General features: G+C 43.9%; 3 protein-coding genes across 4 annotated transcripts; all 3 read left to right on the plus strand.

Annotated features, from left to right (window-relative positions):
- Nucleotides 1-781: 781 nt before the first annotated feature.
- LOC309703205 (putative C-type lectin domain family 20 member A) lies at nt 782-2,185 on the plus strand (the record flags this gene model as incomplete). Its single annotated transcript, XM_082527917.1, has 4 exons — nt 782-860; nt 1,049-1,423; nt 1,584-1,937; nt 2,139-2,185. Exons 1-4 carry the CDS (start codon nt 791-793, stop codon nt 2,183-2,185), a joined length of 846 nt encoding a protein of 281 aa, XP_082384043.1. The 5' UTR covers nt 782-790.
- Nucleotides 2,186-6,025: 3,840 nt separating this feature from the next.
- Nucleotides 6,026-12,771, plus strand: tfr2 (transferrin receptor 2). The gene is made up of 18 exons (XM_082528391.1): nt 6,026-6,103; nt 7,131-7,166; nt 7,247-7,463; nt 7,538-7,721; nt 7,980-8,120; nt 8,978-9,086; nt 9,162-9,404; nt 9,485-9,624; nt 9,693-9,868; nt 9,945-10,064; nt 10,182-10,264; nt 10,343-10,406; nt 10,485-10,552; nt 11,621-11,691; nt 11,771-11,855; nt 11,933-12,157; nt 12,233-12,373; nt 12,455-12,771. Exons 2-18 carry the CDS (start codon nt 7,146-7,148, stop codon nt 12,707-12,709), a joined length of 2,343 nt encoding a protein of 780 aa, XP_082384517.1. The 5' UTR covers nt 6,026-6,103; nt 7,131-7,145; the 3' UTR covers nt 12,710-12,771.
- A 986-nt stretch (nt 12,772-13,757) lies between these two features.
- LOC309700245 (myelin-oligodendrocyte glycoprotein-like) lies at nt 13,758-19,373 on the plus strand. Of its 2 annotated transcripts, XM_082523701.1 has the most exons (5): nt 13,758-13,920; nt 16,125-16,469; nt 16,555-16,668; nt 17,166-17,343; nt 17,963-19,373. In XM_082523701.1, exons 1-4 carry the CDS (start codon nt 13,884-13,886, stop codon nt 17,207-17,209), a joined length of 540 nt encoding a protein of 179 aa, XP_082379827.1. In that variant the 5' UTR covers nt 13,758-13,883; the 3' UTR covers nt 17,210-17,343; nt 17,963-19,373. The 2 variants fall into 2 exon arrangements, with proteins under 2 accessions (XP_082379827.1, XP_082379826.1); XM_082523700.1 differs by lacking the exon at nt 17,166-17,343 and having other exon boundaries at nt 13,759-13,920.
- Nucleotides 19,374-55,886: the final 36,513 nt, after the last annotated feature.

A 55,886-nucleotide genomic window follows, 5' to 3' on the forward strand; every position in this document is an offset into this window, starting at 1 on the left:
GAGGGCCGGCCAATGAGGAAGGAGGAAGGCAATGGCGGCGGTGAGAAAGCAGTTCTGGAGGCCAACCGTGCAGACGGCAACGGCGGCGGCGAGGAAGCAGTTCTGGTGGCCGACCGTGCGGAAGTATGTAGTTGGTGGCATAGTGAAGGAATGTCTCATCCTAGGAGGTCTGTAACACTCCAGGGTGTTCTGGCTTCACCCCCACATCCTAGGAGCATGAGAGAGGTCGTACCTTGTCTTATTGTTTTACGGTAGGATTAACGTAGCTATGTCAGTTTTAGTTTAAGTGCTTTTTTACATATAGATGAACTGTTGGATTTTCCAGACCAGCAGGTTAAAAGAAGTCGTTTATGTGGCCACACACACACACACACACACACACACACCTCCACATTCCAATGTAAGGAACAAACGTTCACTGAAGTATAAATAAAGACCGGGGCAGTTTCTCGGGGCGAGTCTCAGTTCTGGAGGCTGCCCTTGCTAGCAAGAAGTTCTGTGTGTTTCTCTTCTCTGAGTCTTTACTGAAGAAGTGTTTTAGAATATATTCTTTGACACTGTCACAGAGTAGAGACCTGTCCATATGTACCTCTGCTGTCATATTTGGATATTAGAAACTTCCTCTTTCTGCTTGTTGGACAGTCCAGTGTTTCTTCTTTCCATAGAAATATGTAAATGAGTCTGTATATAACTCATATTAACAGTGTGTCTTTGAGTCAGGGCTAAAAACAGTTTGTTCATATTGAAATACTGAGTACAAAGAGAGAGTGTGTTAGTATGTTTCCTCCAAATGAAAGAAAAGTCATTTTCATGTGACAGAGCGACGATGCAGTGGAGTCTGTTTCTGCTTCTTCTGATGGGTGAGTGATCATTTTACCAGGGCTCCTGATTGTTTCCACCTGAAATCCTTTAGTTTGATCAGGACTCATTAAACAAATGAACTCTTACTGAGAAAATCAAGGATTGACCTGTAAACTGGACAGTTTGATGGGAACATGAGTTTCCTGCTTGTATCGGCAGATATTCAACAGTATTTCTTCTGTTTCAGGTCAGTGTGTCTTCATCACATGTCAGCTGTATGAGTACCACTTTATTAAAGAAGAGATGAGCTGGGATGAAGCACGGGCATACTGCAGAGAGAACTACACAGACCTGGCCAAAGTGTTTGACCTGACAGACATGAGAAGACTTCAAGACTCTGCACAGAATCAAACAGAAGCCTGGATTGGACTGTACAGCGAGCCGGGAAGAGACAACAGGACGTGGCACTGGTCTCTGCCGGGGGAGGAATACACTGAAAATAAGACCTGTTGGGGAGATACAGAGCCAAATGATGGAGCATACCCTGAGAACTGTGTGAGGACAGTAGACAAGTGGGCAGATTATCCATGTACTAACACATTTCAGTTCATCTGCTATGACGGTGAGAATATGTGGACAGTAATATGATAATACAATATTTATTAATGTTATAATCTAGTTTATAATCCGAGTTATATCATATGGTCTTGAAAGAGGCAGTTTGAAGAATGAGAGAAATTAGTTGATAAAGATGTTTTTGTATTTTTCTGTTGACTCGACAGCAACAATGAAAGACAACAAAACCTTTCATTTGATTATTATGCCGAAGAAGACCTGGACTCAGGCTCAGAGCTACTGCAGACAGCATCACACCGACCTGGCCAGTGGACTCGATCAGATATACAGTGAAGAGTTTAAGACGCTGCTGAACTCTAAAGCCCCTAAGGTGAACTCGTGGATCGGCCTGTTCAGAGACAGCTGGAGGTGGTCAGATGGGAGTAACTTCTCTTTCAGATACTGGGACTCATTTAATGATGGACTAAACAACAGGAAATGTGCTACGACTCTGTTGGGGAGATCAGGAAGATGGAGCTCTGCTGGATGTGACCAAAGAAAGCCTTTCTTCTGCTATGATGGTGAGTTTACACAGATTTATCTCAGCTGTTTGTCCAATAGATGAACTGCTGGAGTCTCTGAGAGGATTTAGGTCAGTATGTTTCTTCAGCCACTTATTTCTGCAGGTGAAGATGTTTAGCTGATGGTTGGAACAGAGATTTCTCTGTAGAGCTGCTGATTCGTCTGAAGAATCACTGAAGTGTTTTCTTTTGTTCTTCCAGGGAAACTGGACCAAACATCCAGAGACTTGAAGTCCAGATTTAACTGATTTCATGTTTTCTCTGATTTTATGGCAGATAAACTGATTCTGATCAGGGAAAACAAAACCTGGGAGGAAGCCTTGAATTACTGCAGACAGACACATCATGACCTGGTTTCAATCAGCAACCCTCATCAGCAGCGATGGGTCCAGGAAAGAGCCAAAAACGCCTCGACTCCTTTCGTGTGGCTGGGACTGCAGTACGGCTGTGCTGCACGTTTGTGGCTTTGGGTCACTGATTATGTAGTGTGCTATGAGAGGTGGGCTTCAGGGGGAAGGACTGAAGCCTGTGGCATGTCTGCAGCCATGACCACAGGAGGGCAGCACAAGTGGGTCAGTCAGAGGAGAAATGAGACATTTAATTTTATTTGTATAAAACACTAAAGTTTAAACCTAAAGTCACTTCTTAGCTGCACATGTAGATTTTCTGGGGTGAACTCTGTGTTTCTGCTCAGTGTTTACAGTCTCTGGGTTTGAAAATGACCAACAGATTTTTACCTGCAGCTTAGACATTTGCAGAGAGCAGTCTGTGTTTCATGTCCTCTCCTTTACCAGAGTCAGGAGCATCTTGGTTTCTTCCTTCATTGTTGCTGGATTGGTTCATTATTAAACTGTAGCAGGATGTTTGTTGTATTTAGTTCAGATAAGATGAAGGTTTTAATGTTTCTGCTTCATGTGCTGTAAATCTTTGTATCGCACCATTGTATCCTCAGCTTGAATTACAAAGCCTGTCACTAAAAGCAGGTAAAAACATGTTTGTGTCATGACTCCATATGAGCTCCATAATCTGATCATGTGTTCATGAAGACAAATAAACCTTCATTTAACCAAGTCTGTCACTGTTACAGCTTTCACAGGAACAAATACAAACAGCGCCACCTAAAGGTAAAACCAGGAAACTAACATGTAGCTCCATGACATTTCCACAAATGAAGATATGCAGGAACTGGAAATGAGTCTTTCACATCACTGTGGAGGAGTTTTTGGTCGTGTTTATTTGGCAGAATTGTTTGAATTCAGACACATTAGAGGTTTTTCAAGTTCATCCCAAATAAACTTGATCTGATTCAATCTGATTCAGACTTTGACTCAGACACTCCAAAACGGTTGATCTAATTTCCTTGTGTTGGTGTTGTTCCCAGATCATCATACTAAATGTTGTTCCAGGATCAACATTGCAAGTGACCAATCAGAATGTTGTGACGTCATACTTTTGCGACTTCGGGAAAAACCGGCGTAAAACAAAAAACTGTACTTAAGCTGCTTGAAACCGCCTCTGCCCGCCGATCAACGGACCCTGACCCTAACCCTAACCGTAACCCTTTAAGAATTGATATAGTCATTGCAACATTGGAATTTCATAAATGCACGAATGGCTTGGCGCGCAAAGGAATAACGTCACAACAATGTGATTGGTCACTTGCAATGTTGAACCTGGAACAACATTTTCATGATGGTCTGGGAACAACACCAACACGAGGAAATCAGATCATCCCTCTAAAACCTTCATTTTGGTTGAGCCATTCAGAGTTGGACTTGCTGGTCTCTCTGCGTAACCTCAGTGCTCTTGAGGACATAAACTGATGTTTGGACATCCTCCTTCAGGATTTCTGAGAGCAGAATTCATCCTGAGGCAGTGCAGCAGCCCAGACCATCACACCACGTCTGACTGCTGCTGTGAGGTGTTTTTTTTATGAAATCCTGTTATTCTGATGTCCGATGTAGCGGGACTCAAACCTTCCATAAAGTTCAGCTTTTGTCTCTTCAATCCACAGAAGAGTTTCTGAGGAGGATCATCCAGATGTGAGATGAGCCTTTGTGTTGTTTTTGCTGAGCAGTGGTTTTCTCATTTTCTCCACTCAAAAATAAATCCTAACTTCCCAAATTTAAATAAATGGCTTTATAGCTGAATTTCTGGGTCAACCTAATTTCACTAGACGTTCCCAGTATTTTCAGTGGTGGACAGATGGGATGTACCACTTTCAGAGGGCTGTTATAGAACAGTCCAACTGATGATGGGTTTCACTTCATGGTCAGCTATAAATCCATGACTTTTGAACATGTTTGATGTTTCAACTATAAGTGGTTGAAACATGGTCAACTATAAGTATGTAACCTTGGTTTCTGGTTGTGGTGGTCTTACCTGGTTTCTTTTGGCTGTGGCTGTACTTCAGACTACAGTTTATCTTAAAAATGCTTTTCCAAATTAAACACCAACATGACAGGACAGTGTGCACTCAGCTTTTACTTTGTTGACTCCTCAATGCACATGGCACAGGGGCCGTCACACCATAAACACTCCCTCCATAAACACGATGTAGGAACCAAGGTTACTTTGCAAAAAAGTGAGGCAAGTAACAATAAAGTTGTTACATAAACATTAAACACAAATGTGTGTAAAATTACAAAATAATGTTGCATCATACATGTTTAATACTTGGCCAAAACGTAAATACATGTGCCATAACTACAGTTATAAATAGATCGTCGGTTACAACAGAACAACTGTCAGGTTCCACCAGTATTTCACACATTTATTCAACATTTATTTAACACTTAGATTTCAATCTTGAAATTTAATGATGATTTGGATGAAAAATCAACATTAATTCAATCTCAGCTTTTCCCAAAAGTCTCTGGGATCATCAAGATGTTTTTGGCACATCTGAGATGAGCCTTTAGTTTAATCTTGGAATTCTGCCATCCAGGCCATGTTGTTTGCTGCTTCTCTTTCTTCTTCATCTCATTTTTTAATTAGTTTGATGATCTGAAACTTTTAAATGTGACAAAAATACAAAAAAGGGAAAATCAGGGACAAGCACTGTTTCACATCACTGCACCTGAACGTAGGTTTGAAGAACCTCATCAAAGTCTGTTAGAGAGCTGAATCTGAGTTTAACCTGTTTGTTGCGCCAACCACAAACTGTCATCGAAGCCTGTCAGACATCAACGCAGCGGCTTACTGACCTCTGCACCATGATGAAGGATGAGTGAAGCAGGCCTGCAGTGTGACATTATTTACTTATCTTTCTTATCATATAGCAGAGGGAGTTTTATTTTGAAAGTCCTGTCAGGGTTCAGTAGTTTGTAGTTTGGAGACAGAGCAGGACTGGAGCTGGTTCAGCCTCCCAGAGTCTGATGATGGTCCCACTGAGCTCACAGCAGAAGGATGACACCTTCACAGCTGCTCCACCCTTCACAGGAGGAACCCCACCTTTATCCAACCCCATACTCCTCCACTGAGGTTTCACCAGATCACCTCTGCAGTTCTTCATCCATCCCCCAGGTGTCTGCACCAGCAGTCCCAGATCACCTGACCATCTGAGTCACCTGACCACCTGTTCGGTGTTTCTTTATCAGATCTTTCTTTTCCATCCATGTGATCTTCATCAGGCTCTGATCAAAATGAGTTTTATATAATATGCTATTATTATTATTATTATCTCAGTTTGCTCTGTGTGTGTGTGTGTGTGTGTGTGTGTGTGTGTGTGTACACGTACACGTTTTTACACCTGTCTGTCACCAGGAACCGCTCAGGCCTAACCAGGTGAGCTGCTTCCTGATGTCCTGAGCCTCTCATTGCTTTGTTTGGCTGTCAGGCTGGAGGGGGCGGAGCTCTGTGGGTGTTTGTGTTCTTTTCTCAATAAATCTGTGTCCACAGTCATGTGATCGGTTTCTTCTTTCAAACCCTGTAATGACAGAGAGCTGTTTTGGCTCTGCAGTGTGGGCGTGTGTTTACTTTGCTGTTAATAAAGTTAAGCAGATCAAACAGACAGCACACGCTGACCTCTGACCCCTGTGAGCAGCCAATCACAGCGGGCTGAGGAGTAAAAACAAAACAAAACCCGAGCTCATCCTGACCCATGATGAAGCTCTGGATCCTGAACTGAGAGCAGCCGGAGTCCAAACAGAGAGTCGGAGGTGAAGGTGAGAATCTCCTGTGTGTGTGTGTGCTGCCGACCCCATCAGGTTCAGATCCTGTGGTGCCGTCACTCACTGCTGGTGAGGGGCTTAGGTCAGATGAATAAGGTTATGAAGCTGCCTTAGCATGGTGCACAGAGAGCTCTGTAAGAGAGGAGAGAGAGGGTCAAATAGCTGAGTGGACAGCAAGCGTTATTTTCTGTGTTGCCAAGTTAAAGGCTTGGGGGGGAGCAGGTGAGTACAGTCTCCACACTGCTGAGGGTGATCTGCAGAGAACGGTGCTGCTACTCGAACCAGGCGTGTGAAGGACGGCTCAGCCCAGCAACCTCACCTGAGAGCACTTACAAGCAGAGAGAAAACTCAAACCTGCCGAGTCGTAGCAAAGCTACACATACAGAGACATTTTGGACTGGTGAAAATCTTCAGTTCTGTAAACTGAACTTTGTAAAAACTGTTAGAACAAAACAAAAATTAACAAATCAAATGATCACATTTCATACCCAAAAAGTTCAAAGGTACACTTTTCAGGGCTGCAAGTTTCTGATCGTTGTTACTTTCTTCTTAGCCACAGTTCTGATCAGCTGAACAGGACAAACTGAAAAATAGAAACAGAAGAGCTCAGAATAATTAAAGGATGAAGACTAGTCTTACAGGTGTTTCAGTTAGTGTGTGTCTGTGGAGCGCAGCCGGGCCCAAACACCCCTCAGACTGCTGCTCATCAGACTTCACTTCATGCACTGATTACTGGAGCTCAGAAACACAGACTCACCTCGCAGCTGAATGTATGCTGTATGTCTGAAGGTTCTCAGTCATCCAGGTCATCATAGTCTAAGGATCTTGGAAAGAAAAGCATTTGGACTTCTTTAGGTTGCTTGAAGACGTTTCACCTCTCAGTCCCAAATTTAGGTTTTGAGATCCCTTCCCAGACACCTTAAAAGCGTCTGGAGGATGTGAGGTTGTTTCTAATCTCCTGAGACAATGAAGGTATATATTTTCCCGTTGTTGAGATTGTCCCTGTGTTTTGTGCCTGCAGAGCTGCATTGTTACCATGACTACCCACCTGACACAGGTGAGACACACGTGAAACACAGGTGAGACAAGCTCCGCCTCCTTTCCCCTGTTACCATGGTTATATCTTTCTCTCTGGAGGCTTCCTTGATGTCCGTCCACCACTCAGTGTCTGATGATAATGAAGAAGAGGAGGTGGGAGGTGCTCAGCGGGCGGAGCTGAGGCTGGCGATATCAGAAGACGAGGAGGAGGCGGGACCTTTCAGTGACCTCACAGCTCTGGTGATGAGGTATCGTCATGGAGACCGGCGATGCTGTGTGCTGTTGTGTGTGGGCGGAGTCATCGTGTTCACCGCTGGTAAACAGATGCCAATCATTTTAACCGATTAGTCTCATCATGTGACTAAAGCCGGCATTGCTTCTCCCTTCCAGCGTTCCTATTGGCTTATGGGATCTTCAGTGGGCGGTACCACTGCTCCCAAGCAGAGCAGGGGCATGAGCAGCAGCTGGGTGGGGCTAAAGCTCCTTCAGAAGGAGGGGCGGGGCTTTACTTGGGAGAGCTAAGATTGATGATGAGGAAGCTGCTACAGGATGAAGACATCCACAACACAGTCAGGTAATGCTCGCCACCATGGACCATAAAGGCACCAGATTATAAGGCAAAACAAGAACAGATCAATGAAGTATTCTGATTCTGAAACTAGCGAGCTAACTTCCTGCTAACTTCTAACTCTGTTAAACTTAATAAATTCCATTTTCATGGATGTTAAACTTGATTGTTACACCTGGTAGAGCAGCAACGTTATTATTTTATTAACGATGAAAGAATTTAGTCGGGTCCTATTTAATAACTTCTGTATGTATGTGTGATCAGTCGCGTGAGCCGGGCAGCTCATCCTCCAGGCTCCTCGGAGGGTACCTCTCTGGCCTCAGAGATCCTGCAGCGCTTCAGAGACCTGCAGATGGACCACACCTGGACCGAGTCGCTATACGCCACGCTGCAGTTCCCCGACAGGTAAGAGTCAGAGAAGCTCCCCCACATTCAGGACAGACCAGCAACAAAATAACCTATCATACACTTAACATGTCACATCAGGATACTTTTGGGTCTTAAATGGATGCAGCTGGTTGAAGCTCAGCGCGAGTAAAGTCCCAGCACATCCTGGTTCTTTCACTTATTGAAAGAACCATTGCTTTGAACATGTGGTCAGGCTCTGGAGCTGATTTGGAACCAGCTGATCCAGGACCAGCTGAATTAAAACTTTAACAAAAAACCCTTTATTTTTCCTGCACCGTAGTTACTGGGTGACGGTCAGGCCCCATCTTATCTTAATGAGCTTTTATAAAAAGCTCATTAAGATAAGATGGGGCCTGATTATTTAAGACCTTGTATGTGAGGAGCAGGATTTTGAATTCAATTCTGGATTTAACAGGAAGCCAATGAAGGGAAGCCAAAACAGGAGAAATCTGCTCTCTCTTTCTAGTCCCTGTCAGGACTCTTGCTGCAGCATTTTGGATTAACTGAAGGCTTTTCAGGACTTTTTAGGACATCCTGATAATAATGAATCACAATAGTCCAGCTTGGAAGTAATAAATGCATGAACTAGCTTTTCAGTATCACTCTGAGACAGGATCCTCATATGTTTTTAATGAAATCACTTCTGAAATGTTTCCAAAGCAGTGACTTGATCAGAACAAATGAGAATGACTCTGTAATAACAGTGAGAACAGCAGAAAAGGATTAACGGCTGGATTTAAAGACAGAAACCAAACCCACATTTACACACAGCTCATTATAAAGAGCTATTTAACATTTCAGCAGTGCTCTAATTTGACCACCAGAGGGTGCTACATTCATTTATTTGTGTGCAGGTCTCAGAGGAGCTCTCTGAGCTTGGTGGACTCTGCAGGTCGGGTCTCAGAAGAGATTCCTCTCAACCCTTCTGACTACTGCCCGTACAGCTCCACAGGAAATGCCACAGTGAGCCAACCAGAAAGGAAGTATCTGTCACCATGGTAACCAAAGTCCCAGTTATTGATGTATGTCTCTTTGCAGGGGGGTGTGGTCTATGCCAACTATGGCCGACCGGAGGATTTTAAATGGCTGAAACGTGAGGACGTGTCTGTGGCTGGCTGTGTGGTGGTGATGCGTGTTGGGGGCGGGGTCAGTTTTGCGGAGAAGGTCTGGTTGGCTGAGAAGAACGGGGCGAGTGGAGCTTTGATCTACCCTGACCCTGCTGATGTGCCGCAGGACCCTCGCCGCCTTGGCCTGAACACACACACTGCTGTGTCTGAACATGTAACACACACACAAACAAACATTATCCACGTCTCCTGGCCAATAAGCATCCTCATCTCCCTTCTGTTGTCCAATCACAGGTCCACCTAGGGTCAGGGGACCCCTTCACCCCTGGCTTTCCCTCCTTCAATCACACTCAGTTCCCGCCCATTCAGTCCTCCGGTCTGCCACTCATTCCAGCCCTGCCAATTACTGCCACTGTGGCCTCCAAGCTGCTTAGGTAAGCCCCACCCCTCAGGTAACCTGCCCAGGTGTGAGTGTGACTCACAGTGCTGTTCTGTGTCTCAGCCAGCTGACAGGTCCGTCCTGTCCTCGGCCCTGGCAGGGTCGGCTGCCGTACGTGCGCTGCGTTGTCGGTCCCGAGTTCAGTAACGGACGCAGAGTCCAGATGTCGGTTCAGAACGTGATGAAGCCGATCCTGCTCAACAACATCTTCTCATCACTGGAAGGCAGAGTGGAGCCAGGTACGTTCTGCTGACTACAAACACAGACAGGTGAATGTGCCACAGTGGTAAACCTCAGTATCTCCCTCCCTGTCAGACCAGTACATCATACTGGGAGCTCAGAGGGACTGTCTGGGTCCGGGAGCCGTGAAGTCCGGAGTTGGAACTGCGATCCTGCTGGAGCTGGCTCGAACCTTTTCAGCCATGGTGAAGAAGGGTAAGACTCACCTGGATGCATGTGTGCTTACTGTGGTGGTGGGAGCTGAAATGATGCTGGCATTACTTTGGTGTGTTGATTCCTCTGATTTGTCTGAACTGATGGATTCGTTTACAGGTTTCAGTCCAAGACGCAGCTTGTTGTTTGTCAGCTGGGATGCTGGAGACTTTGGGAATGTTGGAGCAACCGAATGGCTTGAGGTTCAGTCACAGAAAATACAAACCAAACCAAATTTAACAGTTTATCAAAATAACTGCCTGACCTTGGACCTTTGACAGGGTTATCTGTCCATGCTTCACCTGAAGGCTGTGGCCTACTTCAGTCTGGACCAGGCAGTCATGGGTAACAGAGCTTGAAGCCAATCAGAAAGCATTTTCTTTGCTAACCAAACACGGTGTCTTATGTTGTCCTTCTCATCAGGTGATGAGGTCCTGTCAGCTTACACCAGTCCTCTCCTGGTTGACCTGCTGGACGCTGCCATCAGACAGGTGTGTGTGATACATCTGTGATGCATTAATACTGTGGTCACACAGCTGGATGGAGCTCATCGCCCTCACACATTTATTAAAAAAAAATAATGTTGATCCCATTTTTCTGGACCCGGAGTCCCTCAGGGATCTATACATGGACAACAGCTGACCTTTGTGTGCATGCTATGGCGATGACACACTCATTTGCAATAAACACTTTAAAAATACCAAGGTTTTAATATAATATATGAATTGAACCCCAAGATTTAGTTCTTCTGTCCATTTTGTGTGGCTGAAGTATAATTGTTGGATCATCTATGTATGCACGGTTGAGATTATAGTTTTTGAGTTGGGAACGATCCCAGACAAGCCCCAATCATGTAACAGTAAAAGCATGAATCTGTGACCACACTACAGTTAAATGTATCTACAAATAGCTTTTATTCACAAAGGTGAGTCTGTCTGTGAGACCACAGTCTGTGCCATTGCCTTTGAAAGACTAAATTACTGGACAGACAAAGGCCTTATTTTCCAGCCTCTCTTAACCATTTATCAACCAAGAATCATGCAAGCCTGGGATTATTTTCTAACTTTGGCTGTTAAATGAAAAATAAATCATCCTCATGTTTCAGAAAACGTTTTAATTTTTTCTCTAGCCCATAATGGTTGAAGAGTAGGGTCATGTGAAGTGTACATTAGGCCTTGTGCTACCATGATACACTAAATATTCCCATAAACCTCATCTTCTCAAACAGAAATAGAGTCACACTCATTTAAAGACTGCTTGGGCCCATCAGTTGAATAGAACAGAATAGAATTTACCTTTATTGTCATTGCACATGTCACAAGTACAAGTCAACGAAATGCTGTTTGCATCCATCCAGAAGTGCTTTGGCAATAATATAGATATATTACATTATATGGATCTATTACAGGTATGTTAGAATGTACATGGTATGAAGATGTTATGAATATGCTATAACTATAAGTATGTACAGGCTGTGGTAAATAAAGGGTTAACCGGAACTATCAATTGATTACCAAACCACATGATGCTGTGCATGAGTGGGCCTTCATGTGTTCCAGGTGGAGCATCCCAAACATGCAGGTCAGAGCATCTACAGCCAGGCGGAGAGAGATGGAGGTAGCTGGAGGATGTGAGGACACACACACACACACACACACACACACACGTTACTGTGATGACGCCTGACTGAGCTGCTGCTGTCTCCTCAGTACGAAGCCACTGTATCTGAACAGCGGCGCTTTCAGCTTCACGGCGTTTGCAGGAGTTCCAGCCATGGAGCTCAGATTCACAGAGGTACACGTTACACGCCAACATCATACATACTCACTGTCATGGTACATGATGTCATGTTATCCATGTCACATGTTCAGGAGCGAGCATATCCATTCATCAACACGCCATTGGACAGTGTCTCACGCCTGCAGGAGGTGCTGGGGGGTCGTCTGGGGGTCACGGGGCGGAGCTTAGGGGAGCTGGTGGGGGAAATGGTGCTGCGATTGGCCCACGACCACATCCTGCCCCTGCGCATCACTTCCTACGCCCAGACAGTGCTGCAGTTCAGTGCTCAGCTCAACAAACACTCTGCTGAGCTGCAGGTAGCTCACCTGTGTGAGTGTTTCTACACATGTTTGAACCTGTCGCTGTCATGTGACCTCTGTGTGTGTGTCCAGTCCAGAGGTTTGTCTCCTCAGTGGGTCTTCAGCGCTCGAGGAGATTACAGCCGAGCGGCAGAGACGCTGCAGAGAGCCATCGACTACAGCGACCTGCACGAGCCCACCATAACACGCTTCTACAACACTCGCATCATGAAGGTACGAGTGCTGCAAACAGTACTGGAACAGCTGAATCGTGGAGACACGAGCCCTGCACGTCTTCTCATGTGTGTCCTGCAGGTGGAGTACTACTTCCTGTCTCAGTACGTGTCTGCAGTTGAGACGCCATTCCGTCATGTGATCCACGGCCGCGGCAACCATACTCTGAGTGCGCTCACTGAGCACTTGGGCCTGCTCACCTCTGACCCCGGACGCTTCGACGAGAGCAGCTTCAGACGGCAGCTGGCGCTGTTCACGTGGACGCTGCAGGGCGCCGCCAACGCTCTGAATGGAGACGTGTGGAGCATCCACAACATGCACCGCTTCACCCACTGAGGCCTGCTCCAGAGTGATTGATTATTAATTATCGATCAGTATCTATTTATGTGCAGATATGAGTTTGCAGTGCAGACATTCAGGTCAATGATTGTTCATCAATCCTTTCACTGATTTCACTTCCATTAAAGTGTTTTACAGACAATGAGATTCTTTATCTTTCCTTTCACCTCCCAAACAGGAAGTTAACATCAGTGACATCATCATTATCATCATCACCAGCTGTCTAGCTCATATCAGTGGTATTCTTCGTGCCCATTGGTTGATGCATGTGGCTCAGAGACTGGCAGCTGCTGTTTTATAAGTTCAGACCAACTTTAACAGGTACCATGATAGTAAATCCACAGCAGTTATGGCGCCCTCTGGTGGTAGCTTTCAGCATGGTCACTGCTGGCTACACAGACAGTGCTACGAATGAAAGAAATCAAAGTGGCAGCAGTTCAGCTGGACACAAATCAGTCTCCATCTATTGATTCTAGTGATGTTCTATCAGGTTTTAAAGCACGCTGATATCCTGCTGCTGTTGAGTGCACAGTGGTGGGTGATGTAATGAAGGCGAGGAAGTGTGACACACAGAGCTGAAATATGTTGAACTATGAATCTGGTAGAGATCAAAACTGCTACACAACTGTTGTTACTTCAATATATAAGTGAACACAGTTTATGGTCTGTTGAGTGGAACAGAGACAGCTGATAACCTCTGCAGTGATGACTCCCAGCAGAATCTCTGACTGCAGTTTCAGGTTTATGATGCTCAGGTTCATTTTATTTTATATTATGCTGGTTACAAATTAGACATCACAGCTTCATTAATGGATCAAACCACAGAGCTCATCAGAGTGTCGGGCTCCCACCAGAGCTCTGAACAAACACCATGCTAACATGTGTTACAGGTACAGTGAGGCTTATCTCCACCCTTCCTATGGTAAAGAGCGTGTATGCCCTCCACCTCTCTGCCCCTGTGCAGCATGTTCAGCGGTGCTTTGTGTCAGACTGGACCAAGTCGTGCTGTGCAGTTCATCCCTTTCACTATTCTGGGGTTCACTGTAATATGGGTGGTGGTCCATGCTTTCCTGCATTCCACTTCCTGTCCTGCCTCTCTGAATGATGAGACCAGGGAACTGGGAGGAGGATCAGCTGGGTCACACAAACACTCTTTAACTGGACTCTGAGAATGAAGCTGAGGCTGCTGTTTGTGGTCCTCCTGCATGGTAGGAACACACACACACACACACACACACACACACACACACACACACACACACACACACACACACACAGTGGTGTCAAGACTTATTATTCTGCAATGACTATGTTCAGAGTTTGTTGAAATTTTCTTCTTTCGTGTGTGCACATGTTTGTATGTCTGTGTGCTTTTGCATGTTTATGTTTTGTGTAGGTGCATGTGTGTGTGCAAATGTGTGTTTGTGCATGTTAGAAGAAGAGGTCTGCTGAGTGTAATGGCTGCAGATCTGAGCGGTCGGTCTGGAATCAGTTTAGAGTGGAGAACTTTATGTTTTTATTCTACTTATTTTTGATGTTATTATTGTTCGTCGCTCTTGAGGATGAACTTAACTTTGGGACAGTCATCTGAGGACAGACTGAGGTCACATGACACGTGTTAGACGGCAAGATGATCTGTGGGAGTCGATTCTTGTGTAGGCAATTATGGTCATCATCATCTGTGTGCACACATGTTGAGACACATGATTAAGTCCCGCCCACCTGTGCTGATGGTTGGGCGCGTGTCAGTGAGCGCCTGTTCTGCTGTGAATGGAGACATTTCTCTCTATGAACACAACAATGAGTGCAGTTTGTGTGGAGCTTTGTTCTGTCCTGCTGGATGAATGTGTGCTCTGTGAGGCCTCCACCCTCTGGAGCTCTGCTCTCCACCCACCGCTGACTCGCACAGAGCTTCTTTGTCCTGCATCTGTGGGAAAGACAGGTCTATGAGTCTCACTGATGATACCAATCAGATCAACAGCCACTGATCAATGGCCATGAGTCCCATTCACAGAGAGTTGGGGAATGGCTGCAATCACAGCATGTAAGATGGTGACAGATGGACCCTTAGGCCCCTCCTCCATTCAGAGATGGTCTTTCCCTTTTCACGTAAATGGCCTCCTTGACTCCGCCCTCAAACCAGCGTCCCTCCCTGTCCAGGATGTGTACATCCTCATCATTGAAAGTGTCCACTGGCCTGTAGGTGTGAACAGACTGCAGAGTCCTGGCCTGACGAGGCGGCTCTGCTGTGTTGTGTCATTGGCTTCGCCAGAGGTTGTTTGGTTCCCCCGATGTATAAATCCTGCCAATCCTCCTGCACTTAACAGCGTACAATATGTTACTCTGTTTGTGTCGGGGACCCGATCCTTGGGCTGGACCAGTTTTTGTCCAGCGTGTTTTGGGGTTTAAAAGCCACAGAGACCTGGTGTTAGAAAAAATGCGTCTCAACTTCTCCAATACTCCTGACACATATGGGATCACTACAGGTTTTCTTTTAGGCAGCGGTTGTCCTTCTCTCCTGGATCAGCTGGAGCTTTCTTTAGGTGCCTTTCCAGCTTTGACAAAAGTCCAGCTGGGATAACCACATTTACTCAGGGTCCTCCTGACGTGATGTTCTTGTCCTTCCCTGGCCGTTGTGTCTGTGGGGATGGTGTTCGCTCTGTGTGTTAGCATGCTGATGAGGACCCTGATGAAGGCCACAAGCCGAAAAGCGTTGGTCTTACCTTCAAGTGTTGCTGGAGTTTCTGTATTGTGATCTTTTTCACCCTCTTCATGCACCTTGGAAGTAGGTGAAGTTGTGCCAGAAATTTTTGCTTGTAGCGTCCTGATGACACCCAGTTTATGCTCCAGTGGATGATGAGAGTCAAACCTTAAATACTGATCCGTATGTGTAGGTTTACGGTACACGTCAGCTTTTAGATGTCCCCCATTACTGATGGAAATCTCACAGTCTAAGAAGGCTAACCTGCCTCTTTTCATATCCTCCCTGGTGAATTTGATGTGTCGGTCCACCGAGTTAATGTGATCTGTGAAATGCAGTACGTCTTGAGATTTGATTTTCACCCAGGTGTCATCCACATATCTGAACCAATGGCTTGGTGGTGTTCCAGGGTAGATTAGCTAAGCCCTCTTTTCCACTTCTTCCATGTACAAATTGCCCACAGTGCGTGAACTGGGGAACCCATGGCACACCCAATGGTTATCTGATCAGTGGTCATGACAATATGCATTTTAATGATGAAGGAACTGACCTCCCTGCCTATTGTTCATTCAGTGGGCAGGTTTCAGTTATTGTGCAAATGTACTGTTTATAAGGTTTGAGAAACCTGCAGTCAGCTGAGACTGAAGAAGTCTCCCACTGAAGAACAGATTCAACTTTGTGGAATCACCCGTTTCATGTTTCTCTCCTCAGTTTCTCAGCATGCCTCAGGTGTGGAGGTGTATGAGGGGGTGGATTCTGTCCTGCTGCCCTGTCAGGTAGCAAAGGATGTTTCCAGCGACACCACAGCAGCAGTGTGGGACCGTGATGAGTTCAAGAAGCCAACAGTCCACGTGCGTCTGCAGAGCGGAGATGAGCTGAAAGAACAAAACCATCGTTACTCCAATCGAACATCAATGAGAGCCGACGCTCTGCAGACTGGAGACCTCAGCCTCACTCTGAGGAACCCTACAGTCTCTGACAGTGGAACCTACACCTGCACCACCCGGAAGTATGGACGAGATCTGAGGCGGACAGAAGTATACCTGAGGGTCAAAGGTCAGTGCTGTGAACAGTCAGAGCAGAAGTGAACTCTGATGTGAATCATGTTCGATGATGGTGTGGTTGTTTGTGTTGATTACAGAACCTCCACTCTGGCCCTGGGTCCTCGCAGTTGCCCTGCTTCTCCTGGTTGTCCTGATTGTTGCCTTTGGCGTCATCCTGTATTGTGAACATAAAAGGCTTAAAACTGTAGAAGGTACGTCAGTGTGTTATAAAGTGTGCACGGTTTACAGTGAGCTGAGATTCAGTGGCTTCACCCTCCTGTTTGGTGCAGTAAAGAAATTCTGCTGAACTTAATCGGTGATGTTTTAGTTCCTTCTTCCTTCACGTTTCTTCCAAGCATTACCTCTGAAGGTAGTGAGATCTGCTTGTCATCACCCACCTGTGTTAATCACTGACACAATCAACGGAGACATGAAACTGTAAATCTGCTGCTTCTGTAATCGGGCCTGATGTAGCTGAGAGGGAAATTCATTAGAAAGAACTTCCACAGGTAAATACATAAAAAGAAGAAGGTGGAAAAGCATGTGAAGAGTTACACCAAGTAACATTAGAACAACTTTTTCGGGCGGAGCTGCTCATTTCTGCTCCACAGGTAACGACACCTGCTGAAGCAGTGGACAGCACTGCGCCCCAGTATGATCCATACCTACAGGTTAAAGAAGCTGACCGCACTCCATGATTGTCTGGCAGGACAAATGAACCAGCCGCTAATGGATGAGACACACCTGGAATAACTGACTGAAGGCTGGACAGTCCTGATCCCCAAGGATCCCCTGAAGGGACCGGTCCCACCCAACTACAAGATGATAACCTGCCTCAGTACCACATGGAAGCTCCTGTCAGACATCATAGAGGCTAAGATTGTCATGTGAGGTTATGCAGCCTGCATGTGGACCCAAATCCAGACACTCGTGCACAAAAAAAACTTAGAATGGCAGCTTTATTTGCTGGAAAAACATCCATCATAACATAAACTCACAGAAAAACAAACCAAAACCTTGAGTATGAAACACAGAACTAAAACTGAAACCAGAAACAAAGAGATGCTTACAGCACATAAGGAGGTACGACGTGACAAAGGAAAACACAGGGCTAATATACACAAGGGAGTAACGAGTGAATGGGAAACAGAAAGAACCCAAACAGGGATCCTAGAGTACTTAGAGCTGTATCAACAGGGACCTTAGAGCCTTCATCAGGCGTCACAAGCACATGTTGCATTTACCAGGGACAGCTGCATATATCTACTGAGGTACAATAATCCAGGGTTAGTTCATTCGTAATATTGGACAGTGTGTGAGACACAGTGGAATTTGTGCTGTCACTAGTATTAGATATTGCTCTGAATAATCGTAAAGTTTGAAGCTGGTAGCTGATGGCTCTTAAAGACTTTCTTCTTCATCTCTCTCTCTGATGACATCTCTAATCTTTAAATCATGTGACATGTGTGACTGGGTCATGTGACGTTATGTGTTTGTCTTCATCAGCTCAACTCGTCAGTAACCCAAGGCAGATAGGGCTTCGCTGGCCATTTGGACAAAGATGACTCCTTTCCTTCGGTGAGAAATCGAAGAGTTTGAGGGGTCTGTTAGTCCGAATGAAGAACGAGGAGCTGATGAGTGAGGAGAAGACGTGAAGCTCACACCTCCACTCTGACAAGATCATGTGTGTTTCTGCTGCTCAGTGAAGCTCAGTGATGCTCTGAGAACACGAGCTTGAAGATGTTTGTTCTTCCTTTACTAACAGCTAACGAATAAGCCTCAGTGAGATGTTCTACCTGGAACATGTTTCCACATGGAAGGTTCCCTGTAATGTTATGTCTGCAGAATGAGATGAAGCACAGAGTACAGAGTGTGAGAGGAAGCTTGTTCACCAGTCTGACAGTTAAGATTCATTCAAACATTCACACCAGGCTGACACTGTGTGGACACTTCACAAGGAAAATATGTGCTCTGTTTTTAGTGTGATACAAGAATACAGCTGTTTACTAAATCATGTCACAGGATCTGTTATTGATGCTCATCAGAAAGTTTAGGCCTGGGTCATCTCACTGAGGTCTAAGTGATAGTCTGGGAATGTTGATGCCATTTTCCAAAGAAATGATTGTTCAGGAGGAGGTGACTGTGAGATAGAAAGCTCAGAGTTATTGCACCTGCTGTCTGGAACAGGACCCAGATGTTTCTCTAACATTATAACCTCATAATGACGACGATGCAGAGTGTGTTGTTCCTCAGACAAAAGCTGCAGACTGTCAGGAACCATCAGCGCTTCAGACCAGATCAGCTTTTTGATTTTTAACAAACCACAGAAAAGAAGAATATGCTTTCATGATTAAAAAGGAAGTGGTCCCAAGGATGTATGTATGCAGCAGCAAATCCACAACAAAGGTTTGAAAACTGAATATCAAAAATCCAAACTACAGCAGACAACCTGACAAAGAATTGAGAGGAAAATGAGACACAGGTCAACAGGATCAAACTAATAAGTCACAGGGGAACTAAACACAATGCACAAACTACACATGAAATCAAAAACATTAGTGTAACAGGAGATGTAACCTCATTGTATTTTAGTCACAGTGCATTCAGAACATTTGTTTATCTATCTGTGAGGGTTTACTGACAGAAAGTAGACGTTGACTCTGTGTGTGGACCGCTCACTTTACTGTCTGGTTTCATGTAAAGATGAAGCAATGTGCTCATGAATTCTGCTTTTCAATTCGTCCATTGGACGTATTTGAGGAAAATGATGGTGTCTGAGCTGTTTCTCATCTTCAGCTTCATAATAACAGATTCTCTGTGGGGTTCAGGTCAGGAGAGCTGACCAATCAACCACTGTAATAAGCATTTGGTTTAGTGTGTCTGTGAGCAGCTTTTTAATAAAGACTTTGAATGAAAAGCAGAGTCAGTTTGATTTGTGCACACAAACATCACAGACACCCGTCTGTGCTCAGAACCTCCAATCAGAGCAGGAGAAACTTTCATTCACAATTAAGTTTTATTAAATATTATTTACATACATTTCTGCAGTTTGTTTTCAGGGCTCCATAATATTTGGGACACAGCAGTGATGTGTTTCACAGGCTAAAAACGCACAGGAATAGTTCTCTCAACCAGAATAAACTGGTTTCCAACTTTAATCCGTGAAAACTTTCCAGTCTGTCAGTTCAGGCATGAAATGAATGCTAAGGCAGAACACAAGCAAACATGTGGAGTGGAGAGAGTAGACTGTTACTGTGAGCACAGTGAGACTTAGTCACACTATGGCTGGACTGAAGGCTTCTACAACAGCCAGCATCAGGAGGGCAGAGATACAGTGAAGACACATGGGCACTAGGGGGCAGCGAGTGTCAGCATGCTCAGTGTGGTAACAGGGAAGGCGGAGTTTAAAAATGCAGCAGTGTGAATTAATTTCCTTGGTTAGTGTAGTCGGCTGCACTTTTCAACCATCATCAGTTCTGTATCAGAAAACAGCTGAATTACTCTCCAAAAACAATGTAATATATATGTGTTGTACAAACCCCAGAGCACTGTAATTAGGGCACACACAAACATTAGTGAAGGAACATCTAACTTGTGTATAAAAAGTACAAAAAGTAAAACAGAAAAAAAAAAAAAAAAAAGAAACACAAAACCCTGTGCTCTGATTTGGTGTCACAAGTTTGAGAACAGTTTACCAGCAAATACAATGCTGAACTCTGAATGATTACAGTGTTGTTCAGGCCCTTGGTAACAATTATATTAGTAAGCGTGGTTCATAGGTCACTCCAACTATCACCAAGGAATCGATCAGCAGTGCTTGGAGACCTCCACAGTCATTCTGAAGGACTTTCACTGGCTGGTAATCTTCATCAACAAGTGGTTTATAGCTGTGACCCAGAAGATTCTGAAAAACATCATATCACCTTCATGTCTTTAAGTGTTACCCCGTGTGTCAGAAATATGTTTGAAACTGATTATTATCATTGTAGTCACAACTTTGTGTTTTTGTAGTTGTTTCGAGAACAAACTACATGTGGGCAGGTAAAAACGGACGATCCAGGTTCTAGATACCAATCAGTTCTGAGGCCACCAAACCAAAGTGACACTGGAAGAGGTCAATCAATCAAAGCTTTATTCGCCACATGCAGGTTGCCCTGCAGTGAAATGCCCCCCCCCGACCTTACACACACACACAACACAGACATTACATGGGGATACAAGTCGGAGATCGGTAGCGTTACCGAAAAACACTGAAATGTACACTACAGTGGGAAAGCACAAGAGGAAAAAAAGAGACCTCTACTCATGCTGTGCTTCCATGGTAGGACAGCACAAAAAGCACATAAATGTCCACAGCACAACTTTGTGAAAGACATGACAAGCCACAGGATTGGGTGGGGGCTGAGGAGTAATCCGAAGCGAACACAGCAGCCGCCCTGCACAGCGCTACCATTCAAACAAGCATCGAAGGCGTTTGGAAAGGGAGGGGTATGAGTGTGTGCTTATCAGTGTAAGTGTATGTGTGTGTGTGTCCAGAGTTCAGCTGGACAGTGTCCTTCGCCCCGCCAGGCTAAGTAAACAGTCTACCAGCCAACCCAGGTGGCCTTGTAGGGAATGGGAAGGAACAGACTCAACACAGTCGTTATCAGGGAGTTGTTGTTCGGCTCCAGCCTTGAGCCCACAGCTGGCACCGAAGGGGTAGCCGCATTATGATGGTGATTTTTCTTTTACAAACAACTCATGAGAATTTCAAGCTGTTTTTAACACTCCGACACTGGTCTCTCAGTCTCCCGTTAATAGCTGCGAGCTTCTCCGTGATGTTATCAGCCGTCGATTCTGTGGTCTTGTCACTCTTTTTTGCTCACATAGCAGATTCTGAGACCTCACGACCGCAGCCAACTGATCCGAGGTGTAATCCAGCTCCGCCCAGAGATGTTGTTCTGAGTTGATTCTTTCCTGATGTAATCCAACATACATACGCTCAAAGGTGTTATTCTGAGCATTCACTGCAGTCGTAAGCGCCTCCAAGCTCTTAACCATGCTGCCTTCAGTGAGCCCTTTCTGAGAAGTCGCACCTGTCGTTCCAATCCCAGCGGGCAGCCTGGTGGGGGTTTGAACAGCCGGTTCCTCTCTCTTAATTCTCCGATAACCGAGGGCCAAGCCAGCTCCGATCAGCTATCATAGTTCCGAATAGGTAGATATCTTCAGCGTCCTCGATCAACAGTCCCGCCAGGCACACGATCCTCTGCCACCCGTCCATCGTGTATCCGGTAGGGAAAGTTCCTCCAGGGCACTCGGGTTCTCCTGAGCCCAGACTTCTCATTGAGAAAAGGGTGTCAATAGCATTCAGAGACCAGTTGATCAAATCCATAATTCTCTTTTAGGTTTTAGACACAGACTGTGAGAGACTGTTCCAGGGAGAGTAATAATAAAAAAAAAAAATAAAAAAAAAAACACACACGAGACAAGATTAGGACATGAGGAGCTAAGCAGGGAAGAAAAAGTGCGACCACCTTCGCTGAGAGCCAAAGAGAAAGCGTGAAGCTGAGATGGTGTATATATGTGCAGAGCAGAGAGAGTGGATGTAGTGAGCGAAGAATGATGAAGACTAAACTTAAAGGACAGAAGAGGAAATAATGTGAGTGAAGTTGCCCCCCCCCCACCTTCTTCAAATCCATCATGGCACACCCACGTTTCTGCCTGTACTCACCCTTATGCAAAATAGGTGGAATTAAGACACAGTTCCAAAAGCAAACACAGTTGATCAGTGCTGAGAGTGGTCCTGTTCCTGAGCTTGGGGTGATCCTGTAATCTCTTATTGTTAGGATGCCTGGGTCGTCGACCCAGGGTTTTTGAGTTTATATTATTTATACTTTCTAGTCTTTGGTTTCTTTGAGTTCTGTCTTATGGCTTATGTCTCTGTCTTCTTTAGTTGCTCTGTCTCCCCTATCACCTGCATCCCCTTGTCTAGTTCGCGTCTATGTGTATCCTTAGTTGCTATATCCCCGTGTTCAGTCAGTGTTTGTGTCTGCCCTGGTCCCACGTCTCTGTTCCCTCTGTTACAGTGCGTGCGAGTCTGTGTCTTTGTTCAGTCTGTGTTATGTGTTTCCTGTTTTACTTTGAAGGTTTGTCTTATCTCAGTGTGTTCAGTTTACGCTTCCTTTTGTCTCGTCAGTTCTGATTTGCCCCAGCTGTGTTTCCCTCCTGTTACCCATTCCCTGATTGCTCCCTCTGTGTATTTAAGCCCTGTGTTTCTCTGTGTCTGTGTCACGATCTACCGTTTATGTTGCTGTGTGTTCTGTCAAGCCGCCGGTGTTAGTTTGTTTTTTGAGTTTTTCCAGTTATGTTATGTTTGCGTTCAGCATTAAAGCTGTTTTGGTTTAAGTTCTGTCTCGCGACCAGAACATGGACCCCGCAGACTCTTTTTCCTCGGAGTACAACACTGAGATGGAGCGGATGGTGAGCCTGCTTGACCGCATCGCCCAGTCCCCTGACTTGAGGACCATGACAGTGGGGCTGAGTGCGGTGGAGGCCATCATTCGGTATAACCCCCGGCTTAGCCAGTTTGCTAAGGACACTAAGTTGGACGACACCATTACTGCCTGGAGAGAGCAAGTCAAGGCTGGTGAGCTTGCTCTCTCTCTCTCTCTCTACATCTTCCCCACCGTTACTCCAGGACAACGCACACTCTCCTTCTGTTTCAACACTGCCACGGATTTCCTCTCCCTCCCCACACCAGCTGGGTTCTCATTCACCTGCCTTTTTCCTGGCAGCTATGTGGTCAGAGGATGAGGAGGAGGTCTCTTTTTCTCCACTGGTTCCTGTTTCCTCATCCTGAAGGAAACGGCATTCATTCACGCCTCGTCAGCTGGGGGCCCGAGGAGCCCGTTCAGCCTCACGCCTCGTCAGCTGGGGGCCCGAGGAGCCCGTTCAGCCTCACGCCTCGTCAGCTGGAGGGCCCGAGGAGCCCGTTCAGCCTCACGCCTCGTCAGCTGGAGGGCCCGAGGAGCCCGTTCAGCCTCACGCCACGTCAGCTGGGGGCCCGAGGAGCCCGTTCAGCCTCACGCCTCGTCAGCTGGAGGGCCCGAGGAGCCCGTCCAGCCGCCATTAGCTTCTGCCTCGGCCTCTGCAGCTCCGCCTGGTCCGGCCTCAGTGTTCAGCTTCGTCTGCTCCTGAGGTCTCCCTGCTGTCTGTTCCTGCACGTCCTGCCCGGCCTGCACATCCTGTCCGGCCTGCTCGTCCTGCACGTTCTGTCCGGCCGATGACTGGACGTCGTTGCCGTCATGGACAGCCCTCGGAACTACGCCGCCGTCATGGACGGCCCCCTGAAATACTCTTCCACCAGTGCCTCCTGCCCTGCTCGGTCGCCGTCGCTGCCGCCCGCCCGGCCGGCCTCCTGATCTGCTCAGTTGCCACTGGTGCCTTCTGCCTGGCCGGCCTCCTGAACTGTTTTCTGGGCTCTTGGACCATCAGCCTCCGGGCCGCCCCCTGAACTGCCCGGGATTGGACTATTGTGCTGTCAGCCTCCGGGCCGGCCCCCCTGAACTTTGAGACTATTGCCTGGGCCTCTGCGCCTTTCGTGAGCTCTTTTGTTTGTTTGCTTTTGGACTTTGCCTGGGCCTTGGTGCTGTTGTTTTGGACTTTGTTTCTGTATTTTGTTGCTTTCCGGGCTCCAGTGTTTTGCACTTTTTGTTTTGTTGTTTCTGGCTCCTTGTTTTGTTTCGAGCCCTCCATCCTGTTTCCCCCGCCGCCCACCCTGGTTGGGTTGTTTTTGTTTTATTTTGATGTTTTGGTTTGGGCTGTCTGGAAGCCAGCCCTGGGGGGGGGTACTGTTAGGATGCCTGGGTCGTCGACCCAGGGTTTTTGAGTTTATGATATTATTTATACTTTCTAGTTTTTGGTTTCTTTGAGTTCTGTCTTATGGCTTATGTCTCTGTCTTCTTTAGTTGCTCTGTCTCCCCTATCACCTGCATCCCCTTGTCTAGTTCGCGTCTCTGTGTATCCTTAGTTGCTATATCCCCGTGTTCAGTCAGTGTTTGTGTCTGCGAGTCTGTGTCTTTGTTCAGTCTGTGTTATGTGTTTCCTGTTTTACTTTGAAGGTTTCTGTCTTATCTCAGTGTGTTCAGTTTATGCTTCTTTGGTCTCGTCAGTTCTAATTTGTCCCAGCTGTGTTTCCCTCCTGTTACTCATTCCCTGATTGCTCCCTCTGTGTATTTAAGCCCAGTGTTTCTCTGTGTCGCGATCTACCGTTTTCTTAGCTGTGTGTTCTGTCATTTCTCCAGTTTAAGTTTGTTTTGAGTTTTTTCAGTTACGTTATATTTTTTGAGTACCTAATTAAAGCCTTTTTGAGTTCACGTCCATCTCAGGAGTCTGCACCTTGGGTCCTATTCCTGCCTGCACACAGCCACACCCAACACTTATGAACTACCTCCAACGCTCCTGTGACTGGGATGCAAGTAAAGACAGATGTAACATCTCTTCTCTGTACATGTCCTGTTTATAAGGTTGGGGAAACCTGCAGTCAGCTGAGACTGAAGAAGTCACCTGGATGAATGACGAAATGTTTCTCCCACTGAAAATGTCCAGATGAACAGAATCAACCTTTTGGGATTTACTTACCTTACGTGATTAAGCACGCATCAAGGCATAATTTTATTAATATCTTTAAAATGATACCAGCACCAACGTAGCACAAATGTTTGATACCACTTTTATTGCATTTGAAGAAGGGGGTGGTAACTTCACTCACATGAAGAAATACAAATACAGTGAGCTAATGCCAGAATTATTATTATTATACGTATGTTGCAGTTTGTGTTTCATTAACAGTAGTACACTAGTATTGGCTTAAAACTCAACATTTCTTTATTTTCTTATGCTTATTTTTAGCATGAGGTGTTAATGGAGCCTTATTTAGTTGTCTCATAAATGACAGTGATTTAAATTCAGTACCATGCATGCATTACTTGTCTGCACAGGGATAGGCAAGTGGGAAGAAAGTTGCTCAGAGAGTGATGAGGCAGCTTCCACTCTCAACCTCGTCACTGTTTGTTGCAATGGCAATCACATTCATGTCCTCTGCAAAATATGCCTTTCCCTCGCTTCACCTGCTGCCTTGTAACAGTAAAACAGTAATAGTTATGTTGTACTTAAATGCAAAATACAACATGACTATTAAATGTTTGTTTGTTTTTAGCTTTTTATTTTACTCTTACATCACAACAAATATGACAAACTTTTAATTAGAACAAATTGGGGCACTTTTCAAAAAATCTTACAAATATAAAGATATTGTCATGGTTCTGGGTAAAATGCTTGCAGAAAAATAGCTTTAAGTGCAGCAGGTAAAACAGGGAAAGCGAAGCGGAGGAAGGAATTGCAGTTAGCAGTTGCTAAGTTGTGGCTGGAGCAGGCTCAAAGGAGAAAAGCACACAATGTTAAAAGCAATATTACAAGCAGTAGTTGTGAAGCCTGAGGATGAAACCACAGCTCAATCCACTGCAACTACTCTAGAACAACACTGTAGAAAAGCATTAGAAAGAGTAAGAATGTTAGCAGAAATGAAAGCCAGAGAAGAGCGTGAGAGAGGCAGAAGAGGAGGAGAGACTAAATGGAGAGGCATTAGGAGCAGCATTGAGTCCAAGACAGACTGGGCAGGTGAGGAGACAAAGGACAGAAAGTGAACACAAAGGTTGCAACCACATATCCATCCCTGACACAGCACAAAAAACAAAAAAAAAACACTACATGGTGTTTCAGCCCCAGTGTGTGCAGATGAAGAACGTTTTTCTCCTGAACCTGATCCATTCCATGAGGTGAGCACTTACCCTATGGTAGAGGTTGCTAACCCACATTTTGGAGTGGACGGGGATAACAGCCGCACCATTCGTGTTTACCGGCCATGGACCGAGTCTGAATGTGCTGATGCTTGCAAGAGCCTTGCAGACCCATTGACTAATGTTGAGTTCATAGCTCGACACAGACATCTTTGTTCCTCGTACCGTTTAAATGGACAGGAAACTGAGATTACTTTTAGGAGGAGATGTCTCTCTTATAATTGGACCCGTGTCAGAGGAGGTTACACAGGCAAAGGGCCAGGTGATAACACCCTGCCCTATGGAGATGCAGGTTGTCCAAATTAATGGAGTGTATCAGAGATACTTTTAGAACAACTGCAGACTACACCAAAATTTCACAACGCACACAGAAGGAAGGAGAAGATGTTCATGAGTATCGAGGTAGATTGGAGGAAGTGTTTAAGAGGCATAGTGGACTTGAAGAGAATGCAGACCCAGCAGGCCCCTATCAACAGCAGCTGAAACATGCCTTAATGAGTGGGTTCCATCCATCCATTGCAGATTTTATCAGAAAGCAAAATGATGGAGTGACTCAATTTCTGAACTGGGCAAGGCATGCACAGGATGTGATCAAGAGTAAAAGGGGAAAAAAAATTGCAAAATACATTAAATGCTGCCACATTTCATGTTGACGAAGAATCTCAGATATTTTTTCCAGGGCAGACTCGATGTGGCAGAGGCAGAGGAGGAGTCAGGGGGGGCAGAAGTAATAGGCCACCCCGGAGAGGACAAAGGAACAGGGATGAGTGTTACAGGTGTGGAAAAATAGGTCATCATGCTAAAGAGTGCCCTGAGGAACTATGAGGAGTATAGACGACCAGATCCACATAACCCCTCATATAATAAATGACTAGAATCTGCTGCCACTGCCAATACACATGCATGTTTAAACACCCCATCACACTGCCACAAACAACAACCAGTGCCCCAAACCATAGATTTGACTGAGGTTTTGTTGAATTTATCAGGAAAAGAAGTAAAACCCATTCGCACATTAACAGTGCAGGGGAAAACTATACAGGTTTTATGTGATTCAGGGGCAGATAAAACTGTCCAGAGGGACCATGTGTCAGGAATAGACCCCTCGAACTGTGTCATTTATGTAAAATCTGCAAACGGACAGTTAAATCAACACAGAATCTCTAAGCCAGTATGGATCAGAGATCCATCCACAGGAGAGGCAGCTCAGGGTTCAGTAGTAATGTGTCCAACATGTCCTGTGAACCTTTTGGGTAGAGATATGATGGTAAAACTTGGAATCTCAATCATTCCCATGGCTGTTGGAATGATAACTGCAGGAAAAGGAGAAACTGCTGAAATAATGGTTCACCAGGGCAGTAGCGATGTACATTACTACTGGACACTTGACCTGTCAACCTCTAGGCCAGATCAGATAAAATGTAAGATGTTGACCACAGAGATGAATTAGAATAGAATTTACCTTTATTGTCATTGCACATGCACAGGGCAACGAAATGCAGTTTGCATCCATCCAGAAGTGCTTTAGCCATGATATAGATATATTACAATATATATTAGCAATAATATAGATATGCAAGTATATTACAGAAATGGGTCTATTATGGTATGTTACACGGTGTGAAGTATGTTATGAATATTCTATAACTATAAGTATGTACAGGCTGTAGTGAGTACAAGCTATGTACAGGCTATGTACAGGATATAAATATGAAAAAAAAAAAACTGCAGAAATCTGAGATATACAGCTATACAGAAATGGGAACTATGCAGGTTATAAACAGTTTGTAGGATTAAAAATTATCGTATGTACAGAATGATTATTTACACAGAGCTATACAGTAGTGCAGTTAAGATAAGTGAGATATGTGGATGATTTCTAAAGAGGCTATATAAAGTGCTGGTGGTTGTGAGTGGTGGTTCAGTCCATGTTATTGTGTCTTTGAGGGTACAGTTGTCCATTGTGTGTGTAGGTGGTTGTGGGTGTGTGCGCATGTTCAGTCCATGAGTTTAACATGGGTCAGATGTGCACGATCTGATATCCTCGTGTTGGTGTTGTTCCCACATCATCATGAAAATGTTGTTCCAGGATCAACATTGCAAGTGACCAATCAGACTGTTGTGACATCATACTTTTGCGACTTCGGGAAAAACCGCCGTAAAACAAAAAACTACTTGAGCTGCGAGAAACCGCCTCTGTCCGCTGATCAACGGACCCTGACCCTAATCCTAACCTTAACCAGGAGTCCATTATAATAGATACGAAAGTTGATGTCTCTCCTCCTCCCTCTCTCTCCCCCTCCCTTCCTCTCCCTCTTTTGCTTTTTTTCCAGAATGATTTATGAATGGAACCCACTTCACCAGAAACACCTAAATCCAGTCGGGGTTTAATAGACTATAACCTTTTCATCTTATGTATTGTTCTCATTTGCTAGTTTGTTTTTTGTTTTTAATTTGTTCTCCAATCACGTTCCTGCTCCGGATGTTACCCAGTGTCGGGTTCTCCCCGTTGGCCCGCGACAGCCTCTAGACTCCCTCACGGGCCCCACTTCCCTAGTAACTAATCAGTCTTTGTTTTGGGTTCTTTTGCTTTTTTATCCCTTTTCCATTGATTTTTTTTTCCACTTTCATTCAGGCAGATGGGTCACCTAAGTAACACCCAGAGTGGTACAAACCAATGAGCTCCTGGGGGGGGAGGAACTTAGCTCCCACCTCCGGGATCTTCATTAACACACCTGTCCATTCTCTGCTGTGACTCCCTCTGATGAAGCAGCAGCAGGCTGCGAAACGTAAGGGAAAGAGGTTGTATTGGGCCCAAACGGAGCCTTTTTATTGATCAAATTATTGGTCTCAAAGGGTGGAATGTTAATTCTAACCCTCTGGACTTTTAGGAATTGATTTTATTGGACTTCTTTTTGTCTGAAATTTGCTTTTTAAGCTTTTTAAATTTGTTAATAAACATTTGGTTTTTTAGTATGTCAGTGAGGCCTTACCTTTTAGAGAAGTCTGCTTGAGCCCCACTTTTGTTGGTTGGAGGCCAGAAGCTGTGGGCTGGAGCCCCCCTTTTTTGTCCTCCTTTTGATAAGGGACAGGACTCCACCTGCAGACAGAGCGTTTTGGACCTCTTTCACCCAGACAATACACGGATACAGCACCTGGAGTAAAAGAACTGCTGGAGACCCAGGGTGGAGTGAACTTGAGGCCCAAACACAGGAAAGCCTCGGTAACTGACTATGGATTTTTCCAACAGGTTCCAGCGGGCCCAATTCAGCCTTCCAGCGGAGGTTAGAGGGAACCCATCTGCCAAAAAACACTATAACAACATTCAGAGAGGGAGGGGGGACAAACAGGTCCACAGCGTGACCGTTATTCTGGATACCAACCATTAAATATAAATATTAGACGGGTAGCAAAATGCTATTTCAAATTAATGCAGGTCATACATCATAAAATTATTATTGATAGAGCTATTTTGACCAAAACTCACAGCGTTCATCAGACCTTCCTCCCCCACGGAGGAACTTAGGGAGGCAGTGAGCAGGAACACACAGACATGGCTACAAAATAGCCTTCTCATATTGCAGGAACATTACGCTAAGATTGTTGTAGATTATCATTATACAACATGGGACGATACAGCTTTTCAGGTCGCGGCCAATTGGATGACAAAGCGCTATAAAGCCAGGTTAGCTGCAGGCACGTTGGAGGCAGCTAGATCTTTACTTACTGAACACTTGGAAGACTCAGACATCTGCTCCCTCAGTCTGTAGAATCTTTTGAAGAAGAGACGGCAGAGGAATTAGACTTAGAGCGAGGAGGAATTCCCACCTCTGAGCCAAGTAAATAGATTAAATCAAACATCCCTGTACCCTGAAGTTCAGGTCACGAGGAATCCTACCGTTCGGGACTCTCAATCGACCCCTCTAATAGATGACCCTGCGCCATTACCACAGTTTAATAACACCAGGAACGTCTCGCCAAACCGGGTTCTCTCCTGTCGTTCCTGATAACAACCAACAGGTGACTGGATCCATTCAGGGTCCAGAACCGACAGGTGCAAGGCTTCCTGTGCTATCGCGCCCTCCTCACGAGCCTCTTTGTCCCCTCTCGACTTCACGCCCAGTGTTGGGACCAGGGGAGGGGGAGAGACCTGGGGGATTTAAGGTCAGGCCTGTGATCCCTCAACTAGATGAGGATTTTGTTCAGTCTACAACAAATTGGAAAAAACCCATGAATAAAGCAAACAGGAGCGAGGTACAAATCAGACCTGAGTCACAGAAAAAACTGATTGCAACTCAATCCCACTCATTCCATCTGACTAAAAATGTGCACTCTAATGTCTCAGTGTTCCAGGCTAGCCCAGAGATGCAAATCTGCTGTGAGGGGTCTCAAGTGACCAACAAGACCTATTCTTCTGCTGCCAGGGCCATAGCTGATGATGCAGGGGCGCCCCCTGGGGGAGCACAAAGCATGGAATTAAACTCCATAAGTGAAAGGAGTGTAAGCGGCCGAACAAACCTGGTGGGAAATAACTCTAACATGATGATGAGTGGGTCTGTCAACCACAGTGTGGCTAAACACAAAGGTATAGAGACCTCATCTGAGCCCAAAAATGACCACCTGGCCACTCCTCCAACTAACCTGGCTCCTCCCAGGGTCTCGCTCCTGTAACAACAAAGAACGGACAAGAGAGACAAGTAGTCACAGAGGATCAACAGGTTGTTAATCAGTGTCGTCCGACTTACCACAAAGCTCGTAAGGGCAGAAAAATCACAGACTGGGCGTTCTGTGGGACTCGACCAATCTGGCTCTTAGGGGACTCTAATTTGAACCACATACCGGTTTACAATAATGACAACATACAAATCGACAGTTATCCAGGGGCCTCGTTCTACCATTTTCTTCAGATTTTGGAAAAGACGCCGGTCCATCCAAATACCAAACTAGTAGTCTTATTAATAGGAATTAATAATAGGGACCAGGATGTGGATAAAACCTCCATTAAACAATTAAGAATGCTTTACAAAAAGGCACAATCTGTCTTCCCGAATGCCGATGTGTTCTTTCCCCTCATTAATTTCTTGTTTTTGCTCCCGAAAGAACAGCAGCAGAATTTGACCAGCATTAACAACTTTGAACTGTAGATAATATTACTGCAATGTTGATTTGCTATCCGTTACTTCTAGTGTGAGAATAAAATTATTCTTACTGCAGGAGTGGTAATAGGTCTTTAGGAGAACATGGTGTTCTCCTAAAGCTGAGAACACCATGAGAACATCATGTTCCTAGCAGACGTTGTAATAGGCAACGTCTGCTAGGCAACACCAGCAGATGTTGCCTATTACACGAGATGTATTGGCAGACATGCAGGCCCACTCACCTACTGCAGAAAAGCAGTTGTGGCTTACAAGAGGAGCGAGCTTGCAGGATGGTGTTTGTCTGTGTGATAAACCAATACTGCCTAGGAATTTGTATAAGACTGCTGTTATTTTGAGACATGGGCTGTGCCGTGTCTCCACAGGAGGGATGATGGAAGCAGTGGAGCAACATTTTTATACTCTAGGATTTAATACCTTTTCAAAAAAAAAAATTGTAGGTCATGTATGATATGTTGCAAACACAATTCTCAAGGTAATTTGAGAATTAAGAGGGAAATTCCCCAGACCCAGTCACCCATTACAAGTTATTCACATGGACTTTATAGAGCTGTCCAACTGTAATAACTATAAGTACTGTTTAGTGATAGTGTGCCCTTTATCAAAGTGGGTAGAAATTTTCCCAACTAGGAAAGCCAATGCCATTTCAGTCGCCAAAGCAATATGTAAGAATATCATCCCGGAACATGGGATTCCAGAGACCATTTATAGTGATAAGGGTCCACACTTTGAAAATGAAGTGATTGGATTAATAGCACAGCATCTAGGATAACACTAAAACATTGTTCATATCACCCACAAGTGCAGGGTTGGTAGAGAGAACTAATGGCACAGTAAAGCTAAGACTTAGGAAGTCAATGGAAAAGACAGGCAGGACATGGTTAGACTGTATAGAATTAGTTAAGATGCACATGAGGATTACTCCAACAGAGAACGGTCTGACTCTTTGAGATTATATATGGTAGACCATTTAGAGTTCCAGTTTTCTGTAGTGATGACAGAAAAGCAGAAGAGGAGAACACATTAGCAGATTAGATGCTTAAAATGTTTAAAAGTAAAGTCATGAGAACAAATGATCTGCCAGATAATTCTGTTTCTCCACAGGAACAGAGCCTGAAGCCTGGGTGCTGATAAAGGCCATAAAGAGGAAGTGCTGGTCCAGTCCACAGTGGGAAGGTCCTTATCAGGTGCTGCTGACAACGCCCACAGCAGTGAAGATTGCTGAAAGAAACACTACATCAAGCGCACTGCAAGAAGACAGAGCAAACCACACCCAGTACCCGCATGGGTTTTCAACCAACTACTGGTGGCAGTTTATGAACACAACCGCTCACATAAACAAGACCAATTGTTATGCTTGTGATGCCACTGTCTACACATTCTTCTGGACTGTGGCCATATAGCATCACTGAGCGAGACAGTTTGTTTGGTTGCTTTAGCAACACACTGAGTAAAACACACTTGGAACACTGCCAACTTTTCAACTCCCCTGAACGGCAAGATTGATTCACCAGTAGCTGGGAAGGTGAATTGCTCTGGTAAGACAGATCTGCTGACCTGGCTCCAAGTATCTGATCCACTGCCGGACATACTGCTAAACAAACTGGAAGCAGGCCAGTTACCCATGTGTATCAAGGGCAATGGGTCAGCCCAAGTTGGGGATTTTCCATGGCATTTATGCAACGTCACCTATTCTTTTTGCCCTCGTTTGAACAGAATTAAGTGCCTGACGTGTTTGATGAATGCCAGGTGTGCGAGTGATGAAATTCAACGAGTAGCAGACTGCATTTGACCCCTCGTACCAAATGACACTGACGGATGACAGAATGTGACCAAATGCTCAACGATCGCCTAAAGGTACGAGGGTGTTAGCAGATTGGTACTTATGTGGACATAAGGCTTACCCATCTTTACCAGCAAAATGGGGTGGTCCATGTGCACTCGTGAAATTGTCTGATCATGTTTTCTTCATGGAGAGAATTGAACATCATCCAGGATCAAAGACAAAGAGAAACGTACAGGGCTCACGGATTTAAGTGAGGTCCCCTGGAAGTTTTGAATCTGGGGACCCGGAGCCAAGTTCTTACAAGGATTGTTCCCATGGATTAGGATTGGGAAAGCTGGAACTTATGTAGAAATCAACAGATATGCACTACTGAGACACATAAATTGGACCCAGACCCTTGGAACAGCCTTAGCAGAGGAGCAAAAGGCCATAAGGACAATGGTATTGCAAAATAGACTGACTTTGAACTTGATAACTGCATCGCAAGGAGGAGTATGCAAATTGATAGGAAACATGTTGTACCACAAGGCTGGATGGCTTGGTTAATGTCTGGTCCTTGGTGGCATCTAATTTTGAAAAATATTAACTCCCGTTTTTGGACTGTTGACATTGATTTGTTTTTGTATAGGATGCATTTTACCGTGTATAAGATCAATGCTAACTAAAATGATTCCTAATACATTTATTGATTTGATCTGTTATTGTATATTTTACACATGTTTGTATGGGATATTGTATTTGTTTTAAATGTTATATACCTATGTGGTATGTGACTTTTGTTGCTATGATGCCAGGTCTCTTGGAAATGATTTGTTTACCATGATGATACTACTACTGATACTACTACTACTACATAAAATGACAGAAGCCTCTGTATAAATGACACCTGCGCTGAAAATGGTACGCAAGAGGCGCATGGCTAAGGATATACTACACAGGAATAATTTTGAGCATAAAAACAAAGGAGGGAAATGTTAAAGTGAATTGTTAAATGTTGTCATTTTTATGCTCACCATCTCTACATTGTTTTAACTCTGATGAAAGGAATTCCTTTGTCCCCCTCCACAGCCTCTCGAGGTTCGGGGGGGGCTGTAATGTTTTATCACAAGCACATCTTTGTGACTGTTTGTTTGGTAAGCTTCCTGCCCTTTTTATGGCTTCACTGTGTTATCCAGGGTGAACCATACATTGGGTGTGAGGGAGGTTACCCTCTTTAACACACACACACACACACACACACACACACACACACACACACACACACACACACACACACACACACACACACAGAGGAGGTACTTTGTATTGTTTATTGTGAACGTTTTCAATAAAAGGCAGCGAGAGGATGCCGTCGTCGGGGTCATTCGTAATGAGATTCAAAGTGCGTTTCTGAGATACCGATGAGGCCTCCCTTGCAAGTAAAACGATTGCCCGCTGTTGCCTTGTTTTTCTTTCACGGGAAGATGGACTGAGGACGGAGAATTGATGCATAGAGAAAACCCTATACCAGGAAGTCATATGCTCGACTTGATGAAGTTTTTAGCAAGCTCTAGGACAAGCGTGAAGCCAACAGGCTTGAGTTCACTTGCAGGAACTTTGGCGGACCTAAAAATACCCCTGTCCACTATTGGAAACTTGTCGGTCAGAAGGGAAATAGCAGCGCTAAAAGATTCAAGAGAAACAGGAGAATCGAATCATAAAAACCTGGACCTCCATCTAATGAAATCGCCAGCCAATGAGTTCCAGGTTTGTTCCTTGGATCTGTATTTATGATCATATATGTAGGCCGTTTAAACGAGCGTTTGAGTAATGTTAATAATTCATCTTCTGCATATACTCTGAAAAAACTGTCACCAACTAGCAGCCTCATGATACTCTACAATTGATTTTTTTTTTTTTTTTTTTTTTTTTTTTTTAAATTGAAGCTTGAACAAAGCTGAAACCTGTCAGTAATAATCAACGAAAACTTCTTTTGGAATTGATCTCGAGAATTGAATCATCACATGCATAAACGATCAGTGTCGTGGTGTGAGGCAGCAGCACTGTGAAGCGCATTTCAAGTCTCAACTTGCCATTTATCATCGGTGACAACGCTTGGCTGTCATTTGAAGGATTCATATTGAACACAAACAGTGTATATCCTTGTTCAAACTCCTGTCTGTCAATGCACAAGAACAGATCTTTCAGGTTTCTCCCGGTAGCAGTGTACAGGCTGTAAAACTCTTACGGAGTGATTCTCAGCAAAATTGGGTTGAAACGCTTTGGCTGGTATTTGCTTACTCTCATGACACAAAGCCAAAAACTCTAAATTGTTATGCTGGAAATAAATGGGGGAATAAATCATATCGAACCGTAAAAGCCTTATGGTTAACCCTGCCTATGACTATATAGCGGGGCAGTGAACCCAGAAACAGATTCTCATGATGTGATATCCGCGAATTCTCGGGTATTGAAAATGTTTTTACATTAATCCGGGAAATGGGACACAATGCCTTGGCTTGCATGAGAACGGATGCGGAAGCAGAGGACACTGACTTTTCTTATGAACAATAACGTGCCCAGAATATTGAGATGGTAATTGGCATTTTGAGGCGCCATGAGGCTAAAAGCATCGCTGGCTCTCGTGAGCTTAACCCTCAAATCCACATTGAGCAGTAATCTTTCACAGAAGAGAAAAAAAAATGTCAGAGTGTAACGGGTGTTGTGGGATTTCTCTTTAATGTATTGTCTTGATGAAATGCTTTCATGTTACTTAGTTTAGTACGTCTGGTTCACACCTCATTCATGCCGGAAAACAGACTGTGAGAAACTGGTGAATGTCTCCCAGGAGACCGAAGCCAGGAGACAGAAGCTCACACAGGAAGACTTGACCCCAGAGTGGGGGAGATTCACACAGGTGATTCTTCCTGTTTAGAGCCAAGGTGTGAACTGCAACTGTAAAAGCCTTTTGTTCTGCGACTGTGTTTAAAAAGGACTTGAGTGGTTCATTGTCAGAGACGACTTTCAGTGTCCCCTGACTGACGTCCCTCCTTATGCATGAGATAGCTGAAATAAAGGTGTTGTTACAACTCATCGTGTCTGCAGGCTTTGGTAATTAAAATTTCCACAACACAGGCCCAACACATGAAACTCGTGAACGCTTGCCAGCTCTCCGGACTAATCCTCTGTTAGGGCCGTTATTGACAACATGGGAGTCATGGGCACCAGCAGTATCTTTGCAAAACAGACCTGCGCTAAATTGAGTTTTCAGACTTTCTTCAGAGTTATTTAAATATGTCTAAATTATAACCCTATACGGGTGAGTTGAGCTGGCTTGTGAAATCAGTCTGTCGCCCAATGTCACGTCACATTGGGAGAAAATGGTGTTTAAAGGGTAATTTATAATTCCAACATTAATGTCTGCATCAATATCACTACCGTCTGGGTTTGTTATTTTCAGCCTTAAACTCAGCAGTGTGTCATTTAAATCCAGGTAATGCAACCTGTTTCCAGGCACATAAGATTCCAGAGGTCCCCGATCAGTGAGAGCTGTTACTGGTAACATTTCTGAACAACAATTGTCTCGATTTAAAACTCAAAGAGTCAGCGGTGCTGTAAACGGATCCAATTGCAATCGCTTGGTCATTCGTGAAGTAAAGACATTCTTGTTCTTAGGTTTTTTTTGTTTTTTGTTTTTTTAAGAAAATATCTTGCTTACGCTTGTGTCCTGTACGTCTGATGGTTTTACCCCGGAAATGTAGCTTCACTATCGTTTTACCGTAGGTAAAGTTTACAGGCTCATTCTGATCGGTTTTCATTTCGTTATGATATTTTAGATGTGTTTGCAAGCAACAGGAATGTAGTCTGGTTTCGTAAAACAGTGTGATAATATCTCCATAATTGCCCTCTATTTTGACAGTACGCAGCAGGGGTGAGTAGCTTTCACCGACGAGCTGTAGCGCTGCTATATCAGAATAACAGAACAGGTGATAACACCCAGCCTCTATATCTGCAGGATATGAGGCAAATTTGCACTGGAATCGCTGCAGGACACCAAGCATGCATAGATGTGAATTCAAACTTTAACAATTGGTGATATTTTAGATAAATATCCGAGTTGATACGCCTAAGGCAGGCTTCAACCTCTAATCTCAGCGTGTTAGCGTCCTCATAAAAACCGGCGCGCATTTTCGTCTTAACCACATCATCAGGCCTCTGCTCATCATCACTCTTTTTCCTCCATTCAAAATAAGCCTTATCATTCGGGAGACTAAGCCATGTATAGGGATATGAAATTTCAGTGAGAGCCATTGAGATGGTGGGCCAAATCAACCTGGAAGCAGCTACTGGTATTATTTTTTAAATGCATTCAAACTTGCGTTTGATGGTAGTGTGACATAAAAGCCTTGCGATCTGACAGTCATGCTGACCCCGTTACTAAGGTGAGAGTGAGGTCCGGAGTTTGTTATGTGAGGTTTTTAAGCTCACAGGCTTTAACACAGCTATTAAACTTTTCAGGCCAGTTCCTACATTTCACCAGGAAATAAACCCGTCCACTCTGTTTACGTTTTAAGAGAATTGTGTCTGTGATAGAGCGTATCCTTGACAAGACCGATTTTCTGCAGCTCATGCTCGTAAAAACTACAGATAATTTCTTCCCCATCATAAGCTTTGATTTTATAAACAGGAGGTTCTCTAGGTATGCATTGGTCAATAGTAAATATCTCACCCGTGAAGGTTTGCTCATACCGCTTATCAAACACCTCTAACTTTGGACAGCCTCACGTGATCTCCCTTTTTAAATTTCATGGCCTTTTTTCTACAAGGAATAGAAGAAGTGCCATATAGGTTTTGGAAATACTAGCGTTGCGTTGTCTGAATTAACTTCATTCGGGGCCTAACAGCTTTTTGCTGTTGTAGTAGAATTGTCTCGTTCCAGCAGTGGGTCTGTGCTCGACAGACCCAACAACTGCAATAGTTACACTCTTTCACACCAACTCTGTAATGTTGCTGTCTATTGTCGTGAAATTTATAATTACGTCTGTCAACCCTGGATATTTATTATTTGGTAAATTGTATATATTGTGCTATTCCATATCTTAACATATTGTAATATTAATAGTGTAGTCTGCTTTTGTTAATGTTATTCTGCTGGAGCAACTGTAACCCACATAATCTCCCTAGGGAATAAAGTATTCTGATATTAGAGATGCATAATTGAAATGAAAAGCATATGGAGCAATGTGTCATGCCTTGAAGCTGGTAGGAAGTGACTCCATGTGAGAATATTGGACAAACATCTCCGTTGGGGGGGGCATACCCTGTGAAAATGTTTTTAGTCTTTTAAAATAAAATAAAAAATAAATAAATTTAAAAAAAAAAAAAAAAAAAAAAAGGGGGAAATCTCAAAGTGAGACAGATTTGTGCCAACGCTGCGTGAGCTGATTGTTCAGAGCGAATGACAGAAACTTGCAAATCGATGTAGCTCTACCCTTCATTGGGCTAAAGTGTCCTCATTGGTAAGACCACAAGTAATGAAATAAAATAACTTCACATACATTTTTAGTCTGTGTATATGGTCCTTCCCCTGGCTTTGTTAGCCTTTGTCAGTTATGCAGATGGTGGTTTTTAAAATGTCTATCAAACAAGAACCACTTTAGACGATTTGTGTGTGGTTCTGCTGCAGCCATTACCACCAGACCCTGGAGTGATGACAGCAGTGTCACTGGCAGGTGTACATCATCTGTGATCCAGGTCGCATGTGGGGCGATTAGGAACCAGTGACACCTGCAAGATGAGGCCTGACACTCCTTAGATTTGCCACATGCTCAACTGCCACCTTAACATGCAGTCAAGGTCTAGAGTCTGGCTTATGAGCTACTAAATTTTAGATTCAGGTGTGTTGCAGCTAGTACACGTAAAAGTTTTGGGACACCCGCCCTCTGGCTTTAAAATGCTTGTATTAGAGAGGAAAGCACCAGAGCTTGTGGCCCTGCATGGAGCACAGATGCCAAATTAGTATTAACCCCAATTCTTTTGTCCCCATGATAGAACAGAAACCCCACTCAGTGTGTTAAAATATTGATATTTCTTTTTATTCAATCTTCCGGAAGAAAGAGACCCCTGCACAGCCCAAACGCCAGTTGCAGGATCTCTAACATTAGAATCTCAACATGTGTCTTATATGGTCTTATTTCTGTACTTTACACGTCACACAGTTTCAAACATTGCTTATATGGAAAGTTCCTTTTCTGTGTCTTATCTATTAATATGCCTGTGCACTAAAACTTCCTGTTTTTCAGTCTGACTGAGCACTTAACAGTTTAATGAGCAGATACACATTAAAAAAAAAAAAAAAAACTATTTCTTTTGTCCTTAACATTAGTAGTGTTTGATGGGAAGAGCTGGAGTAGATGCCATCCGCTTTAAATGTTATCAAAAATGGGAATCACTAGTAAAACAAGCAGCTTGTTTTAATGTTGTATAGTGGCAGCGTTAGTGTTGAGATTATGTTTTTATCTTTAAGGCTAATGGCTCACTACGTCACATTTGTGTCTTGTCTTTTATGGCATAGCGTATTGTAAAATAGTCCTGATTCACTCTGATGCTGGCAGACAAACTTTAGGAAGCAGTGTGAGTCTTTACACCCTTGCTAATTATGGACAGGCAGATTATTTTTTTTCCTTCTGGGAAAAAGTCAGCTATCAGTTTGCAGATGGAGAGGGCGTAAGCCTAAAGACCCAAAGCAACAGCAAGACCCAGCAGGCACAACAACCTACTGAAGGCTGAGAGAGAGAGAAGCCACACTAAATACACCGGCTCCAGGAGGCGGGATAACAATGCACAGGTGAATCCAACCAAGACAATAACGAGGGCCTCCCTGCAAAAGAGGGAAATAAAAATCACAGAAAGCCACACGAGAAACTCACCTTGGAAAAAAAACAACAAAACTAAACAGAAAGGAAATCTAAAAGAAACAAACAAAGACTGGTTACCTGGTGTAGATACATCACAGCAAGTTACAACATAGATGCAAAACATCCACAAGTCTTCATCCTTGCTCTCATAATCTAATGTTTTTGACTCACACTGAGGATAACAAGGCTCAGGTGGGTCCAAAAGGGAAAAGGAACAAAGGAGGGAAAGTCCAAAAAGCCACTTCAGGATAAAAAAAGAAAAAAGAGGGAAAACATGCAGGGTTAAGAATAGATTAATAAAAAATGTATTAATAAATGACTTCCGCTGCTCTTTCACTGTGTGTACATGAAAACTGAGTGGTGTTTGTTTCTCTTCACATCTTTAATTAGTGGGTCCAAATCTGAGAGCCTGAAGTGAGCGGTGGGCAGATTTTCAGGTCTGGAGAGTCAATGCTTTAGTTCCTGTTGAATATTCTTAATGCGCTGCTGGACAATAAAATGTCCTTTTAATATGTATGTATCTAGTTTTCTTTGTTTTTGTTTCTTCTTTAGTTTTTTCTATTGTAGCTACTTCACATCTTATTTTGAAGGCTAGTGCTTGCCCCGCCCTCATTAGCATCACATGTGTGATTGCCTTCACCTGTTCGCGGTTGGTTCACTGATGGTTTATAGGTCTGTGCTTTGGGAGTGCTTCAGTTTGTCCTTCTCATGCTCATGGTTATGTCTGACTCCACTCTAGGGCCTTGTCACTGCCTCCTTTTGATGCTCAGTCTTTGTCTCCCATCACAAGTCTAGCTACAGGGGAATATTGTGAACTATCTTGGGGCTGTGCATGCTGCAGTGTTTTGCATGGTAACCTGCTTTTCCTGATCAGTCAAGATGGGTTTACTAGAACTTGAAACATTACAGGAAAACTATCAAGGCTGCAGCAAAACCATGCAATGAGCTCTTGATCTTGTTGAATAATCTCTCTAAAGACAAAATACTGCAATCAGTTTGCAACTGAATTGGTTTAGTTTGCAATTCTAGGCAATTTGTCTAATAAAATAAACTGATAAATAAGTGAAAGACAATTTGTGCATGTAGATGGGGGGGGCACTTCAAACTAGCTTACATTCAGAGTTTGGTTAGAACCTTAAATCAAATTTATGATCTGACATGCTGGATGATTAATGCTTCCTGTTGCACATTTAGAGGAAATGTGAAAATGAAATCTTAATGCTGAGGAAGCAGATCATGTTCCTCAGAGCTAAAGAAAATTCTGCTCAAACTCTGCAGTTACTTTGCTCCCATAAAGGGACCTTATTTTGTCCCATGGCGTCTACCAGTGGAAGATGGTCATGTCAGAATCAGAGTATGTTCCTGTGCACATGGCTCTAAACAGTGCTTTAGGTTCCCCCCACCCACCTTTGAGCTGGTGTCAGAACATTCATAAAAACTAATAATAGATCTGCTGCTCTAACCTTCAGTTTGAGTTGGTCAAAATCTTGAAGGAAGTGGAGCTCAAACATTTATTTTAAACTATCAAACATGCAAACCTGCTCTGAAGCCAAAGCACAAATGGAGAGACAGAGAAACGAGTCCAAAATGAGGAATTGGATCACTTTGGTCTAATACCTGGAGAAGCTATATTTAAGCAAGGCAGGGGTAAACTTAGTTACATGTCTGCTTGTTTCCTTCACTGGTGTAATTCTTATCTCAGCTCCTGATGTAAGGACAGAACAACCGAAATCCTTGCCCCTGTTGTGTCAGTCAAGATTACATTGATGGGGACTCCTGACAGACATGTCCACAGAGCTGCTGCTTTTCAGCTCATCTTCATTTTAGGAATGAGTGAATTTCAGGAAGGACTATGAACGGAGCCATCAAACCCCAACCTGACTCTAATTCGAGTTGAATCATTTAGTTTCTGTTAATGGTGTTTTTGTGATTATACTAAGTTTTAAAGAGTACAGGGTTAAAACAACGACTTGTTCCGCCGTGGGAGGTGGCCCTGAGAAACGTAACCCACGTGGTTTCCTCTGGAATCTGTTTGCAGGTTTTCCCTCTAGCTGTTACACAGCACAAAGCATCAGGGAGGGTGAGACGGAGGTTTTGAGATCACAGATTTGATTTGAATCAGCAGAGGGCCACAGCTGGAGAGGTTTCTTCCAATTGATCCCAATATTCTTCATTCTTAGTGATCATCAGTCATGAGCAGGCTGGGGACACTGAGCCTGAAAGCAGGTCTGATGGTCCTGGTATTAATATTTAGCGCAAAGAACCAGTAAGTGTCCACCAGATTAGTGAATGATAAAAATTAACAATGAGAACTGTCCATAGAAGCATTACACCAACATTCCTATGGAGCCTAAGAGTCCAGGTATATGCTTCTGCTTCTATTTATTTCTTTGAATAGTTCAGTCATAAACTGACATGAGTGAAGAAGCAGAAACGTCTCACACTGTTACATGAGTTCAGCTCAGGTGTCTGAGCTGTTTATACTGCAAAGCTCCGCTAAAGATTATTGGCTCATTTAGTCATTCGACTAAAAGTCTGTCAAAGTTAATTTTATCTGAGACGACCGATAAAACACGTTAAATTTCATGGTTTTCCCATACGTATGAAAGGAAACGAATATAAACACGACTGGTAACTTACCATTCTTCTTATATTCTGATGCTTTTATCACTGGTGAGAAATAATCCAAATGTGTTTGAGTCTTGCAGTTTTTATTAAATAGTAACCGCCTTCAGCCAGCCTTTCCTTTTACACTGGGACTTCATCCATGCAGTGGAATGTTGTAAGTCTGTAGCACGATTCCCAATCACTACCATTGTGTCATTTAATCCATTACTGGTCAATTATATAAAGTAACAGATCTGACACGGCATGATTTACAACACATCTTTTTGAACATTTCCAGAAATGAAGTAACCAAGGACCAAAATAATCAAAATATCAGGACCAGGATGAAACTAAAATGTCAGTATTAGTCTTCTGGTCTTTTTAGGAGTTTTGATCTTGATACTTTTTATTGAAGGACTACTTCTCTTGGCACAGCAGTAGAAGTGTTTGTGAAAAGTACTACATTTGTGTTGTATGAGCTGATTTTGTTTATTGGCAAAAATAAAGAAGTTTGTTACATCAGTATCCACTGCTGCTTTTCTGGCTCTTTCACGCGTCTTCCCACAGCCTGAAGTGAATATGACAGCTGAAGTTGGGTCAAATATTTCAATATTCAAAATGACCTTTGAGCAGCCGCCGCTTATCATACACCACCCTGAACCTCTTCTGGAATTAGTAATTCAAAAGAAAGCATTTTTATGTCACACAGGAAGAGTAGTACTGAGTACAGATGGCACGATACAACTTTTTTTTTTTTTTTTTTTTTTTTTTGTCCGATACGATATCATAAATTTGGATATCGATATGAATTCGATAGTTTTCTTTTATTCAATAAAACTGTTTTTCAATATCTTGCTGCATTTTGTATAAGTCCATACTCAAGTTTAAATAAACAACAACACTAAAGCTATTGTTATACCTGTATGTGGAAAGAAAAAAAATGCACCCAAAATATTTCATAGTTCAGCAACACTGATCAATGTAATACACTTAAACCTGCTCCACCCTTCCTATTCTGCTATTTTAAAGAGTACTTAGGTTGCTTAATATTTCTGCTAACTAATAGCAAGCAAAAAATAGGGAACCACCCTCCACCTCATGATTCTTAATCGATGTAATCAACTTTAATTTGATGCAGGTTGGCAAAAAAATGCACAGAAATAAATTATTTTTCAAGAATAATTAAATAGATTCAACATCTTTCTTCAACAGAATCAGTCCTTTTTTTCCATGTGGAGTCAGCATTTGCACTGGAATTTGCCTTTGGTGGCTTTTTTGGACAAATGTGACATTCAGCAGTATAACTGACACACAATACAAAATAATAGCTACACAACAAACTAACTATAGCCTCCAATAACGGTAAACGTCACTAATGTCTCACATATGAAAACTCGCTCTCTCTCGCTCGCCCGCATTCTGTCCCTGGTGTCACTCCTAAAACTTTTCTTTTTTTTGCCTGTCCCGTTTGGCTCTTTTGCATCAGAATTAATGTCTAAAGGCAAAGAAAGATGCCCAACGGATTTACTTTACCAAATTGACCATCCCAGCCTTGCCGTAATGGTCCATTTGATTCACCTTTTATTGTTTATTTTATTTTCACTTGCTGAATACGGGACAGACTTGACTGGGGGAAAGAAGGGGAGAAAGAAAGAGGGAAAGAGAAACAGCTGAGAAGAGGGACGGGGGAGAAGGGCAAAAAACAAAAACCAACAGAACGGGCAGAAAAAAGAAAAAAAATGCATCCATCGATCACCTGGATCACCTGTTGAGAAAGAAAAAAGAAAACAAGCTGAAGAGAACAAGAGTAATAGAATAAACAACATCACAATGATATATGGGAATATGACAGTAAATACTAAATATTAAACATTATTGTGCAGCACATAAGATCAACAGAACACAGTGTGCTTTGAGGTAGGAGCCAGAAAGGGTGTAGTTTGTGGGTGTGATCACCCGTGTGTACACCTGTGAGCATGGACGCGCTTGTTTTTTGTTTTTTTTAAAAGGTTCCTTCATGTAATGATCTGCTAGAGGGTGTGGGGGGGACCACAGCCCCGTCCTCCAGGGCATGAAGCAGGTATGGAGGAGATCAAAACTCCAGACATCCAGAGGCCCCCAGAACACAAGAGACCATGGAAGACCAACAGAGGGGCAGCTGCGCCACTGTCCCAGTAAGAGCTGAGGAGAGTCCCAGATGAGGGCTCATTCAGCAGCCGCGGAGCAGAAGCCAGGGGCGGTTGCAGTGACGCGCCCGTGAGCTCCGCCGGCAGCCAGCTGTGGCTGAGTGACCGAGCCCCAGGCCGAGAGGCCGGGGGCACCCCACCTCCAAAGTGGCCCGAGCGAGCCCCAGGCCCCGACAAGCGGCCGCCAAGGAGTGAGCCGGTGTGTACCTGGACGCCCATCCCCGGACACAAAGAACCACCAACGCACCGATGTCTGAGGGAGTCCGCCACCGGCAGGGGAAGTGGTGGTGGGTGGAGATAGGTCTCCAAACCTTGGAGGGCCTGAGATGTCCCCAGAGAGGTGGCGTCTGATACCCAACCTGACATATAGACACAGACATACAGGCACACACAGATACAAACATCCATTCCCACCCTCATGCTCTCATATGCACTTACTCCACACTCAACCAACGTGGAGACAGACATAAAGAGACGTTGTACACACGATCACACTCCCCAAGCGTACTTCCCCTTCTAACCAACCAAGTGCAACATGTTGCCATATCACTTTTTTTTTTTTTTTTTTTTTAATGTGGCTGACATGGTAAACTCTAACACCAACAGGGAAGGGGTTGGGGGGTTTTTTTTGGTTTTTTTTTTTTTTAAATCTCAAGCGGAGAGTACTTGTTAGCGCTGACCATAGAAACGCTGTTTTTAACGTCCTTCCCGCTGTAAACACCGCTGTTTTGTTCAGAAAAAACGTTGTGTATTTTGTATCATAACTCTGGTTTCACGTGTCAATGGGCCACGTAAAACCAAATTCAGAAGCTGGTATATAGTTTGAAGTCCGCACTTTCGACCCTTTCCACTTTAGCTGCATCTTGTAGCAGTGTCATCTTAAGTTGGTCATGTGATTTTGATGCGCCAGCGCGTCAGACGACCCTAGAGGGTTGAAGTCCCCCGGGCCAAAGACTGGCAGAGTAAAAAAAAAAAGTGGCAGAAGGAGACAAGCAGGTAAAACAGTTACACATACAGGACGCAAGTGTGAGCAAGATATTTTCTAAGAACAAGCAAGAATGTCTTTACTTAGGAACGATCGAGTGGGGTGTACCTTGAGTGAATTGGTTCTTTTTACAGCACCACTGACTCAGTTTTCAATCAAACAAATGGAAAAAAAAAATGTTACCAGTAACCGCGCTCATTGATAGGGGCCCTCTGGAATTATGTGCCTGGAAATGGGTTGCATTACCTGGATTTAAATGACACATTGCTGAGTTTAAGGCTGGAAAATAACAAACACCGATGGCAGTAATATTGCTGCAGACGCTAATGTTGGAATTATAAATTACCCTTTAAATACCATTTTCTCACAATGTGACATGACTCTGGGTGACAGGTTGATTTCTCAAGCCAGCTCAACTGACAGATATAGGGCCATAATCGAGACATATTTAAATAACAAAGACAGTCTTAAAAATGATTTAATGTAGGTCTTTTTTACAAAGATGCTGCAGGCGCCCATGACTCATGTCGTCAATAACGGCCCTGTGAAAGATTATTGCTCAATGTGGATTTGAGGGTTAAGCTCACGAGAGCCAGCGACGCTTTTAGCCTTATGGTGCGTCAAAGTTTTACAGCCTGTACACTGCTACCGGGAGAAACCTGAAACATCTGTCCTTGTGCACTGACAAAAATTTGAACAAGGATATACTCTGCTTGTGTTCAATATGAATCCTTCAGATGACAGCCAAGCGTTATCACCGATAGTAAATGGCATCTTGAGACTTGAAATGCGCTTCAAAGTCCCGCTGCCTCACACAACGACGCTGATCGTTTATGCAAGTTATGATTCAATTCTCAAGATCAATTCAAAAAGACAAGTTTTGCTTGATTATTACTGAGGGGTTTTTTTTTTCCATAACTTGTAAATCTGCAAATTTACACATTCTGTCTTTTTTATATGAAAGAAACTAAACTGGGGTGGGGCTTGCTTATTTCTTGGTTTGCTTTGCTTTACTTTTCCAAGAAAGCGCCAAGCTGTTGTCCTGGTAATATCCCTGGACAGGTCGGGAGAAAATAAGATGGGGGGCACCAATGCGCAGGCCATCCTTGCTCCTGGCTCAAGGAACCATGTCCCTCACTTGGTGCCCTGAAAAAGGGATTATTTTAGCATCCTGAGTATGAGGCTTCCGGATGGGGGAGGGAGGGAGAGAGGGGGGGGGTTGAGTTTGGGGTCTAGGGTCATCCCAGCACGGGGTTAAAACTGGTTAGTTTTAGGATAAACCTCAGGGTCAGGACGCTACATCAAATATATACAGACAGGCAGAATCAAGGCAACAACAATCAAAGCAACAATAAAAACTTCAAAAACTTTATTTCATTTAGCCCCTTAGGGTGTACAGTGTCTAATTTGGCAATCCAGACTCTCTCAGCCTTCCTCCTCTGCTGAGCTGTCCATCTGGGATTAGCCTCTGTCACTGTGGCCCTGACAGATTCCCAGCCATGTGACAAAAAGTGTTGTGTGTGTGTGTGTGTGTGTGTGTGTGTGTGTGTGTGTGTGTGTGTGTGTGTGTGTGTGTGTGTGTGTGTGTGTTCTTTTTTTTCTTAACACATTGTATCTGTGCTGGATGAATCTGGTCAGGAGTGTGTTGCCTGTCTCACCAATATATTGGATGCCACATTTACTGCAAGTAATCAAATAGACAGTTTACACACCTTATAATCACCCAGCAATTGGGTTTTCTGGACAAGATCTTGAAAGTGGTTCTTAATCACTCTGATCAATTTGCACGTTGATGGGGCATATGTCACAACCACTGGCAAAAAAGGAGTTAAATCAATGGGTTTGGTCTGTAGGAATGATTTAAAGCATTTCCTAAGGAAAGAGCGACAGTACCCTCTAGTGGTGAGAGCTGAAAATAGGATTTTGGTCGCTGCTCTGAAGTCGGTCTGCTGGGTACAAATTCTATGGAATCTTAGCAACTGGGACTTAATTAAACCAGCAAACGTATGTTTCGGGTGGAAGCTTGTTTTAAACAACAGTGCATATGTGTCCGTGGGTTTGAAAAATACTTTAATGTACAATTTGTGGGTGTGTGAAAAATTTGTGCCTTTAAAGGTGGTTGTGTCCAAAAAGTGAGTTGTGGTTTTGCTAATTGTGGATTTGAGTTTAATTGAGTCATTGTGATCATTCAGAGTGCTTAGAAACGTTTCAAAATCTTGTTGAGAACGAGGCCATACTCCCCAGATGTCATCAAGAAACCTGTAGTAATACAGTGGTTTAACACATTTTGCTGCAGTCTCCCATTCAGCCATGAATATGTTGGCATATGCTGGGGCAAACTTCTTGACATGGCCGTCCCTTTTATTTGCAAAAAGGAGTCCCCGTTGAATTCAAAGTCATTTCTCGTGAGATTAATTTCAAATAATTGTAGTAATTCTTTTTCTGGCCTTTTCTTGTCCTGATATTTATGGAAAATATTCCTAATGGAGTTAATTCCCTCCTTAATATCAATATTGGTGTACAGGCTGTCAATGTCAGTAGAGAAGAGAAATGATTCAGCGGGTACTTCTATTCGTTTCACCTTTTCAACAAAGTCATAGGTATCTTTAATGTAGCTGTCATGCTTTGTGGACAAGGGATTTAAGAAAAAGTCCAAATATTCTGCTGTGCGGTAAGTTTCACTTTCACAGTCAGACACGATGGGACGCCCGGGGGGGGCACCTGGAATGGTACGGACCCTTTGCCGGGTCTTTGTGGATTTTGGGCAGCAGATAAAACAGCCTTCCTCTTGGCTCAGAGGAGCCTAATAAATTGTTTTTGTTTCATATTAATTTCTTTTGATATAAGTTATTGATTATTTCCTCCACAATAGGCAGTGTGTCCAAATAAATGGGTTTATTTAATTTTGAATAATACGTTGTGTCATTTAGTTGTCTGTAGCCCTCCTGTAAATACTGATCTCTGTCCAGGATGACCACAGCACTCCCTTAATATGCCGGTTTCATAATTATTTGTTTGTTTTCTCTTAGTTCTTTTAGAGCTTTGGTTTCTTCTCCCTTCAAATTGGGTTTGATGCGGTCAATGTGGAAATGATTTTGAAAATATTCATAATCAGCTTTCACCAAGGTGGATACCTCAGGTGGAAGCTGACCTATGGGAGGAGACCAGTCAGATTTGGGAGTGAAAGGCTGGGGTTCTGTGTCAGACTTGTCCCCATAATGCATGGCCAATTTGACTCTTCTGTGGTATTGTTGGATATCATATTTGCATTTCAACAGGAAGTTTTTATTATAACCCTTTGTGGGAATAAAATCTAGGCCCCTGTTCAAAAGGGTCCGCTGAGCAGTGGAAGGCTGAAAGTTTAGACAGATTAATAACACCACTACTCACCCCCTCCCTTTTCGCTGGGCTTATGGGGACGCCACATTTACACAGTCACTCCAGTGCTCCAACACACACTTTGCTGTCTTATCAGTCCAGTGGATATTGTCCTTCTCTGTGTTGAACATTGAGGCAGGAAGAACAGGGATGTGATTGTCCAGACCTGCAATAAAAGTGTTCAAGTGCAGCAGTGTTTCCTGCTCCTTCTGGGGCAGAGCTAAGGAAAAGTTAACAACTGGGATGTAGATGTCAGCCTCAGGACATTTTTCCTGGCTGTCTTCAACACCTTTGTCAGCTCTGACTGGTGTGTTCTTGTCCCTTTGTGACCTGTTGTTCAGGTCGAAAGATAACACCAGTGTTTCCACGTCTTCATCGCAGGTTGCTTTTCCCAGCAGGGCCTGTGCATGGCACCATTTTGCCCCGGGAAAACTGTATGTGTTGCATTGAAAAGGATGGGAGTGTGGCCACATTTGAATCACCAATGATAAGTGATGTCTTTTTTTTTCTTCTTTTTTTTTTGTGTCCCGTTTGGATCTATAGCCATCAGAATTGTTGTCTTAAGGCCAAGAAAGATGCCAAGCGGATTTATTTTACCAAGTGGATCATCGTGGCCTTGCCATATTGGTCCATTTGACCTTTATTATAATTATGAATTTATTTTATTTTCAGTTGCTACAAACGGGACAGACATGACTGTGGGATAGGACAGGGAGAGAGAATGAAAGAGAGGGAGAGAAAGAAAACCAAAGGGGAGAAGAGACAGTGAGAAGGGGGGGAAGAGAGAAAGAAAAACAAACAAACAAACTGAAGGAAAAAAATGTCCATCCCGGTTTTCCCTCCAAGGCACGAGCGATAAGCAGAGTTCTGTCCTTTCCTTCTAAGATTCCTAATTATTTAAAGTAACACTCAGGTATGCCATTCAGCGTGTTAGTACGAGCTCGGGAGCAGCTTGGGAGAACAAGAAAACAGAGACTGCTTTAGGTTGCCTTCCCAATCGACTCAAAGGTTTATTAAGTACATAACAGCTTATATAGAGGAAAAAAAGGTTCGTGTGTCAGCAAGTTCCGGTACAGACCAAATAAGGAAACGTCTTCCTGCCTTGTGAGCAAAGAAGTATCCTGTGTGTAGTTTATCTCTTCAGTTACAATTTATGATCATCCCAGCAAAATACACTCCTAGACATAGAATACAGAGTTCTTTCATTAGTGAATTCTGAAACAAAGCACCTGGCCTTTAACAAGCTCTTTTCTAAAAGATAAGGAAGGGAGGATGGGAGTAAGGAAGTGGTCTCGTCTCTGTGGTGTTTTCGACCTTGGGGTACCAGCCTGTGAGTCTTACACATCAATTCTTGGGTCAGAGAGAAAGAGAAAAACAACTAGTAAATGGGCCTTATTGAGTAACAGTTTCATGTATGATATCACTATAAAACAATATCCTGTAAATGCTACCATGGTATCAAAATATCACAACAGTTCCCTCTTATCATGAAATGATAACATAGTATAAAGACAGAATGTAATAACATAATATAAAGACAAATCATAAACATAAAACAAATCATAAATGTAACTAGTCCTTCGAGTAAGCTTAATATCAAAAATTCTGAGAGCGTATACATGGTATCACACAACAGACAATAATCATTGAAAACAAAATAATACATGCTGCAACGGTTACAAAGACTACAATTAGTTCCTTCCATCTTCCAAACGTGTCCTGTAGCCACTTATGTAGCCACTGACCGTGGCCTGCATTGGCAATTAGTTCTATCTGCAATGCTTCAAGTCTATTCATAGCTTGTGTGAATGAACCGTTAGGGGCGGTATTATTGGGAATGAAAGTACAGCATACATCAACGGTCACTAGACCACAGGTACCGGTCCAATTAACAGGTAAGGCTAGTCTAAGAGTATTGTTGCACAACCAATAACCGTTAGAGATTGCTCTAGTTAGGCGCGTGACCATGTGTGATTTAACTAACTCCCCCCAGTCAGTATCATTTAATACACCGTCTGGGGGAACAATGATCGATTCTCAGCTCGAACTTTAACTGTGTGTGTGTTCCTCCAGATATGATAAAACTTCAGCCACAGAGACAGCTAGCCATGTCTCATTACAGCGTGCACCTGGGGAGTCAGAGAAGAATGTATAGTTATCCTTTGTATAATCTGTGTGTGTCTGGGCCAGTTAACTTTAGTCTGCGCAGACATATCATACTAGTATTAAAATGGAGAGGGATCTGTCCTAAGGGCAGTGAGGGTTTTAACCTATTCTTAGGGCGTTTCATTGGGGCGCAGGTCCCTGCGGTGTCATTAGATAACTTCAATAATTCGCCTAATGGAGTCTCAGGGTTAGTTGGTGTGTGTGCGTGTCTAAGTAAGCAGTCGAGAGGGCTCAGAGTCAACTGTAAAGTGTCTAAGGAGAGCATTATCTCCGCCGATTTTCTCTAGTCCCTCAGTGAGGGGGAAACCGGATATGGGGTATCCTACTATTACCTGTTCTGGATTAGCCTTTGAACAGACATAACAGTTACTGTTTCCTAAATCACGAGCGGCTGTTCTGGCATTTTCATACCAGGAGTTGACTCCTGTTCTAGAAGGCGCATAAAATGGTTTATTAGTGGCGTCTATGTTGTCATTTACTAATTTTAGGGAGCGTGAGTGTGTAACCCATATCAACTACTCCCTGTCACATGACCCACGTCAGCTGATTTGAGGTCCCTCTTCTGATTGGCTCCTTCCATGTCGCGGCAACTCTGAAAACCGGCTGTGGAGGGATACTTCCGGGTTCGACTCCTGCTGTGGCTGTGAGCTTATGGCATTTAGAACGGTGTTGGAAAACAAAGCGTTTTCTCCCCTCAATTCATCTTTAAACTTTAAACTCAGCGGTAAGTGTCCTTAATATCTTTCAACCTTTGGTTGTCAGTAACCAGCCGATCGTTTTCGCGATTAAAAAATGACTTTGTGCGGCAGCGCTCCCACCGCAAGCAGAACTCCGGTTCAAAAACCGCTGTTTTTGAACACTTTCTTTACTTAAGCATTTTTATGGGCTTACTTTGAAACAAAGTGCGATTGAATGATTATTGTTATGTGTTGCCTTGAATTCGGCTATGCTGTCTGTTAGACAGTTGTTTTCCTTTATTGTTGTTTTTGTATTGTTTGTAGCGAACGCTACTGGAATGTATAGATTAAGCTACGTAGCTAAGATGATTAATGATTTAACTGTTGTACATGGATTGATGATGATTTATGGTTTGCATTATTACCTAGACATGCAGAAGAATATACTTGTTTACCGGTAAACTGAATCGAACTTGATGTGCTAATGGACATTTTTCTGACCTACAGGTCAGGTTTTTTTTCCCTCTTTGAATTGATCTTCTTCATATTGAAGTGGCGAGCCGGTAGGACCATTCTTTCTTTTCCCCCACTTAGCCGTCTTTGGATTACGGACATATTTCCCCCTTGTATGAAGCTGGACCCTAAGGAGGAATACCTTAAAAGTGAACTTTAAAAAGAAAAGGACCAAAAAAAGGACTCTTAGCAAAAGGACTCTTGCACAGAAAAATCACAGCACTGATTTATTATTTAATTGTGGACATTTACGTTGTGTGTTGTATTAATTATTTTGTTCCATTTCCCCTTTCCCCTATTTATTCAATATATTTTTGGTACAAGACATTGCAGTTTTTGGTCTCATCATTCACACCATCTGGGCTCCATAAAGAACTATTTCTTCTGCGCGTCAGTCAGTAAATTCATCCATTGACATAAACTAGTCCTTAAATAACTTAGCGTTACACGTGGCGAACCAGCCAGGAGCCTGATGGGTGAATGAGTGGGCTTTTTTTTGTGTTATTTGATGTAATTTGATATTCAGTATTTTCTGTGGTTTTGATAAGGTCCGCGACAAGAAAAAATGAAGTTTATTCAGCAAAGTGGGGTCAATGTTGCACATTCTGTCATTGTTTCTGGTGCCACGAACACTGAGAAAGATGAGGAAATTCTTGATTATTTGAAACAATACGGTCGTATAAAAACGGTTATTTTCGTGGATGACGCAAATAGTGTTTTTTACAAAAACCTGATCGTTGAATATTGTGATAGTTCTGCGTTAACTGCTCTTAATACGGTTTTCCCATATACTCATCAGTCAAAGAATCACTCGGCTTTGACTTTTTGTGTAAGATCGCTTGCCGCAGAATGCACAGCCACAGGAGGAGTCAGGACCCCTGCAGATTACCTCGGCGAGCTCAAGCAACTTGCACGCCGCAGCGGCAGGGATTTTCCAGATATTCTGCGGGAAATGATGGGACAAATTAGTGAGCATCTGGAAGGAATCGAACAAGACAGTGACTTAGAGGGAGCCTCAGTCCAAATTGTGGAGCCTGCATCATCTCTGCCTGGCCAGCAGGGGTCGTTGTCTGGACACTCCACAATCCCTGAGACAGCTACCAGCAATCCCTCACCTGACCAACAAGGGTCACTGCCACATCCACAAAGATTTTCACTGTCACAGACTGAAATGAACCCCCCAGAAATACAAAAAGTAGTGGTGGAGCATGTTGTAAAAACAGACACCGTACCTGCATTCAGACTTCGTCCTTTCTCTGGGAAGATCCCCAAACCAGCCAACGAAACAGATTATGAGACCTGGAGATCTCACATTGAACTGCTGTTAGCAGATCCAAATTTGGCACCTCTACAGATCACTCGTCGCATCCTTGAAAGTTTGCTACCTCCAGCAGCAGATGTTGTGAAAGGGCTGGGCTCAAACACAGTTCCATCCATCTATTTAAAAGTGTTGGATTCTGCTTTTGCTTTAGTACAAGATGGTGAAGAGTTGTTTGTTCAATTCCTGAATACGTTACAGGACCCGGGTGAGAAACCCTCTGCTTTTTTGCAACGCTTACAACTCACATTGAACACTGTGATGAAAAGAGGTGGTATCTTGTCTTCAGACTTCAACAAACATTTATTCAAGCAGTTTTGTCGAGGATGCTGGGATAGCGATATCCTAAACAAACTACAGTTGGAGAACTTGAGGAGCGATCCCCCATATTTTGCAGAGCTCCTCCTACTGCTTCGAACTGAGGAGGGTAGACAGCTGGCCAAGGAGAATCTCATGAAGAAGCACCTAACTGCATCCAAGCCTCGTGCCGCTGTTCATTCACAGAGCACATGTGCTTGTAGCCATTCAGACACCAAGGCTATTAATGAGCTGAAGCAACAGATGCAGAAACTGCAGAGTCAAATGGCTGCTCTTCTCTCACAGAAATCTCAATTCTCCAAGCCAGCACCACCTCAACTCAGATCAGCACAATCAAGACCCTGCAGCAGTGCAACCAGTTCCCGGCCTAGAGCAGGCTACTGCTTTAAATGTGGAGAGGATGGGCACATGTCAGCAGGATGCGCCAACCCTCCGAACCCGACACTGGTTCTGAAAAAGAAGAAACAACTTGAAAAAAGACAGCAGGCTTGGGACAGCAATCACAAATCGTCAAACTAGAGGCAGTCTCTGTGGAGGGACAGACGGAGGCTGCAGTCGACCCATGTCCCAGTTACAAGCAGGATGGACATTCCATCACATTGCCTAAAGGACTCATTGGAACCAGAAGCACAGCACAGGTCACGATTGGAGGAACTGTATTCAACTGCCTGTTAGACACTGGGTCTCAGGTAACCACCATCTCTCACTCCTTCCACCATGATTATCTTTCTGACCATGAAATACAACCTCTGAAAAATCTCCTGGAGATAGAAGGAGCAAATGGCCAAGCTGTTCCATACCTTGGTTATGTGGAGCTGAACGTCACTTTCCCTCCCGACTTCTTGGGTTCCACCACAGCTGTTGACACACTTGCCCTGGTAGTTCCTGATGTCCAATCAGCTCAACAGCCGTCAATACTGATTGGTACGAACACTCTGGACTTGGCATATGAGAAAGCATGCTCAGACCAACAACCCTCCATTCCAGCGCCACATGGATACAGAGCGGTGCTGAAAATCCTTGAGCAACGATACAGACTGGCAAACAGTAACCATCACGGAATCATCAAGCTGCACACTGACGGACCACAGACCATCCCAGCTGGAAAAACTGTTGCCTTGGAGGGGTTAATTTGCGGACGCTGCCTCCAGGCCGAGAAGGCTGTGTTGGTGGAACATCCGACTTCGTCACCTCTGCCAGGTGGCTTAATGGTCCCGTCTTGTGTCATGGATTTCCCTTCTCACCAGCCATACCACTTACCTGTGGTAATCTGCAACCAGTCTGATCATGATGTAACCCTCCCAGCCAAAGCCATCATTGCAGAGATCAGTGCCATTCAGTCTATTCAGTGTCAGGAAAGGAGTCATGACAGTATGCCTCCTAACCCTGTGACCTCTGGGTTCAACTTCAACTTTGGTAACTCCCCCTTAACACCGGAATGGAAGAGTCGTATTACTGAGAAGTTAAACGCCCTCCATGATGTCTTTGCAAAACACGACCTTGACTTTGTTGGTTTTCCCAAAGTGAAACATCAGATCAAGCTCTCTGACCCTACTCCCTTCAAACAGCGCCCAAGACCAATCCATCCTCAAGATCTGGATGCGGTGC

This window comes from Aulonocara stuartgranti, assembly GCF_965226115.1.
Source record: "Aulonocara stuartgranti genome assembly, chromosome: 3".
Taxonomy (NCBI): domain Eukaryota; kingdom Metazoa; phylum Chordata; class Actinopteri; order Cichliformes; family Cichlidae; genus Aulonocara; species Aulonocara stuartgranti.

Excerpts from the sequence above, each read along its gene's own strand:
- tfr2 (XM_082528391.1), top strand. The coding sequence starts at position 7,146 with ATGACTACCCACCTGACACAG. Across the intron at positions 9,087-9,161 it reads GCTCCACAGGAAATGCCACA|GGGGGTGTGGTCTATGCCAA; the intron begins GTGAGCCAACCA and ends GTCTCTTTGCAG. Across the intron at positions 10,553-11,620 it reads TGGACGCTGCCATCAGACAG|GTGGAGCATCCCAAACATGC; the intron begins GTGTGTGTGATA and ends CATGTGTTCCAG.
- LOC309700245 (XM_082523700.1), top strand. The coding sequence starts at position 13,884 with ATGAAGCTGAGGCTGCTGTTTGTGGTCCTCCTGCATG. Across the intron at positions 13,921-16,124 it reads GTTTGTGGTCCTCCTGCATG|TTTCTCAGCATGCCTCAGGT; the intron begins GTAGGAACACAC and ends TTCTCTCCTCAG. Across the intron at positions 16,669-17,962 it reads AAGGCTTAAAACTGTAGAAG|CTCAACTCGTCAGTAACCCA; the intron begins GTACGTCAGTGT and ends TGTCTTCATCAG.